General features: G+C 42.9%; 2 protein-coding genes across 2 annotated transcripts; both read left to right on the top strand.

Annotated features, from left to right (window-relative positions):
• Window positions 1-2,593: 2,593 nt before the first annotated feature.
• On the top strand, window positions 2,594-22,218 carry LOC142659740 (cytochrome P450 2A3-like). The gene is made up of 9 exons (XM_075836168.1): window positions 2,594-2,773; window positions 4,825-4,987; window positions 12,576-12,728; window positions 14,839-14,999; window positions 15,527-15,703; window positions 16,178-16,319; window positions 18,198-18,385; window positions 18,829-18,970; window positions 22,037-22,218. The coding sequence occupies exons 1-9, from the start codon at window positions 2,594-2,596 to the stop codon at window positions 22,216-22,218; spliced, it is 1,488 nt and encodes a 495-aa protein (XP_075692283.1).
• Window positions 22,219-38,047: 15,829 nt separating this feature from the next.
• On the top strand, window positions 38,048-58,162 carry LOC142659732 (cytochrome P450 2A5-like). The gene is made up of 9 exons (XM_075836158.1): window positions 38,048-38,277; window positions 41,884-42,046; window positions 42,309-42,461; window positions 49,558-49,718; window positions 50,116-50,292; window positions 52,036-52,177; window positions 53,705-53,892; window positions 56,575-56,716; window positions 57,893-58,162. The coding sequence occupies exons 1-9, from the start codon at window positions 38,101-38,103 to the stop codon at window positions 58,072-58,074; spliced, it is 1,485 nt and encodes a 494-aa protein (XP_075692273.1). The 5' UTR covers window positions 38,048-38,100; the 3' UTR covers window positions 58,075-58,162.
• Window positions 58,163-58,436: the final 274 nt, after the last annotated feature.

The raw sequence follows: 58,436 nt of genomic DNA, 5'->3' as shown, positions 1-58,436 counted from the left end.
GGTGAAACTCGGACGTGAAAAAATGGTTGTTTTTCATGTCCGAGTTTCCACACGTTCGTGTGAATACGATGCGGTTTTTGTGCACACGGTTTTTTTTTACAGGTGAAACACATGTTATTGACGTGTTTCACCTGTAAAATTAATTTATTATAATAACGGCATAATTTACTTGTCCTGACAGCTTCTCCAGACACTCCCAAAAATGGGATACAGATTTTGCAATACAAAACCAGTTTAGTGGTAAAGAGATTAAACAAGGTTGCAATTTGGTAAGAAATGATGACCAGACTACCCTTTAATATAGACCCTAGGCCAGACTACCCTTTAATAAAGACCCCAAACCAGTCTCTTAATACATATCCCAGACCAGCCCCCCCATTAAGGCAGACCCCAGACCAGCCTATCCTTTTAATACAGAATTTAGACCAGACTATCCCCTTATACAGAACCCAGACCAGACTATCCCTTTAATATAGACTCCAGACTCTTGCTTTCCTTACTGCCAGGCTCTATCCCTGTACCTGAGCTGGACTCCCGCATTCTCACAGGAACTAATGGTGCACACCACTTTCTCTTCAGGTCTCCTCTGCTATTCCAGCACTCTTAAACAGTGTACCACCGCCCTCTTATGACTGTTTTGGACACTGCACCCTCAGCATAGACATCTCCATCTTCATGGGTTACATACAGATACTCACCTCTCCCTGTTCCTGCACTCCTCTTCACACTTGGGCAGCGCCACAGACAACATCTTAACACTAGGGCAAGGCATCAGGACATTGTTTGTTGCGGTGCCTGGGATTGAAGAGCAGTGCCGATTCTATTATTTCTGCTGCCTGAGGCAAAAGTTGAAATGGCGCCCCCCAGATCTTGATTGACATCCCCATGACTGTTCTTCATTACTAGCAGCCTCACAAAAAAAGGCAGAATAAACATTTACATTAAGTGACTCACATATGACGTCTCCATCTGGTCCAGACCTCTATGATGACGTTTTATAGTCAGATGTCTTCAGCTTCTTACTTTTCAAATATTTCTGCACCTATAAATGAAGATAAAATTCTCATGGTGCCACACACAATGCCCCTAAATATAATAGCCCCGCACATTGCACCTCTAATTATAATAGCACCATACACTGTGTCCCTGATTATAATAGCACCATACACTGTGTCCCACACACACACACACACACACACACACACACACACACACACACACACACACACACACACACACACACACACAGTGCCCCCTGTAGATAGTGCCCTTATAGAGCTCTCTGTAGATTGTACACCCCCACAGAGCCACCTGTAGACAGTGCCACACATAGAGCCACCTGTAGACAGTGCCCCACATAGAGCTCCCTGTAGACAGTGCCCCACATACAACGTGCCCCCTATATAGCCTCATGTAGATACTGCCCCCATAGAACCCTGTAGATAGTACCCTACATAGAGCCCGCCCCACATACAGACCCCTGTAGATAGTGCCCCACATATAGCCCCCCTGTATATAGTGCCCAACATATGGCCCCCCTCATAGATAGTGCCCCACATATAGCCCACCTGTAGATAATGCTCCACATATAGCCCCTACCCAATGTAGATAGTGCTTCACATATAGCCCCTCACACAATTTATGAAAAAAACAAAACTTTACATACTCACCTAAACCCGTTCCCATACCGTCCTCCTGCAATGCAGGCCCGTTCTCTTTTAAGCAGGTCTGCTGGGGCAGAACAACGCGAGAGCCGCAATGATGTCATTGTGCCGCTTGCGTCGTTAAAAGGCACTGATTGGCAGGCTGCCTTTTCTGTCATTCAATGACGCAAGTGGCGTGATGAATACATTGCGCCGCTTACATCATTGAAAGGCGCTGAATTGCGTGGCACCGCTATTTAGCGCTTATGCATGTAATTGTATCTGTGTCCTATAGACACAGGTACAATTATAGTGCAGGAGGTGGTGGCGGCAGCTGGTTTCAGTGGCGCCCCCTCAGAGAGGCAGGAGGCCGCAGCCTGAGGCGAGATGCTCATCTTGCCTCATGGACGGTGCGGCCCTGTTGAAGAGGAGTGTAAGAATGGGGAGAGGTGAGTATATTTAGCGCTCTGGAGATTTGCCTTGACTTCCAGGAGTCTGGATCTCCCCTTTTTCCGGGAGTTTACCAGGCATTCCGGGAGAGTTGACAAGCATGGATTACACCCATACCATGTGTTTTGGGGATGTGTGTATGTGACAAGCCCTCATTCACATGTATTGTACTGTAATATGTTGCAGACTTGTTGTGGTGCTTCTGTATTTGTTTACATGGAGCTTATACATAGATGATGAATTAATTAAAAGAACCCTGTGCCTGATCCAAGCAAACAAAGAAATGCCTGTGGCCGGGGACTGTTTTGCTTCACTAAACACAGAACCCATTTAAGAAGCTTCAAATCAGAACTACATTTAAAAAAAAAATGATGTTTCTAAAAACTTTCTGAACCATAAATAAATAGGACAAATGAGGCAACACGAACCCCACCCATAATCCTGATCATTCCTCTACATAAAGAGAACAGAACTTTCTCTGAGCAGAGAGAACTGTCAGGATGTGTTTCTCAGACGACGTTACTCTTCACCTTACACTGGTGGTGTCTTGTCTCTTCTTATTTATAGGTTTTAAGCATTTCTGGAAAAAAGGGAATTTACCACCCGGACCCACCCCACTGCCAATACTGGGGAACTACCTACAGCTCAGCAATGGAGACATCGTGAAATCCCTGCTAAAAGTAAGTCTCCGTTAAATTATATTCAATCTGTTAATGTTTGTAACCAAATATAGTCAGATATGCCTCACTCACAATGCCAACATGACTACTAACACTAATGAGGAACTCTGGCTGGCAAATTAAAGGGGGCACTGTGACTGGCACTAGTTTCTGGGGAACTGTGCCCCTTACCGTTAAAGGGGCACTGTGGCTGGCACGGTTATGTCATTAATGTGTTACTGCAGTTAACCTCAATATCCCAATCCCTCACGTTATACTCAAAGGGGTATAGGAAGCTCAGATGTGTGGAGTTGTTGGGTGGGGTCCTCATAATGTAGAGCTGCAACCCACGTTCTTGTGATATCGAGGCAAAATAGCAGCTCTGAAGAGTTGACAAAAATGGACTCTATGACCTTGAAGAGTCAGTGTTACGTTAGTAGCAAAATGAAATCCCTGCTGAGCAAGAACCATAAAAGTCAATACTTGCATAATAGTAAATGGGCAAGTGCAGCAGAATGAAATATTCTCCTATCAGCGACTACAGCTGTACTTAACAGAAGTCATACTTTTCGAATGACTATCGCAATCCAGACCAAATAATGTAGGATGTGTTTGCTAATTAAGGTCCGAGACAGTTTTTGATTTTTCATTTTCATTTTACACTTTTACATTTATTTTTCCGTCAATAGAGTGGTTTGAGGGCTTATATTTTGCAGAAGGAGTTGTAGTTTCTAATGGCACCATTTAAAGTACCATATAATGTACTGGGAAGCGGCAAAAAATTATTTGAGGCTGAAATTGGAATAAAACTGCGATTCCGCCATTGTTTTTTGGGTTTCGTTTTTAAGTCTTTCACTGTGTGGTAAAAACAACAACTTAACTTTATTCTGTGGCTCAATACGATTACGGTGATATCAAATTTATTTTTATATTTTACTACTATAGTTTTGTTTCACCACATTGTTTTTTATTTTTCCATGCATTGAGCGGTGTGAGGGTTTATTTTTTGCGGGGTGAGCCGTAGTTTTTATTGGTACCATTTGTTGGTACATTCGACTTTTTGATCACTTTTTATTAAATATTTTTTTGGGCGCTTAGTTGACCAAAAAACAGCGATTTGGGCGGTTTACATTTTTATTTTTTACGGCGTTCAACGTGCGCGTTAAATAACACTATATTGTAATCGCTCAGACTTCTACGAACGCAGCAAAACCAATTTTGTTTACTTTTTTATATATATTTTTTTACTACTGAAAACTTTATTTCACTTTGATTTTTACACACTATTAGTTAGATCGCTGGTACAATACACTGCAATACTAATGTATTGAGTATATTGTCATTTTTACAGGCTTCAGTTAAGCCCGGGGCTTAGCAGAGGCAGAGTGAAGGCAGTCCTGGGGGCCTTCCAATCATGTCATTCCCATTTGTTGTTGTTCTCCCAACCTGTGGGACAAGCAACGTTGAATAGTGCTGACATCTAGGCGCGTAGAGGTCTGCTGGAGTGATGAACCAAGGTCTCTCAGTTCACGGATTCTGTCCCTCTCCGTTTATGACAAGTGTCAATAACTGGTACGTCGACGAACAGGAGGCATCGCATAACCATCCCACACCACCTGATCCGATTTTTGAGATTTCATGTGGCTAAAAAACTTTTTTTTTCAATCTTTTTTTCGATCTTTCTTTTATGCCCCTCCCACATGCCAAAGATTGGAGTTATGTGCTTGAAAATTAGATCATTTGCAGATCTTAGCGACACCTTCTACTTCGTCGATTTGCATAACCTTATGGCTTGCCCTTCTTGGTGCTGCAATTTCAATGTTGAGGAGTATTTTATAAATATATTTTGAAATAAAGACTATGACACCAACACCCACATTATAAACTGTAACACACCCTGAGGTGCAGATGCCTTTACTTGCAGTGCCGCCATAGGCAAGGGCCTCTCGTGTCTTACAGGAAATCCAGAGATATTGTGTTTTTTACCTCTCACATTTGTAGGTGTGATGTTTTGGGGAGTGGGAACTCATTACTGACTAAGTGACATTTATGTATTTTTCTTTTCCATTCAGCTTAGTGAGAAATATGGAGACGTGTTCACCGTTTACCTGGGTTCCCGACCTGTCATAGTGGTCACAGGATACAAATCTGTGAAAGAAGTTTATGTGGACAGAGGCGATGATTTCTTAGCACGTGGTGACATGCCTTCCTTTGATTTTGATTACAAAAATTATGGTGAGTAATTTGACATTATGGGGGCAGAGATGGTGGATCTATACAGCAGAGGGCCTCTGTGCAGAACTCTTTGTGGGCCACCTGGTCTCCAAAAGCCAATTTTCAAAGTGTTAAGTGATTCTTGTCAATCATGACCCTTATGGCTTTCTATCAAAACCCTGACCAATTTCTTTGGTGGGCTGCAAACCATAAGTAAGACATGGGAATAATCAGTGCAATTAAATGTAAACTAGAAGGAAGTACTATAATATTTTTTTTTAAGTTGGTGGGCTTTCTTGTATACAGGCCAACCGTAATTAAAGTTAAGGGGGTTGTATAACATTAGAAAAACATGGCTGTCTTCTTCTAGAAATGGAGCTGATACCGCACCACTCTTGGCCACTGGCTGTGTGAAGTATTAACTCCAACTAAACTGCAAAGGGCCCTTCATGAACAAACCGCAAAACCCACATATTGTCACGGTCACAGGGTATGTGGACCCACTAGGCCGCTCCATCGTAGCGGAGAGGCAGCGACCAGGTCACAGTCTATATGAAAGTCAATAGTAGATAGTAACGCTTGGGTACCTGAACTAGTCCAGACGGTGGCTGTGGCTTCAGCATGGATGGAGGCCGCTGCAGCAGGTAGCGCCAGACATGGCGGGCAGTATCCGATGTGGCAGAAGACACTGGACGTGGCAAACGACAGCAGGTGCGGTAGACATGACTCCAATACTGGTAGGCACAGGAACAAGAACAGTACGGGACACAGGAACCGGTAACGGCACGGGTAACAACTGGAACGGGAAACACTAAGGGACCATTTGCAAGACAGACTGGGATAAACTAACAACGGTCAGGCAAGAATCAGAAGGTCTGGGGTCTTCGTATAGACCAGGAAATCATGGCAGTTGATGATGATGGCGATTTCCTTTGTGCCCTTTAAGGCCGGGCACGAGCATGCGCGGGCACCCTACGGGACACAGCAGAATGGAGCGGAAGTGAGCACTGGCGTCTCCTAGGAAGCAGATGGGGATCAGCACTCACGGATCCATGGCTGCGGGCGACGGGAGGTGAGTAAACCAGACGGCCCTCGGCCATGGATGCTACACATATGAGCCCAAAAGAAGGACAAAGCGCCCAACAAAATGGAAACGGATTGTCCAGAGACACAGAAAAATAGTACACCTCAACTTCCATTACCAGGACCATGTCCTAGTACATACAGTATTTGCATATATATCAGATCATACCAGTTATAACATATCTGGACAAAAATAGTATGATAAAAAATATATGCCTCAGAGTAATATGCAAATATAAAGAACAAATAAAGACCCCACCAATGACCAGGGATACCAGGCTAGGTGCATGCAAGGGGGTATCAAATATATAAATAGTAAGAGACCATGTATCAAAGATGCCAACAGGTCCCTATCACCATCTATATTGGCACAATGGTAATGTGCTAGAAGGTTAAATAGTCCCTAAAGAGTCTTCCTAACGCCTATGCAAACATGCAACCAGTCTGGGATGCCAAGTCATTAGTATACAATAACCCATAGTTATAAAAAGCAAAATAATGGATATTTGAGCAATAGGGCTTACCTAAGCATTGTGGCCAACCAAGTTCATCCCTTCAGGGCAGTTGTTTACCATATGGCAGAAGCTGGGTTGGTTTTAGACAAAGTGTGGCCCCAAATGCTGAATTACTGTATCAATAATGCAGTCAATTCAGAAGGCGATGTGCAGAGAACTGCATTGCTGATTTCTAGTGCATTCAGGAGTGTTGCAAGCCCCAAACCATATGTCCCCCCTCACACAAACAAATGATCTATATGCATATACAGTTATTAAATCATAGCACTATACCAGTTTAAATATTACCAGCAAACCATTACTAAACACAACGCAATAATAACACAATATAAGGTCCACATCATACCGACACACTGTTAGGGTATGTTCACACGCCCTATTTACGGACGTAATTCAGGCGTTTTACGCCTCGAATTACGTCCGAAAAAACGGCTCGAAACTGTCTGCAAACAATGGGTTCAATGGGTCTTACGGTGTTCTGTGCAGATGGGCTTTTTTTTTACGAGCCGCTGTCAAAAGACGGCGCGTAAAAAGACGCCAATTGACTCCAATGAAAACCAGCTCAATTACGTCCGTAAAAGACGCCACGAAAAACGCGTGCACTTGTCAAAACGTCTGAAATTCAGGAGCTGTTTTAGCCAGAAAACAGCTCCGTAATTTCAGACGTAATTGGCGTTGCCGTGTGAACATACCCTTAGAAGAATTTATAATCTATCAATGAGATTCAAGGAGTCATCGGAATAAATTGGTTGCGGCCTTTTATTCTCATTAACGAGGAGACAGAGCAACATCAGATTAAGTCGCCTTTCAGCCTCTGTCTGCCTCTATCCTGAATGACCGAGTTCTTATACATATTCTGAGAATAACATGTCTGGACCTGTTTTTGTCACATTTTGCTTCATATATCACAATTGACAACTAATTAGACGTTAAACCTTTGTATGGAAATTCTAATCTGCCTTTTTAGGAATTCAGCTTCCCCCTCCTCATATATAATATCAGTTATCTTAACAATAAAATGTACTAGACATTTCGTTAGTCAAGGCTTTACAGATACACAGTTTTAGTCTTCATTAGTTAAAGTAATCATAAATGTAAAACTTTTCTAACACACACCATAACCACACAGTGACTGAATAATACCGCCACACCATAACTATATAGTGACTGAATAATACCCCCATAATGATGCTGAATAATACCACCACACCATAACCACACAGTGACTGAATAATACTGCCACACCATAACAACATAGTGACTGAATAATACCGCCACACCATAACTATATAGTGACTGAATAATACCCCCATAATGATGCTGAATAATACCACCACACCATAACCACATAGTGACTGAATAATACCCCGATAATGATACTGAATAATTCCACCACACCATAACCACATAGTGACTGAATAATACCCCCATACTGTTACTGAATAATACTGCCACACCCTAACCACATAGTGACTGAATAATACCCCCATACTGTTACGGAATAATATCGTCACACCATAACCACACAGTGACTGAATGATACCCGAATACTGTTACTGAATAATGCCGCAACACAGTAGCGTAGCTAGGTGGGGGGGGCAGGGAGGGAGGTGGCTCTGGACCCACTGAGATGGTGGGGCCCAGTCACTGCAATAGTGGGGCCCCATGCTCCACTCCCGTCTCTCTGCTCTTCACTCTCCGCTCTCAGCATGACTGTGCGCGGCCACACAGTCAACTCAAGCCAGCAGACGTGCGCGCACCCTAGGCACGTCTGCTAGTGCACCCTTCTAACACTGCCCGCCAGGAACAGAAGAAGCCTGCCTGCGTGTGAAGAGAGGGTGAGCAAGCACCCCTCCCCAATGTATCCCGTTCTGAAATTATACAGGGATAATGGCTGCTTTAAACAGGAATGATGGAGGTTAATACAGGGATGATGGCCAGACTACTCATCATCCCTGTATATAACCCCCATCATTCCTGTATATATCAACCATCATCCCTGTACATAAATGAATATAACCCCCATCATCACTGTATATAACCCCCATCATACCTGTATATACCAGCCTGTTCGGGTGTTTACGGCCTGAAAAACAGCCGAAAATAGCCTGTGTGAACATACCCTTATTGTTATAAAGCAATGATCTTTTCACCAGGATAAATAGCAAAAAAGTAAAGGTGTGAAATACCATGCAGTTAGAAAAGTCCAAATTTTCACCAGTCATTACAGAGTTATTATTATCACAAACCAAAGTACTATAATGTAAGACATGTTATAGGAAAAGTATTGAACTCCGGTTCAAGATATTTCCTATTTTTAATCTGTTGTCTCAAGGTCTATCTTTTTGAGATGGACCACGTCTGAATGCATTAGGCAACTATTGTTGCTGTCTGTGGCAACTAACTACATAAGCCATCCGGATATTCACAGCCCATCTGGCTCGTTCACCTGCTTCAGCATCCGGTTCTCCCTGCCTTACTACCTAGGGGATGACCTTGGACCACACCAGGATTAGCTCGGGGAAGAAGCTACCAAACCTCTCAATATCCAGCTTTATTAAACACAGAAGTGCAGCCATTCTCACAAAACACTAATACTTCCCCCAATGTGCAATTGGATAGGCCCTTGGACATCCCTGCTGATGGAAACAATCTTTGGTAGCACTTTCGACCACTGAAGGCTGCATATTCCTCTCCAATAGACATCAATGATTTAAAGTCACAGCTTTTTCTTCCAAGGCGGCATTTGATCTGTCGAGCAGCTAAAAATAAGTAGGAATATCCCACTAACCACACTGTTGTTCTCCCTAGAGAAAGAAAGAAAACAACATTTAGTAGATTGCGATGGACATATTCAGCAAAGCATTTAGAACGCCATTGCCCAAACGCATCATCTCTGCCTCAAATAGGCCGGCCCTGGCCGCATCAGCTGGAGCGCTAATGCAGATAGAATGCGTGTTGTTACCTCCTGGCCAGGCGCCAGCCAGGTTAAGAGATCTCTTTAACGTGAAAGCAAACTGAAACCTGGTGAGGGGTGAACCATCCTCATGGACAAGGAACTGCTGACCCAACTCCCTGATCTAAAGAAACTGACACCAAACGACACGTACAAACCAGCCCTGGCACCGAATGCAACAAAACCCAAAAACCTTTGCCGAACTAGTCTGATTTTTAACAGCATATGTGCAATCTAACAAAATCATCTCCAGGTGTACAACATCATGAGAGAGACCCCCAGAGCCATACCAGTTAAGCACTGCTGTGCTACCACACCTGACACCTCCGCAAGTACAACAAATAATCCACAGTTATCTGCAGAAGATAATACTACTGGATCCTGCACCAGGAGAATTAACTTGTTGTTACCAACTCCCATAACAGCTCTGGGCAGGGGGTTCCCACCTCATCTGAGTCCGGCAACATATTCTGCAAAACCTGAAATGAAAAGCAAGACAAGGCTCTCACTCTCCTGCCACACAAGTGGGAATTCAAGACAACGCCAAAACCTGTTGAACCCTCTGCATCAGTATAAAGCAAGATGTCCTACCTCCGCCTGACAGTACGTGTGCCCATTTTAACTGCATAGGAAATTCCTCCACACTAAGAGGTCAGAACGTAAGTGTTTTGTAATGCTAATCATATGACATAGAACCTTCACGTCAGGAAAAAAAAACGCCCCATAGGAATGACTCTGCAGGCCAAGCAAGGACTGCAATTGCAGAAGTATCAACTTAATCACTGTGCAGAAACCTTCAACTACCAACAACCTTCAGATCTAACAACCGGGACAACTTATTGTTTAGTAAGCAAAAAAACATGGCAACCATATCCAATTCATTGCATAAGAAGGACAAGGAAGTGCTGGGGCCCTTGGTTTTTTCCTTAGAAAAGAGAACTCTGAAATTGCTGCATCAGAAAATGGAACGTTTCTAACAGGGACCGGCAACTAGATACCGGGCCAAGAACCCATAAGCAGACACATGTCATAATAATAGTAATTGTCCACAACACAACCTAACAATTTAAAAGATAAGTTTCAAGATAAACAGGCATCAACCTAAACGTAGATTCAATATCAGATTTTTCTAACAAGACCCCTCCCCCCCGGCCACAAGCGCAAACCAACAGTATGGCCTTATCAAAAAAAACATAGGAAACCAAGGCTTCCTTCTTGGAAATTCCATTACTCACCGACAGACCTTTAGGATAAGACAGGAGATGAATAAAGCAGAATTTTCCAGGTTCCCTCTTCAGAACCACAATCAGTAGGGAAACATTGAGGTGAGAGAAATGAGGGTCATGGAAAGGGCCTACAATCCACCCCAAACCAACCTGCTTAGCAATCTTGGCCCTCGATACTTGCGAGTTATCCCTGACCGATTTTTAACTCAAGCAAATGGGATAAAGAAAACAAATGAAAAAACAAATCTTATGATCTCTTCATCCTCTAGCTCACCGGAGCCCTTTGTCTCACTAGTTCCCACAGGTGAAGCACTCATGCTAAAAACTAAAAAACCATAGAACCGGCAGTAACCCTCGAGAAATAGCCAGCAGGTGCCTGGTCGATTGACCACCACTAAACCACCCACAGCTGTTCGTCCAGGGGAACCCCAAGAATGGAAGGTTGCCGCTGACCCATCATAAGCCGCAGCCACGCATTGGCATTGGCAGCTTTGACCCCACCTCCAGCCCATGGCTGGCTGCAGGGTGAAACTACGTCAAAATTCCATGTTGTACCGCCAACATGCGTCTTGTTAGCATTGTATATAACATCTATATAAACAAACAACTCTGAAAATATCTCCATCGATGTTTCTGTGGCATCACTAATGACTAATGACCCTTGGCATTCCTCTTCTTGTTAACCAAAGCCTGGCCAACTGACACCACTGACCATTTGTCTTTATAGGCATTAATCTACATTTTTTGCTTAATTTCTCCAGTTAAATTAGCCCCCAGTGGGCTCATACCACAGAAAAAGGCGTCTTTAAAGATGCCTGCAGGACTTTGGACAGGAAAATGAGAGGGAGGGAGCGGGGTTCATTGGCCCTAGCCCATCTGCCAACGAATTGATCACCCCTAACACGTCACCCTCATCTAAGGTGCCTGAAGCGGTATTGGGCCAGGGCAGAGAGCCTTAGCCATGTATCCGCCGTGCGGTAAGACTCAATTTGGCTGGCAGCCTCTAGCGCTGGGACGACCACCTTCGCACCTGAATAGGCGCCACTGCAGCAGGGAGGAGGGAGCAGCGGCTCCAGCAGCACAGATAGCCAGGATAAGCCATTCTACTCCCTTACTCCTCACCTTTTCTAGAAACTGGGCCATGAAGGGGTCAGCCATAGTGCTCATCTTCCACTAGAGGATGGGCATTGTATAACATGAGACAGGAAAAGCCTGACATGAAATAGGCAATCCCCAGTGGGCCTAATATTGTTATAAAGTTAAAATCTATCTTTAATATGAGCATTTAATAGGAATATAAAAATTTGTAAGAGCTTTTTATCAAGCACGATGAAAACTATGAACCAGATATCCCTCTTTGGTTGGGGGGTTTACACCCATCAAATTGGATGAAAGCATGTTTATTGCTATAGGGGGAGGGGTAATAAGCTGCTATAAGACGCCTGTGATAGTGCTTAGTGTAGCTTCTGGGAATACAAAGGATCTGGCGTGTTGAAATTCTTGTAATGCTACCCCAATAAACATTAGATTGTCGGCGGATCCTACTGAAACTGGTGGGATCCACCCGCATCTATCTAATGCCTATGGCCGGCTTACAGCTATGGCCCGTGGGGAATCAGGATTACTCTAAGCTCTTTTGCTGATTTGCGGAAAACTATCGACAGCCCTTTACACCAGGGGGAGCTCACTGTTTAGGTCTGTATAACGCTTTTTACGTGACACTTGCCCTTTGCCTGCTTAATACAGTTATAATTTCTCCACCAGTTTATATATTTCATATATTTTTTGTATTAACATGAATATGTAATTCAAGGTATTTTTCCATTCAGGGATTGCTTTCACAAGCAACATGGACAGGTGGAGGGAGCTTCGTAGATTTTCTCTTTCTACAATGCGGAATTTTGGCATTGGAAAAAGGAATACAGAGGATCGGATACAAGAAGAGGCGCTCTGTCTCGTGACGGAATTAAGGAAAACAAAAGGTTGTTACAGACAATTTCCAGATGTCTACTATATGATGATATCTTAAATCTAAGCATTTTGTTTTTACCATGTTAAATTTTAAAAAGTCATAAATACACAGCCTGTACAGTGAATACATTGGCTATTATGTCTTTGCAGATTACCCCGAAAACATGTATTCTCCATGAATGTTTTTGAATATGTCTCTATATTAGACTGTCCAAAAGGGGGAACTTGGGCCAAGTTCACACACTTTTTTTGGAGTGTTAACATTTGATGTCCACCCCTTTTTTTTTTTTAATAATAATTTTGCTTGAAACCATAATGGAGGTGGTATTCTCTCTTTTGATCCCTAAGCCCAGATTTGGCCCAAAATGTAAACAAGTAACATTCATTAAAGAGATCATTAGGGGACAGGGACAGAGGGGTTTGGGTCAAAAGTAAGGACTATTCTCTATAGCTCTACATCAGTATTAATACAGCCCTAAACTATTAGGGTCAGTTCGCACAGAGTTTTTTTTACGCGGAAACCGCGTCGGAGACCGCGCCAAAAAACGGCCGAAAATCCCTACCATTGATTTCAATGGAAGGCGGAGGTGTTTTTTTCCCGCGAGCGGAAAAAACGGCTTGCAGGAAAGAGAAGGGACATGCCCTATCTTCGGGTGTTTCCATCTCTGACCTCCCATTGACATCAATTGGAGGCAGAGAAAGCTTATTTTGCTGCCTTTTTTGCCCGCGGTGCTCATTGGCAGAGTGCGAAAAAAGCAGCGAAAATCGGCGTGCAGGCAGAGCAAAATCTGCCTCAAAATTCCAAACGGAATTTTGAGTCAGATTTTCTGCCTGCAAAAAACTCTGTGTGAATCCAGCCTTAGACCACATTGTTTTCATTTTTTATTACCAAATGAATCCAAATTTTATAAATTGAAAGTTTCATTTGGATGGCAACAATTTAGTTGCAGATAAAGCAGGTGCAGAGAAGGGCAAATAAGTGGACTGCAGCACTAAAGGCCCTATTAGATGAAGCAAAGATTGTACAAATTTTCGTATAATCGTTCAAATGCAAGAGATAATCGCCATGTGTAATAGCGTGCAACGATCAAACAAGGAACAATAAAATGGTTGAATCTCAGTGGAACTGTCACATCTACCTGGGTGAAAGATTATTGTTTGTCGCTGCCACATCCACTCGTCTAATCAGAAATTTTCCAGTTCTTAGCAGATCAGTCCTTTGCACTCCACTTACAAGCTCAATAATCTTTTTGTATAATAGGGTTTTGATTGGCTGTGAGACACAGTGGGCAGTGCCACAAAAAAGGTACTGATTGTTATTGTGGTAATCCAGCAATATAACTCTCATCCAGAAGACAGAAAACGGTTTCTTTAATACCACCTATAGTTGGCTACTCTGTCTAGACAGTGCTATGTACAGATGGGTGTCTCTAGTTGGCTGAGGATCCGTCTTTTTTCAATGCTTTTCAAAGGGTTGAGCACTAGATAGACATTATTCTTCCTTCTGGAGGAGGGCTAATTTGCATACTTTTTCCCCAGGGAGCATTGCCCTGAAGATTTCCTACTAGTTTGGTCTCCACAAGGAGAATCAGTACCTTCGGTGAGATTGTATACCTACAAACATTTCTAAGCCCTAATGCACACGACCGTGTGTGCCGTCCGATTCCAGTCCGTGATCCGCGTATAGTACATGTTCTATATTTCCAAGGATTGGAGAGTTGGGTCTGTTTTCACAGACCCGATTCACCCACTAAATTGAAGGGGTCCGTGAAAACTATCGGATGCCGTGAAAAACGGCCTGAGTTGCATTCGGTCGTGTGCAACTGGGCTAAGCCAAACATGTCGTCCCACAAAAATACATTAATTGTTTACCATTATGAAACACTAATTTTAGAGAAGCTGTGCCCTTCCAGGTGGTTCATATAATAAAAGTGTTTGCAAGTACTAATTAGATATAAGCTGCCAGGGCCAAAGTGTAATTTCTATTCGATGTTCAAGGGTTTTAACTTTTTGGCTAATAATTACTGTAGAAGTGATTCATTTTCTATGAAAACATTGTAAATATTTGATAATGTGTATATTATATAAATATGAAGATGCATTTCCTCTTTATCTATCTAGAATCATTGGTGGAACCTCGACAGTACATAAGCAAAGCTGCCTGCAACGTTCTCTTCTGCATTATGTTTGGAAATCGTCATGATTACGAGGATGAAGAGCTCCTTAATGTTTTGTCCTTAATTTCTTCAACATTCGTCCTTGTCAGCTCGAGATGGGGCCAGGTTAGAACTATAAAAAGTTTTGATTCCTACTAGAGATGAGCAAAACTTTGACTTTTTGTTGATATTTAAAGGTTCGCCAAATTCAGCCATGCTGATCAAATCGCAACTAAAAATCATCACTGCACTGTTTAAAATGTAACTAACATCTAGGGATTTTGATGTTTTTTACTCTAAAGATTGAACACAGACCTTGCTCCATAATCAGAACATGATGAAAGACAATTGTAGACTGGAGTGAGAGCATTAGCAGTGATCTGGATAGGGGTCAGTCTCATGATCTTGTCTGTGAAGTGGGCGGGGCTTATGTAATTTTGCATAAAATACGTTCTGTGTTGAGGTGTTTGTGGGTGGTGGAAGGGCGGAGCATAAATGTCCTACAATTTGGGTTTTTAATGCTATAAAGTATATTTGATTAGTTGGATGAAGCATGCTACAACTTATCTGTTGCTTCATTATAAACCATATATTACTAAAAGTTTTGTTATTCTCACTCCTTCTGTGCTAAGCCTCTATTTTATTTCCTTTAGTTGTATGAGATGTTTCCCTGGATTATGCGTTTTATCCCTGGAAGACACCAAAATATCTTCGTCTATATGAAAAAGCTCCTTCAGTTTGTGGAAAAGAGAGTTGAAATGAACAGAAAAACTTTGGATGAAAATAATCCCGGGAACTTTGTGGATGCTTTTCTTATTAAAATGGAAAAGGTAAAAAAAAAAAAGGGCATCAAGAGGCCCTGTTCAATGGCACTCAGTGCCTATGGGTCCCTATAAGACTGTAAGGAGCAGCATGACGGACCATAGAACCTGCCATTTAATTAGGCCCACACAATATCCTAAACGGAACAGAAAACAAAGACAACTCAAATTGTTTTTGGGTTGCCAAAGCTTTTATTTGCTATGGAAAATCCCTATTAATTACTTTCAACTAACCTTAAATTAAACCAGTAGCCACCGTCATCATATGCCCAACACTGTTTCCCCGGCAGCATATTGACGCTCAGTCGCCCATAACTCAATTGCACTCCATCATCTTCTGGGTTACTTCAAATGGTACACTGAGGTATGAACCTACACATGGGTTTCCATTCATTTCAATGGAAGGAGCAGAATCATTATAATAAGATGAGATAATAATAAGATATATCGCATGTGCATTAATGTTTCCTCTTTTATACACAGGAAAATACTAATCCCAAAACTGAATACCATCTCACCAACTTAGTGAACAGTACTTTGCAGATTTTCTTTGCTGGGGTGGAGACCATTAGCACAACCCTGACCTATTCTCTTCTTCTTATTATGAAATACCCAGATATCCTTGGTAAGTAGAGAATTTTAAAAACACTTTAAATTATTTTATTATGTTTTAGTATAATGAAGAGGAGATATCATCAGAAGTGGTCAACCCCTCACCAATTCCTCATTGTGGACAATTTATCCTAATTTTTGTTATACATCATTCAACGCTAATACTAAAACCCCTCCCCTAACCGGCGCAGTAAATAATATTGATGATCTCATTGCGGTGGTGCCTGTCTATGGGTGGGATATATTAGGCAGCAGGTGAACAGTCAGTTCTTGAAGTTGATGTGTTGAAAGCATCAAAAAAAGGGCAGGTTTAAGGATCTAAGCGACTTTTAAAAGGGCCAAATTGTGATGACTAGACGATTGGGTCAGAGCACCTAAAAACGGTATGTCTTGCAGGGGGGGTTCCCTGTATACAGTGGTCCAAAGAAGGACAAATGGTGAACCAGCGAAAGGGTCATGGACGCCCAAGGATCTGTTATGTATGTGGGGAGTGAAGGCTAGCCTGTCTGGTCCGATTCCACAGAAAAGCTACTGTAGCACAAATTCCTGAAAAGGTTGAGGCTGGCAACTTGCTGCATTTGGGGCTGCGTAGCTGCACACTTGTCAGAGAGCCCTTGCTGTCCCCTGTCCACCGCCAAAAGCACCTACAATGGTCATGTGAACATCAGAAAGGGACCATGAAACCATAGAAGAAGGTAGCCTGGGCTGATGAATCACGTTTATCTGGGAAAGAGATGGCACCAGGGTGCATTAATGGAAGAAGGCAAGCCCGAGGAGACAGTGTGATAATTTGGGCAATGTTCTGCTGGAAAATCTTGGGTACCGGCATTCATGTGGATGTAACTTTTAGACGTACACCTTCCTTAAACTTTGTTGCAGCCGAAGTACACCCCTTCATTTCAACCATATTCCCTAATGGCAATGGCCCCTTTCAGCAGGATAATTCGCCTTGCCACACTGCAAAAATTGTTGAGATTGCTTGAGGAATATGCCTAAGGCCCCATGCACATGACCATGCCCATAAATATACGGGAAGGTGTCCGTGGGCCATAGAAAAGAATGGATCAGTATTTTGTTCCGCAAATATGGTCCGTAATTGCAGATCAAAATTAAGGTCTTGTGCATATGGCACCTTAGTGTTCAAGGGCTTGACTTCGCCTCCGAATTACCCATATCCCAAATAAGCATTTGTAGAATTTGCTGGATTAGCAAGTACTGTCCATGGAGGCCTCACCTCACAACTTACAGGACTTAAAGGATCTGCTGCTAATGTCTTGGTGCCAGATACCATAGGATACCTTCAGAGGCCTTGTGCAGTCTATGCCTTGATGGTTCAGAGCTGTTTTTGTCACAGAAGAGGGACCTTAACAATATTAGGCATTTGGTTTTAATGGTATGGCTGAACGATGCATGTGTCCGATACACTTCTGGCTTGTGCTTGATGCGTTGATACCTTTCTTTAACATAACCGCAGTTTAAATGGAAAGGTGGCCTAGGAGCAATGCTGGAAGAAGTTCTTCCAGTGTTGGACTGGGGGTCCTTGGGCCCAACCGAGGCTCATTCTCCAACAATACAGAACATGTGCATATCCACTTTTACTTGCATCATTGTTGTTATTGCACACACATGACATATCAATAAGGTCTAATAGATTATTTGCAAATCAACCCATAAGAAATAGACACTAGTGGCAAGTGATTGACTCTAAATGGGGTTGTCTTATGCTGGACCTTTGGATCTCATTATTGTGTAAGAGCCTAGACCAGGAAACATCGTTCATGTGGTTCCTGCACTATGTATTAAACCCATAATGAAAAATAACATTTAATACCTGTTAGACATTCTCTGGTAGTTCTTAAAAACAATAAATATAATATCTCATTACCATTAGCTAAAGTCCACAAGGAGATTGACAAGGTCATTGGTCGGGAAAGATGCCCAAAGATTCAAGACAAGAACCAGATGCCATTCACTGACGCTGTCCTTCATGAAATACAACGATTCATAGATTTGCTCCCTATGGGTGTGCCACGGAAAACGACAAAAGACATTACATACAGAGGATACTCCATACCTATGGTGAGTATCACTAAACGTTTGGATATTTTTTACCTTTTCATTTCATTTTAATTCAAATGTAAAGACTTTTGGAAAGTAGGTCACGGGATGTAGTTGATGGTAGCCGATTTCTGCCCACAAAGGGTTAATCTGGTGGGCACTAAACAACGTGTGGACAGTGTTCAATGCATTCAGAAAATGTAAGAAAACTGCAGTGCCAACACAGGAGAAATAAAGCATTACACAGTCTCTATTTTTTCCATTGGGTCATCCGTATAACCCATGGCTGTGCCAGGTCCTTCAGAGTGAAAGATACACTTTGTATCCAATCTTCACTCTGGTTAATGATGGAGAGCCTTTACGAGGGATCCTCCGCTATTAACTCTGAATGATCTATTAGAGTGTATAAAAATGGATACTCTAAACAAGACAACCCCTTTTAACTACACTGTCTTATATTCCAGCACACCAATGTGTTTCCAATGTTGTCCTCAGTTTTGAAAGATCCCATCTGCTTTCCGTACCCAAATGAATTCAACCCTAAGAATTTCCTGGATGAAAATAATCAATTTAAAAAGAATGATGCCTTCATGCCTCTGGCTTCAGGTATATTTAGCTATAGTATGAACAGTTGTGGTATTGTAGTATGACATAAAGAGGTTTTCTGGAGTTTGTTAAAGGGGCTATCCGCGTTATTAAAATTGATAGCTTATCTTCAGGATAGGCCATCAATTTTAGACCGCTGGGGGTCAAAATGTCGGCACCCCCGCCGACCAGCTGTTTGAAGGAGCTGGGGTACTCGTACAAGTGCCACAGCCTCTTCATTGTTTACATGGTTCTTCTCTCTGTTTGTACTTCTACTCGCCGCTACAAATGTAATGGCACGTGCAAGTACGAATGGAGGGGAGAACCATGTAAACAATTAAGGGTTGTGGCACTTGTACAAGCGCCGCGGCCCCTTTAAACAACTGATTTTTAAGGGGTGCCAATGGTCAGACCCCCACCGATCTAATATTGATGGCCTATAGGCCCAAGGATAAGCCATCAATGTTAATTACTTGGAAAACAGCTTTACCTTTGTAATTAATATTGTGTTTCCAAAAAATTTAATGGAAGAAAGGAAATATTTGGGTTGGGGAGTATGAATTTTCAATCTATAGGTAAAAAAGTGAAAGTTTTTAACCAGAGCCACCTATTATATTCCAGCTTGAATATTGACAGGGCAGGTTATTATATTAAAGTGAATGTTTGCCTTTGAGCACCAATGTATTTTTTAATCCAAATAAGTTAAAAATTCTGTTCTTAATTATTTCTTTATACATATTTATAATGGTTGGAGCTCCGTTCTTCTAAAACATAGCTCTAAATTCCTTGTAGAGACATAGAGGGAGATTTATTGTTACTGGCGTCTCATACGCCAGTCTTAACAAACAGTTCAATGCAGTCAAACTCCTCTTCATAAATGTGTTACATCTTTTGACTGGCCATGCACCACAATTGTCATGTAACCATCGCAGTGGCAGAGATAGCTGAGTGCTATCTCCTGCAGCCCCATAGAAAGTGAATGGAGCGGTGGACAAGCATGTGCAGTATCGCTCCATTTATATCGGGCATACAGAATTGGCCAGGTAACCCTGTTCTGGGTATCGTGGGGGTCCCAGGAGTCAGACCCTACCGATCAGATATTTATCACCTATCCTGTGGATTGGTGATAAATATTGATTATGGAAAATCCCTTAAAGTGTCAGCTTGATTATAAAATATTACAGAAAGACCTAGATAAGCTGGCAGGATGGGCAAAAACATGGAAGATTAATTTTAATGTTGATAAATGCACAGTAATGCACCTAGGCCATAATAATAGTATTAATGCATATATATTAAATGGAATAAAACTGGGGATAACGGAACAAGAGAAGGACCTGGGTATTCTGGTTACAAATAAGCTAAGCAGCAGTACTCGTACTCAATGTCAAGCAGCAGCTGCAAAAGCAAATAGGATTTTAGGGTGCATAAAAAGAGAGATAAAAACCATGATTCAAATATAATATAACCCCTCTATAAATCCCTTGTAAGGCCACATCTTGAATATGGAATTCAGTTTTGGGCTTCAAATTGTAAAAAAAGATATAGGAGAACTAGAGAGGGTTCAAAGGCGGGCGACTAGATTATTGAATGGGATACAAGTTCTCTCACAATGAAAGGCTGGAGAAATTGGGCTTGTTCAGCTTGGTTAAAAAGAAGCCTTAGAGGTGATCTTATTAACATGTATAGTACTACAAAGCCCCCTTGTAGATAGCACCGCCCATAGATTGTACTCCCCTCCCACTGTAGATAGCGCCACTGTAGCTCCCTGTAGGAGTGGAATCCCTTTGGCCGGGGATTCCGCTCCTAGAGGAAGCCCCTGACGTCTCTGTCTATACATGGACAGTGAGGTCAGGGGCTGTCCAAAGTGTCGGCAGCGCTCTGGCCGGGGATTCCGCTTCAACAGGGGCACCTGATGTCACTGTCCATATATGGATACTGACGTCGGGGGCTACTCCTGGAGCGTAATCCCGGGCAGAGCGTCGGCAATGCTCTGGCCGGGGATTCCACTTCAGGAGGAGCCCATGATGTTACAGGGACGTCAGGGGCTCCTCTTGAAGCGGAATCCTCAGCCAGAGGGATTCCACTCCTATAGGGAGCTAGAGTGGCGCTATCTCCAGAGTGGGGGGTGCCATTTACGGCGAGGGACACTATATACAAGGGGGCTGTGTGGCATTGCCTACAAAGGGGCTCTGTGGCACTCCCTGCAGTAAAAAATCTCCTCCTCACATGCACTTCCTGCTGTGAGGAGGAGAGAGTGAGCGGCAGAAAACACGGCCGTCACTCGGATCACATCCAAGTGACGCCCGTGAGAACCACGGAAAATAGGCCGTGTGGATAGCCCCATTTGGGTTTTATTGTTGTTACTGAGACACTCCCACTGTTCTCACATGAGCAGTTCTGCTGGTCGGTCAGGTCACAAAGTTCAATCTTTAAGACAAAAAAATATATATAATATCCTGCAGCAGCCCTCCCCCTGCTGGTAGCCCTAGGCATTGCACCCCCAGTGCCTAGTGGCAAATACGGCCCTGTGTATAATTATATGTGTGGTCAATACAAAGAACTAGCACATAATCCGTATTTTCCAAGGAATTTACAAGGGACCAGGTAAGATTCATTGCGTGTGGAAGAAAGACGTTTTAGACATCAATATAGGAAAGGGTTCTTTACAGTTAGAGTGGTCAAACTATGAATGTCCTATGCCAAGAGGTAGTAATGGCAGATACTATGTCAGCATTTAAAAAAGTACTAGATGTTTATTTACTGACGAATGGCATTGAGGGTTATAAATAATCTAGCAATGAAAGACGAGTGATAGATTGAGAAAGGTTGAACTTGATGGACCTCAGTCTTTTTTCAACCTATGTAACTATGAAAGAAACCAACACAGAATGATTCACCTAGAAAAAACATAGTGTTACATAAGAACATTCACTTTAAGCCCGGGTCACGACTGCTATTGACTACTTTTAGTTTTCACCTTGTGGCACAAATAAGTCGTACCGTGATTTATTGTAGATACCAAGTTGGATTATATTTTGTGACTGGTGCTGGTCATTAATATTATATATTTTCATTTTTCTCCAGGGAAAAGGATTTGCTTGGGAGAAGGTCTGGTTCGAATGGAGCTGTTCATTTTACTAGTCTCTATATTGCAAAACTTCAACTTGAAATCGCCGGTTCCTCCGGAGGACTTAGATACCACACCAGATATATCTGGGCTGGGAAATTTCCCAAAACAGTACAAAATGGCTTTTATTCCTCGTTAAATATGAATTTTTTTCTGCAGTACATGCTGTCAAATACTTTGTGTAGACATGAGATTTCCAATGTGAGAAATCTGATATCAAAGTTGTTCATATTTCAGTGTGTTTACAGAGAAGTGGATAAATGTAGAAAAAGAGGGGATCTATATCGGCGCTGCTGGGTGGACCAAATACAATGGAGAAACAGTAGTCTCTAGAGAAACGAGTAGTCTCTTCTTTAGTTTAAATAGGTGCTTTATTGCAACGCGTTTCGACGCCGGACTGGCGTCTTCATCAGGCATAAAATTTTGGTTTAAAACATGCTGGTATATATATACAACACTGGATAATGATTGGCCCAGTTCAGATGGAGCAAAATTGGCAAGAAAACCGCCAAAACATGGCGGGTCAAAGTTCAAACAATTACCAAGCAAAATAATAGGAATAGTCAAATTGAATTGCGATTAGAATGGGAACATATAGTTAAAATGAATAAAACCTTGGGATATTAAAATACAGAACAGAAGATGTTTTGCATGATTTTTATAAGTCAAATGTTGTAACGGCACCGAGAAAGTAAATGTTTTAAGTAAAGAGGTTCCTCTCATAATATGGTCGGCAAAGGTTTATTTTCCGTCAGTGGTACTGTAGCGTAGATGTGTTACTTTTATTCGGTGTTTTAATTGATACAGTAAATGGGGATTTGTTTAGGTCAATGCGGGTCGTAGTCATGGAGATCATTTAGACTACGGAAGCCGAGGCGGGCCAAAACCAGGTGGTGGACCGCATACGGTGGAGCGCATGGAGGAACGCAAAATGGCACGCAAACTCCGGGGGATCGTGTGAGATGTCATTAAGGAGAGAGATGGACAGAACTATTGCTGAAAAGGTAAGTAGAGGTTTATATGAAAGAATTTTAATTCACAATATAGGTAGAAAGGGGGGGGGGGTTTGTCGGCGACTAACGGTAAGTGTTAGTGTGAGTCAGAAGTTTTGAGTTGGGGCAATTCGAATGGTTTATTCACATATAGAGGTTGATTAGAAGATCTGAAGAAGACAATATTTTATTGTGTATGTGATCGGTAGGTTGTAATAAGGAAATCATGCAGGTGTATGTATGTGCGTCTTAGAGTGTTTACTAGACGGGTCAAGACATATCATAATTAAGAGGATTAATAGGATTAATAACTATTGGTAGGACTAATCCAAAGACGACTGAGATGTCGTTCAGGCCTCTGGGGTGTAATGTATCCATTTTAAATATCCAGAAATTCTCCCTTTGTTTCAACTTATTGAACCTGTTTGGGACATTGGGGTGAATATGTTCAATGGGAGTAATGCGGATTTCATTAAATTGGCATTTGTGTATTTGAGCAAAGTGGCGATAAACACTGTGTTTTAAAAAAACAATTTTAATATTGAAACGGTGGTTATTAACCCGGGTCCGTAGGCATTGCGTAGTCCTGCCTATGTACTGTAGTTGACAGGGGCATTCGATCAGGTAGACGACATACGAGCTGCCGCAGTTGAGGAACGTTCTGATTGGAAAGTTTTCATCGGTAACTGAGGATGTGTATTTGTGTTTGTTATGATTAATAATGTTACAGCATAAACAGCGTAATGCATCAATTGCATTAAATTCATCCTCTACCATAATACTTTCAGCTTCAACAATAATTTTTACAACCAGGTTAAAGGATGCGCCATGGGCACCAGGTTTGCACCAGCATACGCAAACCTTTACATGGGATCATTTGAAAAAACACACATTCATGGCTCACACCAATTCAAAGACAATATAATATTATACAGACGCTTTATCGACGACCTCTTTCTGGTTTGGAGAGGAAGTATTGATGAAGCCTCCCTTTTCATCAAGACTTTGAATAATAATGAGTATGGATTAACATTTACGCACACCTTCTCTCCCATTTCCATTGACTTCTTAGACCTCACAATTAGTTACGATAGTATTTACAATAAATTCATCACCCAAACACATTTCAAATTAGTAGATGTTAACAGTTACATCGATTTTAAAAGCGCCCATTACCGCCCTTGGTTGAAAAACATACCATTCGGACAATTTAGAAGAATCAGAAAAAACTGCAGCACAGACATTCACTATCACAAGGAGTGCAATGTCCTTGAGCAACGATTTAAGGACAAACACTTCCCTCTGAAATTAATAAAAGGTGCTAGACAGAAGGCCACCGAACTAACACAAGATTGCTGCCTAAACCCGCCCCCTAGAAATCCTGGACCTAGTAAGAATTTCAATACCAATTTTATTACTACCTACAATAAAGGTAATAAGTCAATCAGAGCTATCTTAGGTAAGCATTGGCACATTATCAAAAATGACCCTTTCTTGAAAGACCTGGTCCCCATAAAACCGAGTATCACCTTCAGGCGGTCTTCCACCCTTAAAAATATCCTGGCTCCTAGTAGAATCAAAAAACATCTAATACCCAACACTAACTTCCTCTCGGATCTCAAAGGATCATACAAATGCGGTCGGCCACGCTGTTTATGCTGTAACATTATTAATCATAACAAACATACATACACATCCTCAGTTACCGATGAAAACTTTCCAATCAGAACGTTCCTCAACTGCGGCAGCTCGTATGTCGTCTACCTGATCGAATGCCCCTGTCAACTACAGTACATAGGCAGGACTACGCAATGCCTACGGACCCGGGTTAATAACCACCGTTTTAATATTAAAATTGTTTTTTTAAAACACAGTGTTTCTCGCCACTTTGCTCAAATACACAAATGCCAATTTAATGAAATCCGCATTACTCCCATTGAACATATTCACCCCAATGTCCCAAACAGGTTCAATAAGTTGAAACAAAGGGAGAATTTCTGGATATTTAAAATGGATACATTACACCCCAGAGGCCTGAACGACATCTCAGTCGTCTTTGGATTAGTCCTACCAATAGTTATTAATCCTATTAATCCTCTTAATTATGATATGTCTTGACCCGTCTAGTAAACACTCTAAGACGCACATACATACACCTGCATGATTTCCTTATTACAACCTACCGATCACATACACAATAAAATATTGTCTTCTTCAGATCTTCTAATCAACCTCTATATGTGAATAAACCATTCGAATTGCCCCAACTCAAAACTTCTGACTCACACTAACACTTACCGTTAGTCGCCGACAAACCCCCCCCCCTTTCTACCTATATTGTGAATTAAAATTCTTTCATATAAACCTCTACTTACCTCTTCAGCAATAGTTCTGTCCAACTCTCTCCTTAATGACATCTCACACGATCCCCTGGAGTTTGCGTGCCATTTTGCGTTCCTCCATGCGCTCCACCGTATGCGGTCCACCACCTGGTTTTGGCCCGCCTCGGCTTCCGTAGTCTAAATGATCTCCATGACTACGACCCGCATTGACCTAAACAAATCCCCATTTACTGTATCAATTAAAACACCGAATAAAAGTAACACATCTACGCTACAGTACCACTGACGGAAAATAAACCTTTGCCGACCATATTATGAGAGGAACCTCTTTAATTAAAACATTTACTTTCTCGGTGCCGTTACAACATTTGACTTATAAAAATCATGCAAAACATCTTCTGTTCTGTATTTTAATATCCCAAGGTTTTATTCATTTTAACTATATGTTCCCATTCTAATCACAATTCAATTTGACTATTCCTATTATTTTGCTTGGTAATTGTTTGAACTTTGACCCGCCATGTTTTGGCGGTTTTCTTGCCAATTTTGCTCCATCTGAACTGGGCCAATCATTATCCAGTGTTGTATATATATACCAGCATGTTTTAAACCAAAATTTTATGCCTGATGAAGACGCCAGTCCGGCGTCGAAACGCGTTGCAATAAAGCACCTATTTAAACTAAAGAAGAGACTACTCGTTTCTCTAGAGACTACTGTTTCTCCATTGAGCGCCGATATAGATCCCCTCTTTTTCTACATTTATCCACTATACACCAGCGGTACCTCTGGTCACCGGTCCGGATCTGGCAGCAGCACCTGTGGACTCTGTTTCTTCGCGCATTACCTATGGCTTTCTGGTGAGCATGGTATCTTCCTTCCTCCAGTAGCTTATCCTAACCTACTTCACTATGTGGCGCCGTGGTTTTTTCTCTCTCTTTTACAGAGAAGTAAAATGAAGCTCCTGGGCCCCAATGCAAAAGATTTAACAGAAACCTCCAACCGTCAATAGTATTGGTTCTCTTCATAAGGGGCAGAGAAACTTTTTAGGCTTGCTCAAGGGCACCATCACAATCTCTGCACCACCATAGCAAACATTTGCATGCCCAACCCCCTGAGCATTTACTCGATGGGAAAGTTATGGAGAGGGCACACTTAAAAAAAAAGCACAGCTTTTGCCAAAAGTCAACTCACAGCCCAACCTGGCAAATGATCAGAGCATGCTAAGACAATGCCTCATAAGTAAAAAATGTACATGGAGCATGGGAGGCATCATACCCTAGGCGAGACTAAATAATTCTGACCCTAAACCAGGCCTCAACATTAATCCACACCCCAGATCAGACCCAAAAATTAATTCATATCAAAAACATTAAATTCAGAATCCAGACGACTTATGGGTGACGCTGCACACTCGCTTATCTGGCCAGCTTTCTCATGCCTGCCCTTCTCCAGACTAAAGGGCTCGATGTGGAAGGGATGTCTGTGGGCCACCTACACATTGAGCCCTTGTTGCAACTGTGACCACCTCTATCTACTCCACTGGGTCTTAGACTATTTCTTGCTCATACAGCTGCAGAGTGCTTGTGGTAGTCTGAAATCATAGACTCTCTGGGCAGCCTTAGCAACCAGTATAATGCAGTATCTGTTTTCTAAGGCCTAAAATACAGTATAAAAAGGAAGCTTCACCGTATCCCCATAGAAGAGAATGGGAGTTATGGAAACAGCGTAGCTCAGCGAGTTACGCTGTTTCCGTAATTCATCCATGCATTACAGTGTATTGTACGAGCAATCTAATGATTGCTGGTTCAAGTCCCGTAGGGGAATTAATAAAATCTGTAAAAAAAAAAAAAAATTAGATACATTTTCAGGAGTGTAAAAATATATTAAGTTAAAAAAAAAAAAACTTTTCCCATTTTCCCCAAGCACAATATAAAAAATAAAATTAAAAATTGGTATCGCTGCGTCCGTAAAAGTCCGAACTATTACAATATAGCATTATTTGACTTGAACGGTGAACGGGGTAAAAAAAGAAAAAATTCAAACCCCAGAATCGTTGTTTTTTGGTCACCATAGCGCTAAAAAGAATATAATAAAAATGATAAAAAAATTGTATGTACCAAAAAATGGTGCTGATAAAAACTACAGCTTGTCCCGAAACAATAAGCCCTAACACTGCTCACATGATGAAAAAAATATAAGTTATGGCTCTCAGAATGTGGCGAAACAGAACAAATATTTTTTTTAACCATTAGTTTTTTCTTTGTAAAAGTAGTAAAATATGACATTTTTTCCTATTTTCTGTTGTCTAAAATACGGGTGCATCTTAGAGTCAGGTGCGTCTTATAGGCAGAAAATACGGTATTTCCTAAAACAGACTTGTCAGGAGAGGTGACAAATCCTCTTTAAGATTTCCTACCAGCTGAATCTCTGCAAGTAGAATAAGTCCCTGCCACAAACACCATACATATCCATAGGTCGCCCATTCACCTGCCGTATGCCAAAAGTGCGTCCTTTAAAGCATACCTTGTTTTTTTGCAAGATGGAATAGCATCGTAGGAATATGATATTTTTTTTTTAAATAATGGGGTGATATGACTGCTGGCATGTAGACCCTAACCCCTTATAATGTGGGCATACATCTGCCTTGTATTCACCTGAAATAACACCAAGGCAGCGTATTTAGTTTTTGCTGGGTGGTGGTCGGCCACAGCTTTTATTGATTTCCAAAACATAAACCGTATTGAGGCAAATTAAGTGCTTGAAATCTCCAAGCTATTAAGCGGTATGCCGGCCTTCGGCTCCAAACAGGCAAGTCCGCCGATAATCTCCTCCTCACATCACCAGCATTTCTCTCAAATACCGCCAGCTGTGACTTAAAATCAAGAAAGACACAAAATGACAAAGACAAATTGGGTAAGGCCCCCTGCACACGGCCTTAGCCGTAATCACGTGATTCCTGATCAAAATTACGGTCATGTGCATGGGGCCTGAGCAAGTTTGAGCAAATTGTTTCATAAATCATAAAATACACTCCAGTGTCGTGAACCCTTCAATAGTCCAAATTTGCAAAACCATAGCCATCTAACTTTAGTATAATAAGCAGGGAAAATGGCCTCCAGGTTCAGAGAGGAAGAGGCTGCTATAGGGGAAGAGGTGCATATATAAGAGCTGTCCCTCCCATAACCAGAAAAGGGGTGAGGGGTGGAGACGCTGGCAAACTCCCATTGGCCAAACATCTGGACTAAAACATTGAGCACTACACAGGGGTGGAAAACCCGTGACTATATTAACAAAGCAATGGGGGTGGTGTGGGGTGCATATGCCATTATTTTGTGAGCCGAACCAACTATGGCGCCTGCAGTCAGTGTCCACCCTCTCTAAATGGTCGGGTGCAGTGGGATATGTCACAGTCTTCCATAGGAAATCCTCCTGACGTGATAATTCATATCCCAAAAAATCCTAAAGGAATTGCCCCACCAAATTTATCAACTATGCCACGGATAGGTACAATTATTAAGTGGAATTCATTTTTTGGGGAATAGTATTCGTGTTAAAAAAAGAATGTGCCACCATTTTTCTGTTTCATGTTGAGCCCCGTATGAGGGCAATGTCATAAAGTAAATATTCTATAAAGACCAATTTCCATTCTTACGACTTGAGATACAATTCCACGTTTTACAAGCTATATTTAGATCAATTTAGACAAAACATCCTTTCTATATACAGTAGCCCCCCTATTTTATATTTGCACATGACTGAGAAACCCAAATATTTGTACTGTACAAGTTTGAGATTAGAAAAAAGTAATCTTTTATTTATTTATTTTTTACCAAAAACAGCGCCACGCTTGTCTATGGTCTACAGATGGTATTACAGCACAGCCCCAATTATTTAAGAGGCTGAGCTGAAATATCAGGCAAAACGAATGGACAATTGTGACACTGTTTCTGGAAATAACATTATATCCTTTTTTCTAAACTCAGACAACCCCTTTTATTGGCTAACACTTATCAAGTTGCATCATATGATATTTGATCAGAGGCTACAACAGGGATCGTTCTTTCTCTAATCTCCAAATAATGACCTATACTTGACTGCAGTTGCCTCTATGGCCGATCCCAAAAATGACCACCCCAATAACTCACCCATGGCAGGGATAGAGTCAAGAAGAGAGCGGATCTGTTAGCAAAGATCAAAATAGGCTTCCCATTATGGTGGTTTTGCCACCTAAGACAGAAGGGCTGGTGTTTGTTGTCACCCCCATGCCTTTTCCATGATTCTCGGGACAATTTCTCACCCCTTTGCCCGCTAACAATGCAGTTCCATAGATGTCGGGCGGTTCGAACTCCACCATATCATCAAATGTCAACCACCAGTTTTGACTTCACACATCAAATGATATAGCTCAAAAGCACAAGAAAATGACAATAAACACAAAATCACAATAAAAGAAAAACAACAACAACAAACCAGCCAAACACAAAAACAAATCAGGGGATGGTGGGCAACATTAAAGCTGGGCACTAAAGAGGCTTAGCCTACTCTAGGGGTACTTTTTGACACTGGGGTGAGGATACCTGAGCCTACCCAAGCCAATTACAGGCAGGCCTACTGTCTCACCTCCCCTGGATAACCTCTTCCTCACCATGAGCCCCCTCAGAAGCACTGTACTTATGCAGTGTAGTGTTATCAGATTAAAACTTTTTGTACAAAAAGGTTCATGTCTCCAGTTTGGCTGAGGGATATCGTTTGTCAACAAGTTTGTCATTCTACAGAACAGTAATGGTTTGTTCTTTTGTACTTACCCGAGAGTTGTACACGTTAACTGCTATTTTATTAGAGCTAAGAACAGGTCAAGTAAATTATTATGTAGTCAGCATTAACTAAATGGAAATGTTCAGTTAAAGTTTTACGACTCCTCTGTGCTTGTAAGATCGTCTGATTTCTAAATTTTCTGTCCTGTTCCAGATCAGGGGTTTGGCACACTGATAGATCAAACGACCTACGTGGACAAATATTTGAAATGTTGAAAATAACTCTTGCATGGTTCTTGTCCTATCCTGGTACTATATTCTCTGTTGTTAGCAATTTAACCATTTCCATCTCTGACATTTATGGTTTATCCACAGGACGCAAAGATACACTCCCAGCCATCATTTACAGTTGACGAAGTTGCTTTAGTGAGAATTAATACCTCTTGCCAGCGTGAATAATAATCCACAACTACTTTAACGTGTCCAGATCAGATATCACACAGACCAATAGCCAGCTCTTCTCATTAGGTAAAAGTATATGCTATTAGGTAAAACTGTATGCGCGACTGGTTCTGGTTTGGGTTTGCTGCCCACCAGCTGACAGGTTCCACATGAGGAGACCATACGTTCCACATCCTTATCAATTCATAACCACCAAACTTTCTCAAATATCCGTTGTTTGTAGCGCACAATGCCTTGATGTCCCTCAAGGGCTAATTGTAGTGATTGTCTTCATAAATTTTGAGGCAACAGAATACTTTTTTCCACTTGTCCCACAGCGGTGACAAACTAGTGTGGTCCCCAGAAACATCAAAAGGTCCAATTGCTGATAAATATAGAAAATTTGCCATCCTCGTCGCCAATATGTAGTGTATGACACAGGATCTCAGGCCCAGAATTCAGGATGCTGCTTTGTTCTCCAGCTAGGCAATACACCGACTGACCCACACCCAGCACTCTGGACCCAAGTAATATAAAATTGTAACAATATGCAGCCAGCAATTAAACACATTAATGCCCATGATATACACAAGTAACAGTTCCTGAAAGTTGATCCTGGCCATTTAACCCCTTAGATGCCGTGGTCAATAGTGACAGTGGCATCTAAAGGGGTTTTGAGAGAAGGAGAGGGCTCCTTGTGTCCGCCCTTCTGTAGCCTTTGGGGCCTTACAAATAATAAACAGGAGGCGAGGCAGGACTTCTCCAATTATTCTTTGGGTGGATGCACGTACCAAATGACTACTTCCCATCAAGACATCAATCCAGAGAAAAAATAAATGTAACAGCACTCCAGTGGTTCAAATGCTTAACATAGAATTTATTAGGTGAATTACACATAATCCGTATGGTACCACTGATTACTGACAGTACATACATTTGTGCAATGTTTCGGGTTATAGCAAGCCCTTCGCCAAGCTGAAAAAAAATCAAAAAGGTTAGCGCAGAGGGGTGATATGAAGCGTGGAGCCTGACTGGGGTCTAAGAATGAGGGCGACCATGGTAAGATGAGAGGAGAGCCATGTTGGTGCATTGTACTGTACAAGAATTAGAAGGGAGCCATGCTGAGGACCATGAATGAGAGGGGAGCCATGTTGGGGACAAGGAATGAAAGGGAAGCCATGATGGGGACCAAGAATGAGAGAGGAGCCATGCTGAGGAGAAGGAATGAAAGGGTAGCCATGCTTTGGACCAGGAATGAGAATGGAGCCATGCTGGAGGCTAGGAATGAGAGGGAAGCCATGCTGAATACTAGGAATGAGCCTGGAGCGATGCTGGGGAAAAGCAATAAGAGGGGAACTATGCTGGGGACTAGGAATGAGGCCGAAGCTATGCTGAGGACTAGAAATGAGAGAGGAGCCATGCTGGTGACTAGAAATGAGAGGGTAGCCATGCTGGGGACCAGTAATGAGAGGAAGCCATGCTGGGAACCAAGAATGAGAGGATAGCCATGCTGAGGGCCAAGAATGAAATGGGAGCCTTGCTGGGGACCAATATTGAGAAGGGAGCAATGCTGGTGACCAAGAATGAGAGGGGAGCTTTGGTGGGGACTAAAAATGATGTGGCCATCTTGAACTGGAAAAAGTGGAAACATATAGGAATAGTAACACATTAGGCCAACACGTTATACAATCACATATGCTTATACAGAAACCGTACTGCAGTAGGATAGAATTTTTCCCTGAACCTGCTCGTTCATGCTGGTGTATTGTACAGTATAAGAATGAGTGGAGAGGCTTGCTGAGGACCAGGAATGAGAGGGGAGCAATGCTGGGGACCAGGAATGAGAGGGAAGCCATGCTGGGGACCAAGAATGAGAAAGCAGCCATGCTTGGGACCAGGAAAGAAAAGGGAGCAATGCTGACGACCAAGAATGAGAGGGGAGCTTTGGTGAAGACCAAAAATGATGTGGCCATCTTGAACTGGAAAAAGTGGAAACATAGAAAAATAAACACATTAGGCCAGCACATCATACAATCACATTTGCTTATTCAGAAACCTGCTCGTTCATGCTTGTGTTTTGTACAGTACAAGAATGAGAGGAGAGCCATGCTGAGGACCAGGAATGAGAGGGGAGCCAAGCTGGGGACTAGGAATGAGACGGATGCCCAGCTGGGGACCAGGAATGAGAGAGGAGCCATGTTGGGGACCAGGAATGAGAGAGGAGCCATGCTTGGGACAAGGAATCATAAGGGAGCCATGTTGGAGACTAGGAACAAAAGGGGAGCCAAGGTGGGGACCAGGAATGAGAAGGGAGCCATGCTGATGACCACAAATGAGATGGGAGATTTGATGGGGACCAAAAATGAAAGAGGAGCCATTCAAGGGAACAGTTATGAGAAGGGAGCCATGTTGAGGACTAGAAACGAAAGGGGAGCCATGGTGGGAACCAGGAATGAGAGGGGAGCCATGCTGGGGACTAGAAACGAAAGGGGAACCATGGTGGGGACCAGGAATGAGAGGGAGCCATGCTGGGGACCAAGAATGACAGAGGAGCCATGCTTGGGACCAGGAATGAGAAGGGAGCCGTGTTGGGGACTAGGAATGAGAGGTGAATCTGGCTGGGTAACAGGAATGAGAGGAGAACCATGCTGGGCACTAAGGATAAAAAGAGCCATGCTGGGGACTAGGAATGAGAGAGTAGCTATGCTGGGGACCAGGAATGAGAGAGTAGCTTTGCTGGGAACTAAAAATGAAAGGGGAGCCACGCTGGGGTCCAAGAATAAGAAAGGAGCCATGCTGGCGACCAGGAATGAGATGGGAGATTTGATGGGGACCAAAAATGATGGGGCCATCTTGAACTGGAAAAAGACGAAAGATATAGGAAAATAAACACATTAGGCCAGCACATGTCATATAATCACATTTGCTTATTCAGAAACCATACAGCAGTAGAATAGAAACTCTCACTGAACCTGCTCATTCATGTTCTAATAACATGATACCGCCTTCCAGATGGAAGCAATTCAAACAGGTTATTACACAGGTGTGAACTATCTGCCAAGATCTGTCACTACTCACACATTGCTCCTCAAATACCTGATATTCGCAAGACATCACATTTGCTCTAGCACTTTTAGCCACACTACATAACAAACACTTTTATTTTTTCACCATTGCCCTACCATAATGTCATGCCATAAGTCAAAGCACTCTCAATGGTTGCCCTATAAAACTTTTGCAAAACCTCAACACTAAAATCATAAATTTTTAAAACACTTGAAAAATCTGTTGGGCCTTCTTCACGATGTTATGTATTGGTGCAGATCATGCCAGATTATACGAGATGGTTAATTCCCACACATTCTAATGCACAAATGTTCCTGCTCCTATTTTGTAAAATCAATGATAATCTCTAATTTAGTCTTCATGTGTGCTGCACGTAACCACGTTTGCTGACTGCATCAGACGCTTTAACCTGCATTCAGTGCACCTTTTTCATTGTGAACCACCCACCCCCATAATATACAATTTTTCTGTGCAATTTTGGGTGGTCAGCTCAAAAGAGGTTTCACTGTATAACCAACCACACATTAACGAGTCCAAGAGAGGACGACCAAAACCTCAAATGACAAATCCCTAATGATTTCCCAGGGAAGTTACACAAAAGACACATTTTGGGTGAATACATTTTGGATTTTTCTACATTACTGGAGTGCTGCCTCTTCTTTCAGTTTGTGGTTGAACTTTGCTGAGGTCTTTGGGTGTCAATGGGTGTCAATTGAAGTCAATGGGTGCGTTCAAATCGTGCACAGCACACGGAAGCACGGGAGCCATTTCTGATGGGTACCCATGATGACACACATTTCTGGTAAATATACTTCCGAGAATATCCATCAGAACATTGGCGACGAGCGATCCCACACAGAGGTTGATGGCAGATTTCGCAGTCCGGATTGTTTTCAAGTAAATAGTGACGTTTAATTAATTTGATGACATAGGTTTTATTCGTACAAGATATAATAGGCCAGAGTGTCTTCTCAAAGAAATGATGAGCCATTTTAATTTAAAGGCAACAAAAAATTGCAAATAATAGGGGAGATTTATTCACGTGTCTTATAGTAACATTTTCCCATAGCAACCAATCACAGCTCAGCTTTCATTTTACCTGAGCTCATTAATATATGAAAGCTGTGCGGTTGCTATGGGCAACAAAGAACATTCTTACTATAAGACAGCTTGATAAATCTCCCCCAATGTCACTGAGGACGCAGGGGGGACATAATCTTGACTTGTTCAATCAGGGAGAGGGACGTAGACTTCACTTGTTCAATCAGGGAGGGGGACGTAAACTTCACCCGATCCAATTATTCTTGCCATCCGCCTTCATCTACTGGTACTTCATAACTCCCAGGCAGCACCCCCCCCCCAATAATGTACATTGTTCTAGAAATCTCAGCAAAGGCAGTTTGTTAAATTCAACATGCAAATTCGACATTCCACTTTTAGGATAGGCTGCCGATTTTAATAGGTATTATTTATATCTTAATCTAAGGTAAAATAACATTAAAGACATCTAAGGGGGAGTTCACACAGAGTGTTTTTACGAGTTTTTGGACACGGAAACCATGTCGAAAAACGCGCCAAAACACGTCCGAAAATGCCACCCATTGATTTCAATGGGAGGCGGAGGAGTTTTTTCCCGCAAGCGGAAAAACCGTCTCACGGGAAAAAGAAGGGACATGCCCTATTTTCGGGTGTTTACGCCTGTGACCTCCAAATGACATCAATGGGAGGCAGAGAAAGCGTATTTCATGGCTTTTCTTGCCCGCTGCGCTCAATGGCCACCGGCGAAAAACGGCACGAAAAACGCGGCGTGCAGGCAGAGCAAAATCTGCCTCAAAATTCCAAACGGAATTTTAAGGCAGATTTTCCGCCTGCAAAAAACTCAGTGTGAACCCAGCCTAAGTCAGTTTTCCCCAAACTGCGGCTCCTCTCAGATGTTAGAAAATTACAATTCCCATCATGCAGGCGTCCGGGAAGCTATTGCTTTTCAAGAACAAGAATGTCTAAATTACATGGAAGAATTTCAATATACAAAGTGGTCTCCAATCTGTATCTCTCCAGCTAACAGCCGGAAATCATGCTGGGAGTTTAAGTTAATATTTGTCCTCCAAAAGTCAGATTCAGCCAGCAACCAGTGATTGTCCACTATGCAGCTGGGTCCCTAAAGTATGACCACTGCACCACACTGCCATTAATAGCTATGTATTATAACATAGACAATTCTAGGCTGAACAAAATGTAAATCGATCACGAGAGACTGGGCACAATGTTACTGGAAAAACCGAGTGGGTTACCAATAACTGGACATTAGAGCATTGGATCACCAAAAACGGAACGTAATGCTAATGGGTATCCCATGAGGGGTAGGATTCAAATTGGTGATAGAAATTTTTCTTTTAAATTAAATAAAATCAAGTATACAATGAATTAAATAGTGTTGTATAGTGTGTTTTTCCATTGTTCCATACGTTGTCTAGTTAACATTGCCATACCGAGCCCAGATAAAGATAGCCATACAGGGCAAAAACATTTCTCATATAGTGCCCACATAAATGGTGCATACAGTGTCCATATAAATAATGCATATGTTACTGCTATGCTATTACAAATATTATAAACATTGTAAACTATGAGAAGCGCTGTCATATACATGGAGGTCTTGGAAGGCCTTATTTAGCAGGTTGAGAGATATGTCAGGGTGCCGCAACCACTGGTTCCTTTTAAACCTGTTCACCGGGGACCGCTCCCATTGGGAGCCAACACCAAACTTTCCTTCATGACAGGGGTCCTATATCTCCGATGGGCCCTCGGCCCCTCAGTAAATACCATCTAAAACCTCTTCACCACCACAATGAGTAAGCCTCACAAATTATACTTGTGAATCCCACCACACCTTGACAGCATTCTTAATTCCTTTTTGAAACCCAAGGCACCATATATCAATGCCCACATCATTCATATGCACACCATCCAATCTCATGTGACCCTATTCAGGTACCTCCAGATCTTGGTGCCTACCCACTATACCCTTAGTCCGCTCTACAAAACGGGACACCTGTTTAGTAAACTTACACCTAGTCCTAATTAGTCTGTCCACTAACCTGGCAGATCCCCACTTCAAGCGGGTGATTATCTTATACCATAAAAGCACCACCCTGGAAATAATGACCAAAGGCAGAGATCAAACTTTATGAGGTCCCTAGAGACCTTTATCACTAAATCTTCGCCCCCGGCATGCAGAACCAGTACATTCAGAGTCCTATCCACTGATACTCTGCCCCCACACTGGAACCCAACGTGTACCAGGATCCTCCGGGGCCTGTTACCTGACAACTGGGCGGCTGACAACTGGGTGGGCCACAAGTGACCCAGGATATGAGCCTCTATCACTCCCTTCCTCCATAACAGTGTTAATCTGCTCTTGGGGCCAATGCTGCATAGCTGCAGCCCTCAAAGACAACAGTAAGGCAATAGCATCCATCAGGCCTTAGGGGATGCAACACAGCACCCTACTACTTAAAAAAAGTACTGCAGCACCCTCCCTACATCCTAGCTCCACCAAACCCCATCTACCTACTAGGCCCTAACTGCAGCTTGTTTTGCTGTCAACACTTTCTTGCCTCTGTCTTCTCTATTAACCCTGTCATGCCTGTTTTGACCCTCTCTTTGCTGGTAACACATGCAGTACCCAGAAGAATAGTGCCAGTACAGAAGTGGCCATGTAAATAGTGCATACAGTACCCTGAGGAAAAGTCTCATACAATGCCAGTATAGTGCCATATGGTGCCAGATTGACTTATTGTACAGCAACCAGTCACCCTCTAAGGGCCTCTTCAAATCAGCTTTAGGCTTCCGTTCATCGGTTCTCTTCAATCATAATGCTTCCGTTGCAGTTGGTTTACATTTGTTTCCCTCTGTCAACTACGCTATTGTTTCCGCAAAAAAACCTGAAACTTTACGGAATGGAAACATACAGAAACCAACTGCAACGGAAGCATTACCATTGAAACCAATGGTAATGTAAACGGAAGGTATGGTTTCCATTTGGCTTACCGTTCATTGGTTCCTCCGACGGAAAGGTCTTATGGAACCCAAGAACGGAAGCCCAACGCTGATGTGAACACATCCTAACTGCTTTTTACCACCCTGCCACGGGCATGGGGTGTTGTGCCATCACAATATCATGTTGAGTTTTAGAGACTCATTTCTACAGTGGCTGCTTTGACATTTATTATCACTGTCTAGAAAATACTGTAGTAAAAAAAAAAAATTTGGCCAGCGCAATTGCAACATATTTAGATACAAGAAAACAGATTGTTTATTCGTTTGGTGCCTCCTACTTTTTTTTGTACTTTGGATATATAAATGATAACAAGTGAGAGTGCAGAATACTTGGAGAGCTCCTCTGTTTCGCTGAACTATCTCGGAATGGATTTATCACAAGGTCTGATGCTTTTTTTTGCTTTGTTGATCTCATGCATCATCTTATTTTCAAGTATAAAATTATTTTGGAGACGTGGGGATCTCCCCCCTGGACCAACACCTCTTCCATTGCTGGGCAATGCCCTGGATGTAGGTGGAGATATAGTGCATTTTCTCATGAAGGTGAGTGAGTACCTTCAAGTTCTTTATTTCTAAAGCACCTGCCTATTTTGGCCTTCACGATGCAGCAATCGTTTTCCGTTTTTCATGACCAAATCTGGAGAGCCGTAACATTTTTATTTGTATATCTATGTAGCCACAGGGCTTTTTTTTTTGTGTTTTCCAATAGCACCATTTTGGGGGTACATATACTGTAGCTTATTGATTAACTTTAATTTTTGGGGGGAAAGAAAAAAGAAAACAGCAATTCTATGAATTTTTAACCTTTTACCGCGTGGCATAAATAACACCTTTACCTTTGTTCTGTGGGTAATTACGATTATGGCGATACCAAATTTACATCGTTTTGTTTGTTTTACTAATTTTACTGCATAAAAATAGCAAATTTCACAGAAAAAATAATTTTTTTTATGTTGCCGCATTTCAAAAACCATAACTTTTTTTTTTCTGTCTGGCAGCTATATGTGGGTTTATTTTTTTTATATTTTCAAATAGAATGAATTTAGGGTACATATAGATCACATTAATGATTAACATTTGATAGTTTTTTTTTGGGGGGGGGTGACAATAACATGTAATTTAAATAACATTAACTTTATTATAATTGGGCTTTTTTTAACACATTTTTTTGGTTTTGTTTTTTTACTGTGAACACTTAAACTTTATTAAATTGTAATTATTTTTTAGCCCACTGGGGGGCCTGCTGATCGCTGCTATAATGCTTTATTGCATTTCAGTATTAAGCTGTCTTTGCCATGACCAAATAGCTATTTAAATAATGTATTAACTTTATTATATGGATTCTTTTAGCAACTTTGTGGAACTTTTTATCGAAAAAAATAATTTTTTACTGTGAACATTTTAATTTTTTTACATACCTAATTAAGCTTTGATTACATTTTTAGTCCCCCTATATTACTTTACAATGCAATCTGCTGATCGCTTATACAGTATAATGCTTTCTTGCCTTTCAAAATTTACTTTCTCACAAGCATATAATGGGGTATTTTTATATATAGTATTTTATTTATATAATATTGTAATATATTTTATAAAGTAATTCAGAATCATCATAGTTGTTATTTTATCTGTCTATTATTTATTTAATGCTAAAGCTGAATTAGTAAAAAAGTACCACACAGTATAGTTCTAGAATACTATAGTGCCACCTAGAGGACCAATCTGGTACTTAAATGTTAAGAATTAAAGGGAAACTCCCGGCAAAGCTAATACAATGATTTATGCCTAGTGCAGGAGTAACGTCCGCGGTCGCAGACCGCAGACTCCTATCATCCTGCAGACGTCTTCCTCCCCAGAGATGCCAGCACATGCGGCCGTCCTGTCGCAGTGACCACTAGGGTGTGCGCTCTAGCTCATTCCCAGCCTTAATGGGCCAGAGCACATAAATGTTTTAGATTGACTGATTGCTCCCATGATCACCCTGGACTATAAGAAGGGCCCTACCCCTTACTTCATTGCCAGAGCGTTGTTGTGTTACCCGTGTTAGTTTTTGCAAATGGTCCCTCAGTGTCTTCCAGTTCCCAGTGTTCCCGTACCTGCTACCTGTATCCTGTATCCCGTGCTACCTTGTTCCTGTGCCTTAAAGAGTTGGAGTTGTGTTGTACCACCTACCTGTCTGCTGTGTTACACCACGCCTGGTGTCTGCTGCCAAGGTCCCATCTGAGCCTAGTCATCGCTACTGTCTGAACCACCACAGGTACCCTTGCTTGAACTATAGACTTTACTTGGTACTCTGTATTGGCCACCTGCTATACCGCTACAGCGGTACGGCCCAGTGGGTCCACATACCCAGAGATCGTGACAGTACGCTCAGGCCGGTAATGAGCTTGAGCGTGCACCCTAGTGGTCACTGCAGGACAGGACGGCCGCATGTGCTGCCATTTCTGGGGAGGTGGACGTCTACAGGATGATAGGAGTCTGCTGTCTGCGACTGCATCCGTTACAGTAGGGCATGAAGAGAAGTGGCATGATGCCAGATTTCTTCCTATTTTGATACTTCTCCTTCCAGGATCCCAGCAACACAATCAGGAACCATGCACAGAGTCAAGAGCGGAGGGTATTGTCTGTCTGAGGCTCCCAGACCACACGTATTGCGAAGGCTAGAACCCCCAAATCCCTTTACGGTGTATTTACTGGTTTTGTGGCTTATATTTTGTTGTGATTTGTACAAAAACTTGCATAGAAGAAAATCTATGTACCTACTATAAAGGCAGGCCATGCCATTGCTATGGAGTTTGTAGTGAGAGAGTGCCCAGCAATCAACTCCTGCTGCTTACCTTCATGATAAGATTCTGTTTACCTGTAGGCACCACTAGGGTGAGTTCACAGCGTACAGATTTATACAGCTTCCAAACAGCTCTATGAAAAATGTATAAATATATGTCGTGAGCGCTTAAAGGGAACCTGTCACCAGCATTTTCGGTATCAAGCCAGCAATACCTTGTGAAAATGGGTGAAAAATCATTGTTAGCTAACCTATAAATATGTTAAAAGTCGGCTCAGTACCTTCAGTATTCCGGTTTTCAGTGGTCCCGCGCCGTATGCAAATGAGCACAAAAGAGTCAAATCTTCACTTGAAAAGAGTCAGGTTTTCATTCCTCCAGCGCTTCAGAGCTGGCTCCGCCTCCTTGTTTTTGATTGACAGCTCCTCACTGCACTGCACATGAAATCCCGCGCTTGCTCATTGACAATTGACAGTTATGCTGTATAACATACGACGACGAAAGGGGGTGTGTACACGTGCGGCGCATGCGCAGTTAAAAATTTCAGGATGAATGAAGCAGAGAAGGGTGGTGAGGCACGCATGCGCAAGATCTGAAATGCGATTTTGGCATTTAGTGTTGTACGGGCGGCGTACGTGGGCGGAGTTAAGATCGTGCGTCACTAAGCTAAATTTAATTACCATAAATGGCGGTAAAACTTTAAAGGATAATATTTCGGGCAAGAGGAGGACGTGAGGAGAGAAGAACACATCAATCAACTATGGACAGCTGCGGCCACTACAGGGTCAGGACGTTTTATAAGGTAAGATGGTGATGACAGGATCCCTTTAAGCTCCCACTAGTGGCCGATGTAGGAAGACAGGATTTTTTTCTTTTTTCAACATACTCACTCTTTACCCTGCCCACCACTGACAAACTTTACCCCCCCCCCTTAACTAATGGTCTGTTTTTTCATTAATGGGCTCCATGGAATAAGGGGGACATGAAATCCCCTTTGTTACCCTTTTTAGCTTTGGATCACTCCTGCTTCAGTAAAACTGGAGGTATACTTTAAATATTAGGGGTTTCTTTGCTGACAGGTTCACCAAACCATCGAACTGACCAAAATAAAACATATATATGTGACGTAATGTGCCCCACACAAAACCTTTTTGTGGTTATCTATCCGGCCAGCAGGTGGCGCTGTTTCTCATCTTGGGTGAGTGAGTGTGGACATGGAACCTTATTGACAATAAATGATATCAGTAAATATAGGGATTCGATTCTTTAAAACAGGTGCATTAAATCATAGAGCTAAAGGCAAATGGTTTGGTAAATCTTTGTTTTTCTATAAAGTGGCTGAAGCTGTTTTCATTCTTCTTTTTAGCTCAGTGAGAAGTATGGTGATATATTCACAGTCTATCTGGGCACTCGTCCAGTCATAGTGGTCACTGGGTACAAGCTTGTGAAAGAAATATATCTGGACAAAGGTGATGATTACTTAAACAGAGGAGATATGCCAGCCTTTGATGCCTTCTACAAGGACTCTGGTAAGTAATAACCATCCATATTTCACAGTTTTATTTCATAGTTCACAGAACTTGGACACTAAACCCGTCAGTGCCACTGAACAAGATACAGCTGCTCTGTATACGGGATACAAAGCAGCTGTATCTCAAAAAGTAAAAGTATTTTTTGTATAAAAAGTAATTCGAAAGTTGCACCAAATGCACTGATACACATTTTTAGCCATTTTTAGCCTTTAAATAATGAGTTCACTGATGTACCTTCATTTTTTATTTCTGTTCATAGGTATCATTTTTACTGCCAATATGAAGAGGTGGAGGGATCTCAGACGCTTTTCTCTCATGACCTTGCGAGATTTTGGTTTCGGTAAAAGTAGTACCGAGGATCGAATTCATGAAGAGATCCGTCACTTGATATCAGCCCTGAAGGACACCAAAGGTTAGTACAGAAAATACCAAATCAGGAGAGGTGAATGAGAAGGAAATTCTGACCAAAGAATAATTATAGAAGAACATGACCACATATCAATACAACATAATGCATCATATGTACGGCAGAGCTGTGTGAATGTAGTCCCTATGGTTCCCTACTATGGAGACATAGACACTCCATGTACCGCCATATGGTACCTCCATACAGCATTGTATTATGGAGATATTCTCCCCGAGAGCCATTGAGGTACAGTATGGCCCCATAGATTTTCATGGATTTCATAATACATAATGTGCAAGTCATCTGAAATAAGGCTGTGAGCATTACCCCTTAAGAAAAAACTATCTATTAGATAAAAATAGAAAAAATAAACAAAGGTTTCGTTCACCGCGTTTCCACTGCATTAGTCCACGCATTTTGTCAAGACCACGGTGCGAATGATAAAGGTGCTCGGAGATATCCCAAGAGAAGTCCAGAGTCGACAGCAGGTATACAAGGCAATGAGAGAAGAAAAATGGTGTATCCAGCACTCTTGTAAAAAAGATTTTATTTGGTTATTTTAAAAACAAAACAATTAAAATGATAATCATGGGACCACGCTTACGCGTTTCAAACCTCTAGGGTTCTTAATAATAGCTATGATTAAAAACCCTAGAGGTTTGAAACGCGTAAACGTGGTCCCGGGATTATCATTTTAATTGTTTTATTTTTAAAATGACCAAATGTCACGTTGGGTTTGTGGACCCACTGGGCCGTACCGCCTTAATGGAATGGCAGCTGGCCAACAGGGCGCAGGTAACAGTCTATAGTTTGTATAGTGTACCTGTGGCAGCTCGCACAGTAGCAAGGCAGGCTCGGCTGGGACTAGGCAGCAGGCAGACGTCAGGCGTGGTGTAGCAGGACAGGCGTGGTATGCAGCACAGCACGACTACAGCTCAACACGGTACTCAACCAGGATAGCACGGGATACAGGATACAGGTATGGGAAACACTGGGAACTGGAAAACACTAGGAGACCATTTGCATAGACAAACTTTGGGTATGACAACAACGCTCAGGCATGGCAGGAAGGGGCTGGGCCCTTCTTATAGCCCTGGGTGCTCTGGGAGCAATCGGCTCAATCTCCCACCTGCGTGCGCTTTGGCTTCTTAAATCTAGACTGAGCTCGTGAGCGCACCCTGGTGGTCACTGTGGAACAGGATGGCCGTATGTGCAGACATCTCTGGAGAGAAGGGCGTCGACTGGATGGAAGGAGTTTGTGGTCATCGACGACAAACGTTACGCCAAATAAAACCTATTTCTTTTACAAGAGTGCTGGATACACCATTTTTCTTCTCTCATTGCCCTATCTATTCGATACTCTTTCTAAACACTTTGGTGGATGTTACTGTGTTTGGGGTGCAGTTTCAATGCTGTATTAAAATGAAGGCACCAAGAAGTACATGTGGTCACGTGCTTGAGTGGATGGCATGAGTGCTAAAAGGAGTCTTGTCCGCAACCTTGTGTGCCTCTTGGCCAATCAGTCAACCAGGTGACATCTAATTGATTTATTTTAATGAAAGCCATTGTTCCTATGATAAAACTTAACTGCCAGGGCACAGGATCAGCAGTGTTGTCATAGGAACACAGATACTGTAATGACGGGGGTAGGGAAACGAACAAGTGAGCCCTAATCTACCCGCCACTCTGTCCCTGCCTACTTGCAATGACCCGACCTAGGCGACGGGGTACAACTGGGCGGCGGTCCCTACGCTCATTAAGTGTACGAGACAAACACACAAGGGAATACAAAGCAAAGGGAAAGGGGCAATTGCCCACGGCAACACCGTGAGCAACAGAGTGGTGAACGAGCCAAGTCAAACCAGGAGAGCACGAGGTACCAAACGCAGAGCAGAAGAGTAGTCAGTAAGCCAGGGTCAGTATGGAGCAGGATCAAATAGTTCGGAGCTGTAGCTGGGCCAGGAAACCACACGGAAAGAATCACAAGCAAGGTAGAAACAGGAAAGGCAGGCGGGAGCTAGCTCGGTCTGGCCAGGCTGCGATAGGCTCTCCCACTCCTAAGCCTGCCATCCTGAGTGGTGGAAGAAGGAGTCAGTCTCAGAGAGGTAGATTCAGGTGTAGACTGATTACCTATGGGAGTTAACCCCGAAGCTGTGCCTGGCAGATCCTTTACAGTACCCCCCTTTTATGAGGGGCCACCGGACCCTTTCTAAGAGGACCTGGTTTACTGGGGAAATGAAGGTGGAACTTCTTGACCAATACCCCAGCGTGAACATCCCGGGCGGGTACCCAAGTCCTCTCCTCAGGCCCGTATCCTCTCCAATGGACCAGGTACTGGAGGGAGCCTTGGACCATCTTGCTGTCCACAATCTTGGCCACCTCGAATTCCACCCCCTCAGGGGTGAGAACGGGAACAGGAGGTTTCCTCGAGGGAGCCAAGGACGGGGAGCAGCATTTAAGGAGGGAGGCATGAAACACGTCGTGTATACGAAAAGATGGGGGTAACTCCAGCCGGAAGGAGACAGGATTGAGGACTTCAATGACCTTATACGGCCCAATAAACCGGGGAGCAAACTTCTTGGACGGGACCTTAAGACGCAAGTTCCTAGACGATAACCACACCAGATCCCCGACCATAAACAAGGGGTTAGCAGAAAGTTTTCTATCAGCCTGAGTTTTTTGTACGCTCTGGGACGCCTCTAGGTTCTTCTGAACCTGGGCCCAGACTGTGCACAGTTCCCGATGAGCGACCTCTACCTCGGGATTGTTGGAACTATCAGGTGAAACGGAGGAGAACCGTGGATTAAACCCAAAATTACAGAAAAAGGGGGAGACCCCTGACGAGTTACTGACCCGGTTATTAAGGGAAAATTCAGCGAGGGGAATGAATGAGACCCAATCATATTGACAGTCAGAGATAAAACACCTTAAATATTGTTCTAGAGACTGATTAGTCCTCTCAGTTTGGCCATTAGTTTCAGGATGGAAGGCAGAGGAGAAGGACAGATCAATCTCCAACTTTTTACAGAAGGCTCTCCAAAACAATGAAACAAATTGTACCCCTCTGTCCGAAACAATATTGACAGGGACCCCATGGAGACGCAGGATGTGTTTGACAAACAAGGTAGCTAACGTCTTAGCGTTGGGTAGTTTCTTGAGGGGCACAAAGTGGCACATCTTACTGAAGCGGTCTACTACCACCCACACCACCGACTTGCCTTGGGATGGAGGCAAATCGGTGATAAAATCCATGGAGATATGAGTCCAAGGTCTCTGGGGAATGGGCAACGAACGTAGTAAGCCCGCTGGTCGGGACCTGGGAGTCTTGGACCTAGCACAAACCTCACAAGCGGCGACGTAGGCCTTAACGTCTTTAGGCAACCCAGGCCACCAATAGTTTCTGGCAATGAGGTGTTTGGTACCCAGGATGCCTGGATGACCAGATAGTGCGGAGTCATGATTTTCCCTAAGTACCCTTAGCCGGTATTGCAGGGGAACAAACAGCTTGTCCTCAGGAAGGTTCCCGGGAGCTGAACCTTGATCAGCCACAATTTCAGAGACTAAATCAGAATCAATAGAAGAAATGATTATACCGGGAGGCAAAATACAAGCAGGATCTTCCTCTGAAGGAGGGCTGGCCATGAAGCTACGCGACAGTACATCGGCCTTAATATTTTTAGACCCAGCCCTATAGGTAACCAAAAAGTTGAATCTGGTAAAAAATAGCGCCCATCGAGCTTGTCTCAGGTTTAGCCTCCGGGCAGATTCTAGGAAAACCAGATTCTTGTGGTCGGTAAGGACCGTTACCTGGTGCCTAGCCCCCTCCATGAAGTGGTGCCACTCTTCAAATGCCCATTTAATGGCTAAGAGTTCGCGGTTGCCAATATCATAGTTACTCTCAGTGGGCGAAAACTTCCTGGAGAAGTAGGCACAGGGGCGGAGATGGGTGAGGGACCTGGTACCCTGGGACAAGACAGCCCCCACTCCCACCTCGGAAGCGTCAACTTCCACGATAAAGGGCTCCATTTGGTTGGGCTGAACCAGCATCGGGGCCGAGATAAAGCACTTCTTAAGGACCTCAAAAGCCTGGACAGCCTCAGGAGACCAGTGGAGTAGATCAGCACCTTTGCGAGTGAGGTCCGTAAGAGGCTTAGCGATGACCGAGAAGTTAGCAATAGATCTCCTGTAATAATTAGCGAACCCAAAAAAACACTGTAACGCCTTCAGGGAGGCAGGTTGGACCCATTCCGCCACAGCCTGAACCTTGGCGGGGTCCATGCGGAATTCATGAGGAGTGAGGATTTGACCCAAAAATGGTATCTCCTGTACCCCAAACACACATTTTTCGGTTTGTTTTCCTGAAGGACCTGTAGCACCTTCCTGACATGCTCAATGTGGGAGGGCCAGTCCTTGAAAAACACCAGTATGTCATCAAGGTACACTACAAGAATTATCCCCAGGTAATCTCTCAAAATCTCATTTATGAAATTCTGGAAGACCGCCGGAGCATTACACAACCCAAAGGGCATGACGAGGTATTCGAAATGACCTTCGGGCGTGTTAAACGCAGTCTTCCACTCATCCCCCTCTTTGATGCGGATAAGGTTATACGCCCCCCGTAGATCAAACTTAGAGAACCATTGGGCCCCCTGAACCTGATTAAAGAGATCAGGAATCAGAGGAAGGGGATACTGGTTCCTTACAGTGACCTTATTCAGGTTACGGTAGTCAATGCATGGCCTTAGACCACCATCCTTCTTCCCTACGAAGAAGAAGCCAGCACCTACCGGAGAAGTAGAGGGGCGAATGTAACCCTTGGCCAGGCATTCCTGGATATACTCTCTCATGGCTTCACGTTCGGGACAAGAAAGATTAAATATCCTACCCTTAGGAAGCTTAGCTCCTGGTACCAATTCGATAGCGCAATCGTATTCTCTATGAGGAGGTAACACTTCGGAGGCCTCCTTAGAGAAAACATCAGCGAAGTCCCGAACAAACTCAGGTAGCGTGTTCACCTCCTCAGGGGGAGAAATAGAATTAACAGAAAAACATGACGTCAAACATTCATTACCCCATTTGGTAAGCTCCCCCGTATTCCAGTCAAACGTGGGATTATGCAACTGCAAGCAGGGAAGGCCTAAAACCAAATCGGATGATAATCCCTGCATCAACAGTACAGAGCACTACTCCAAATGCATGGAGCCAACAAGGAGTTCAAAAACAGGGGTATGCTGTGTAAAATAACCATTAGCAAGAGGAGTGGAGTCGATACCCACTACCGGGACAGGTTTAGACAAATCAATCAAAGCCATAGCAAGAGACATAGCAAATTCCACAGACATGATATTAGCAGAGGACCCTGAATCCACGAAGGCACTGCCGGTAGCAGACCTACCACCAAAAGAGACCTGAAAGGGAAGCAAGATCTTATTACGTTTCATATTTACGGGAAATACCTGTGCGCCCAAGTGACCTCCCCGATGATCACTTAGGCGCGGAAGTTCTCCGGCTGCATTCTTACTCTTAGGACAGTTGTTCACTTGATGCTTGTCATCCCCACAGTAGAAGCAGAGACCATTCTTCCTGCGGAAATCTCTACGTTGTTGGGGGGACACGAAGGCCCCGAGTTGCATAGGTACCTCTGATTCTTCCGGGGAAGAACGAAGCAACGGAACCTCGGGAGGCATCATGGGGGAGTCGGAGGAGAAAACACATAAACGTTTGCGTTGTCTTTCCCTGAGACGTCGGTCAAGTCGTACCGCTAAAGCCATAACCTGGTCTAGGGAGTCAGAAGAGGGATAGCTAACTAGCAGGTCTTTCAGGGCAATCGACAGACCCAACCTATACTGGCACCTTAAGGCAGGGTCATTCCACCGAGAAGCTACGCACCACTTCCTAAAGTCAGAACAATACTCCTCCACAGGTCTCTTACCCTGACGTAAGGTCACCAGCTGACTCTCGGCAAAGGCAGTCTTGTCAGTCTCGTCATAAATGAGTCCGAGAGCAGAAAAGAAAAGATCAACGGAGGAAAGTTCAGGGGCGTCAGGAGCCAAGGAGAAGGCCCATTCTTGGGGCCCGTCCTGGAGCCGGGACATAATTATACCCACTCGCTGGCTCTCAGAACCTGAGGAGTGGGGCTTTAAGCGAAAGTAAAGCCTACAACTCTCCCGAAAGGAGAGAAAAGCCCTCCGGTCCCCTGAGAAACGGTCGAGCAACTTGAGGTGGGGTTCAGGCGGTGAGGTGAGGGGAACTACCAAGGTAGCATCAGGCTGGTTGACCCTCTGAGCCAGGGCCTGGACCTGTAGGGAGAGACCCTGCATTTGCTGAGCCAGGGATTCAAGGGGGTCCATAGTGGTGTCAGGGACCAGGGTAGACTAGGTATGGGCTTGTGATTATGTAACGACGGGGGTAGGGAAACAAACAAGTGAGCCCTAATCTACCCGCCACTCTGTCCCTGCCTACTTGCAACGACCCGACCTAGGCAACGGGGTACAACTGGGCGGCGGTCCCTACGCTCAGTAAGTGCACGAGACAAACATACAAGGGAATACAAAGCAAAGGGAAAGGGGCAATTGCCCACGGCAACACCGTGAGCAACAGAGTGGTGAACGAGCCAAGTCAAACCAGGAGAGCACGAGGTACCAAACGCAGAGCAGAAGAGTAGTCAGTAAGCCAGGGTCAGTATGGAGCAGGATCAAATAGTTAGGAGCTGTAGCTGGGCCAGGAAACCACACGAGAGGAATCACAAGCAAGGAGGAACAGGAAAGGCAAGTATAAATAGACAGAGGGCGGGAGCTAGCTCCGTCTGGCCAGGCTGCGATAGGCTCTCCCACTCCTAAGCCTGCCATCCTGAGTGGTGGAAGAAGAAGTCAGTCTCAGAGACGTAGATTCAGGTGTAGACTGATTACCTATGGGAGTTAACCCCGAAGCTGTGCCTGGCAGATCCTTTACAGATACATTAAGATTTCAACTTTGCTTCTGTATTTTTGTATGTGCTTATTGAAATCATGTAAAGGACCTGTTAGACAGAAAAGCCTGTAATTTAACAATATCTGCAAATATATAACAAGTTCGAAAAAATGTAATTTTCCATCCTTTCTAGAGTCATTTTTTGATCCTCGGCAGTGTCTCAGCAAATCCTTTTACAACATTATCTTTTCCATCATGTTTGGAAATCGCTATAACTACGAGGACAAAGAGATTACTACTATTTTGACTTATATATATCAAGCGTTCACGACTATAAGCTCATCCTGGGGACAGGTAAGAAAGAAACGGATACGTAGCAGGGAGAAAGCACTTATTATCAGGGTTTTTGTCGTACATCTGACCAGCAGGTGGCGCTCCTCGCATGTGGTCATTATTTAGCGAGTATGGATGGGGAACAATGTTAGGCCTCATTTATAGTAGTAACTTTTTTATTAATGGTAATTGGTAGTGATCGATAGACTGGCCAACTATTTTTTAATGGGAAAATAATATATAATACCTGTCGTTTTTCTCCGGGATTCCCTGTGGCGATCAGGTCGGATACGCTGTGTGCTTTTACGCAGCGTATTCGTCTTGTGTAAACATACCCTTACACAAATGGATGTCAACAGAGTATTTCCTTGCTGTAGCATTATATACTTACAATATTTTTCATCTGTTTGCGTTGCAGATATATGAGATGTTTCCATGGCTAATGAGATTTATTCCTGGGCCTCACCAGAAGATAAATAAATGTTTTAAGAATCTCACCAAGTATGTCGACGGTAGGGTGAAAATCAATCAGGAGACTTTGGATCCTAATAATCCCAGAGACTATGTTGATGCCTTCCTCATTAAAATGGAAAAGGTAAATTGGCAAAAGTTACAATGTTTTATGGAGCTACTTTGTATGTGTCAGTATTTCTATTGGGTTGTTCTATTTTGGGAAGCTTATAGATTGTATGTCTATTAAACAGACCTTAAAGGTATTGGGAGCCAGGCTACATGATTTGATATTGGTTTCTTACTCAACATTTAATGACATTTTTCACCATGGGAGGAGACAGAGAAATTCAACTCAAGACCACTTGCTGCCTAAAACTAACATCAAGTAAGTTGGTTATGAGTCTTGAGAAATTTTGCCATCAACTCGCTAGCGATCCAGTAAAGACCTACTTGGAAGAGCCATTATCTTCACCTCTTCCTACTTTGAGACAGCAACTATTTTCCATTTCTAACAAGCGTGCTTATACCCCAAAAAAATCCCCTGCCCACTTCCACTCAACAAAAAGCTGATCCCAGTGTGGTTCCCTGAAACCACCAGGCCCAGCTCGCAGGTTAGACCTTTGCTTGTACATTACCAGACTCTTGCCAGTCCTCACTTGATTAGGAGACCCCAGACATCCTTCAAGGATTTGTTTGCCTGGAGGGTCCCATGACAATAAGCTGATCACAAAGTGTCTCCCGAATGAGACCCCCAGCGATCAACTGTTATCTATGGAGGAACCTGGCAGTAAGTGTACAATTTCCCTGAGGCGCCACCACAGGTAAAATTAAGCATTACACAGTGTCCATTCAAATCAATAGGTTGTCTATGTAATGCAGAACAGGACAGGTCATCCAGAGTGACCACTCTCCACTCTGGCAAACTCAGAATTCCCTAAGAAGGTATATGAAAATGTTTTTGTTTTTTAAACTAGACACCCCTTTATCCCTTTGGTGCCTGAATTCAATGGCAATGGGATGCAGCCACTCAGAGCTATACCGCTAAATGTTCTACCATCTCCATAGTAAAAAAAAACATTCCCAACCACCAACAGCTCTGACAGACAAGATAGCCAGCTTATTTATGTCTGATTTGAAGACAGTCTGAACTTTTTTGGAGTCCACAGGAGGAACTCTGGGATGTCCCAATCAACCTTAAAGGAGTTTCCACTCATGGACAACTGATGACCTGATCGGAGCAACACCCGGATCCCGCACCGATCAGCTTTTCCAGCTGCCTCCAGATGTTATGAAGAGTATGCAGTAGTTAGAGCCGGAAGCAGTATTGAATAGGAGCAGAGCTGCAGTACTACAGCTCGGCCGCTATTCGGTGACCGAAGCCATCTACTTCCGGCATGGACAGCCGAAGCAGCTGACAGGTGCGGGGTCTAGGTGTCGGACCTCCACCAATAATATACTGATGGCCTATCCTGTGGATAGGTCATCAGTTGTCCGTGGGTGGATAACTCCTTTAACATCATGGTCAAGTCAGTCAACCAACTGGAGGAAGGAGGCCTTGCAAAACTATTTTCAAGAATCTACATCTGATATGCAATCAACCCTCAGCATTGTTCACAGCTTTTACGGTGCCCAAAAGTGTCTTCTCTCTGCACGTCTGCTGCATTTCTCCTCTCCTGCTTCAAAACCATCTCTCCAACCTTTCCACGGAATGTCCTGCATATATGCATATAGTCAACTCAGTCTCCAACTTACCTGTCCACCGCTAAAGTCAAGACAACTCTGTGTTCGGCTATCACCCTGGAAGAAAATAGGCTCAACAGCTTTCTAATGTATACCGACAGTATTAGACACGACTGATATTTTATTATCTTTTTTATTTCACCAGGAGAAAATTAACCCAAACAGTGAATTTAACATGAAGAATTTATTGGCTTGCACTCTCCAGATATTTTTCGCTGGAGTGGAGACCATGAGCACAACCACAACCTATTCTCTGTTAATTCTCATGAAATACCCGGATGTCCTTGGTAAGTGAGGGAATATATTCTCTTAAAAGGCTTCATCAGGAAAGACCGCCATTAACTCATGGCATGTATAACATACCCTAATAGAAAATACCTAATAGGTACATCTTCAGGAGACCCTTAAATGCACATTAGGAGGTGAAGATGAGCCATATGTAAGTGCAAACTCTCACTGCTTTCTTAGAAGAATCAAGATGGCTCACGCTCAGGTGCTTCTCCATGTTATATATTTTGTTAAGGCAGGAAATTCTTTAAATGAGTTTATTGTAATCATGTGAGCTGTTTCAACATTTCTAGTTGGCTTTCTCATCATTTGCGCTATTTTTCCACCCTCTATTCACACAGAGTTTTTTCGCAGGCAGAAAAAATCTGCCTCAAAATTCCTTCAATAATTTTGAGGCAAATTTTGATTGCCTGCACTTTCTTGCCGTTTTTTTGCGGCATTTTTCGCTGCATTTTTCACTCGCAGCCATTGAGCGCCGTGGGGAAAAAACGCAGCAAAAAATGCTTTCTCTGCCTCTCATTGATTTCAATGGAAGGTCAGAGGAGGAACCGCGGCACGAAAGAGCATGCTGCTTTTTTCTACCATGAGCGGCCAAAACCACCACGGAAAAAAAACACCTCCGCCACCCATTGAAAACAATGGGAGGCAGTTTTGGACGTTTTTTGGCGCTGATTCCGACGCAGTTTCCACTCTATGTGATCTGGGCCGCAGAGTTATTAAGTTATTCGTTAGTTATTCAGTGGTTGTAGATGCAATGGCTAGGCTACGGTTCTTTCCATCCCCCATACTTTACACTGCTACCCTATGTGCTACATTTACCCGGCCGAGTTTGAGACCCCTGCTTTAAACTATGTTTTTAGCCTTCTCCGCGCCCGATATGTTAATTACCCCTGTACTGCCAATGGGGCGTTTCTTTTCTTGAAAAGGGCAAGGGGCGTGATACTTATTGCTCTGAAACTGTCTAATCAGCTTCACATAGTGTCAGAGCGGCTTGTGCTGTGTGATCTCTCTCGCAAGATCAAAGTCTTTCCTTCACTGCCTGACAGGAGCTGGAGAGAGGAGAGCATGCACGTGTACACACAGCTCCGCCGCTGCCAAGGAACAGAAGAGAAGAAGAAGAATGGGAATTCTTCTCCTCTTGTGTTCCGTAGCGGTGGCGTCGGAGCTGTGCGCGCGTTGGTCTCTTTCTCTCTCCAGCTCTTGTCGGACAATGACGACAAGACTGTGTGATGTCCCCCATGCCATTTCCAAGAAAAGAAACGCCCCATTGACAGTACGGATAGGCCATGAATTTCTTTTGACTGGACAACCCCTTTAAATGTGTTTTGTCAGGTTCTCATCATGTTGGCCGTCATTTTATCGGAAAACATAGAGCAGCTTGCTGCACAATGTTTTCAGTAATTTCGGTTTGGATCTCTAACAAAGCCCCCAATGCGATGTAAATGAAGCCTTACCCTTATTAACAGGCCTGCAACATGGATCGATTTGCTAATTTTAAATTATAATTGTGTTTTCCTGTACCCCAGCTAAAGTGCACAAAGAGATCGACCAAGTCATAGGCCAAAATCGTGGCCCAACATTACAAGACAGGAACCACATGCCGTACACAGAAGCAATGGTTCATGAAATGCAAAGATTTACAGACCTAATCCCAATGGGAGCGCCACGGAGGACAACAAAAGAGGTCACACTGAAAGGTTACACTTTACCAAAGGTACCGGATATACTGTATCTTCCTGCATGTAGATTTATACATAGACATATCCCATGTCATGGTAACTAGACCTCGGCCAGTCTATGTCTCTCATATGTATACAGAATGTGCCACAGAGCATGTTAATAATGTATTTTATTATTTAAAGGGGTACACCAAATATGTCATAAATGGGGGAAAGGTGGGGGTCCACTCTGGGACCCTCACCTATCCAGAGAACAGGGTACCTGGGACCCCTGTTTTCCTATTCAAAGCTGCCATCAACGGACTCTTTTACTTTGGAAATGAATGGAGAGGTGGCAACACATGCGCAGTTCTCTCTCCATTGAAGTCTATGGAAGAAATGGAAAGAGCAGAGGAAGCAGCGCTCAGCTCCTTCCACAACTGCCATAGTCTTCAACCTAGAGGGCTTTGCCAGGTCCAGACACTTTTACATTGATTTCAGGAGTGAAAGGTGATGGCTCCGTGGAATCAGGGGTCACCTGTTCTTTCAATAGGCGAGGTTTCCAGAAGTGGTACCCCCACTTTTCAGGCATTTATGGAATATTCTGTTGATATGCTGTAAGTTCACAAATGGGAAAAAAAAGTATGTATGGATGACAGTGGTGTATAGGGTGTAAGGAGGGTGAATTTATAAGTGCACAAATAAAATACACAAAACAGAACAGAAATAGCAGTGACAGCCCAAAACAATCTAACAGTCGAAAGGATTTGAAGAATAGTTGTTGAAAGTGTTCACTCTCTTTATGTTCCCTTGAATTACGTTTTAAACCTACAGTTGAAGGTTGTAGAAGACAGAAATAGGGTAAAGGGTATAGTATATATATTATATTCATCCACCTATGTTGACAAGACAGCGACATTTCTTCTAGTAAAGGGGACTGAAAAGTTGCTGTTTTGGTAAAGTGTAGCTAAACGCTCGACAAACTTCTGACATGTCATTGTGACATGTCAGAGGTTTGGATTGGTGGAGGTCCGGGCACTGGGACCCCCACCAATCGCTAGAACGAAGCAGCTGTAGCGCTCATGTGAGTGGGAGATGTTTCATTTCTGTTTGGATTTTTACGGAAAGCCGATGTATCGGTGTACGGGCTCATAGACTTTGTATTGAGTCCGTACACCGATACATTTATTTCGGAAAAAGCCGAACAGACACGAAGCAGATCCCACTCACATGAGCACTTCAGATACTTCGTTCTAGCGATTGGTGGGGGTCCCAGTGCTCGGACCCCCACCAATCCAAACTTCTGACATGTCACTATGACATGTCAGAAGTTTGTTGAACGTTTAGCTACACTTTAACATGGGTGAATAAATCACTTGAAAAATGCCTATCTTTGGAAATGCTGCAAAATTCTTGTGTCTATATATATATATATATATATATATATATATAGATGTGTGTGTAGGAGGGTGGGGGAGAATGTTCAACTCTTAAAGGGGATTTTGCGTTGTACATATGCATTCATTTGTTACATTTTTGCACTGTGCCTTTAAGTGCAGTGAATACGGTGTGCTTTTGTTGCCGTTTTATTCCCCTAGGTGGCGTTCCTGTGGAGGAGTGGCCGCTCCAGCCTGTTGTGTTTGTTTGGGCTGTGCTACTGATGTTTATTTCACTGTAGAATTGATTTTGAGTTGTAAAGGCGATTGATGGCTGGCTCGCTGATGGCTGGCTTGCTTGGCGCCAGTCTATATGGCCCTGCCGCCAACTTTGCCTAAATTTATGCTGTGCCATAATAGCGTTAGGACAACACAGCATGGCTACGACGTGTCCTAACTTTGGGGTGGTGATAATTACATAAAACGCTGCTCCTGCCAGTGAGTGTTCAGTGTTTGGGTGGAAGAGAAAGAACCTGGCTGAAAGGAAGCCGCGGAGAGTGAGCTGTGGAAGCGATGGCACTGAGTCTGTGGGTCTTGGAGTGTATTGCGGGTGAAAAGGGAGAAGAGGAGCCTCCCCGTGTCTGCAGAGGTCATTTAATCAGTGGAGGGTATTAGAGAGGAGCACTCTTGGCTCTGTCTGCGACAAAGTGTGAGCCGGCCATTATCCGCCTGCCTGAGCCATGTCTAAGAACTGTGCTTCTCATATTGAGAAGAGTTGATGTTTTTGCTGCTGTGGCTGGTTGTGCCATGAACATGTCAGTTGCCATAATATTTTCTGGTATCTGTACCATCTTTTCTGCCACACACCTGGATTGACCCTTACACCACCTCGGGGGCCACCACGTTACATAAATATAATAAATTAATATAAAAATCTAGTTACTTTGTAAATACATTAAATTATTTATATTGCATTAATTCCAAAATCTCTGATTATTCCTAGCTGGTTAATTAGCTGCATAGAGTTTACTTTGCTTATTTGTTTTCTGGGAAATGTTATCTTCACACCAGGCACTGTACAGTATTTTGATGTAGGAAACAGTAACTAATCCACTGCAGAAAAGTAGCTCAGGGGTGTGTCTGTCAAAAATTTGTTGACTGTTTCCAATAACAACCAAAACAAAACAACAGAATTGTGAATGCAGCTCTGGATACTCTACATGTGAGGTGGGCCCAGAAGACTCTCACCTCAAACTTTGATACCTATGCTCCTATATACTCTAGGATACATTATGTATAAAATGTACCATGGTGTTCATTTGCTTCAAGTATTCTCTTTATGGAATTTATTTGAAATTTCAGGATATCAATATTTACCCAATGCTGACGTCTGTGCTAAAAGATCCCACCTGTTTCAAGTACCCGACAGAATTTAATCCAGAGAATTTCCTCAATGAGAAAGGAGAATTTAAGAAAAATGATGCATTCATGCCTCTAGCTGCAGGTAAACACATATTTAACCTTAGATATACCTTATAGAAATGTGCCATTCTTCTGTTATTCCTCCTAGAAATTATGAATAAATTGACAACTGGGTCTTATTAGTTGGGGGTGTGTCCCTACACAGGCTGACAATGTCCAATCAGTGATGACTGTCATACACTAGTGAGACTGTGTGAGGACACGCCCCATTAATAAGGGAAATGGTAATGAACAGTTAGGAATTTATTCATAAATTTCTTGGAAGAATAACAGAGGAACGGCACATCAAAGAGTTCTGAGAAAATATATTCCAGAATTGTTATCTCATACAAGTATTTACTGAAACATACAGTACATGTCAGGAGAGGTGCCAGGACCGCTTTAAAGTAAATGATCACTATGATTTTATAATATATAATTTTATCGGGGTTCAGACTTGTATTTTTCACACATACAGCTGCTTCCCTTCCCACAGTCATAGAGTTCAAGGGCAACTCTAGAAAAACCTGATACACTATTCTACCTAGTGCAGGGACTGAGAGGGTGGCGCATGTCTCAGAGATTTAAAGAGTGTAGTGCAGTTTATCCGTTTTGCCTGGAGTGTTCCTTTATATGATGAACCTGTCTGCATATGAATTTATTCAGCTACTATTGAACTCAATGGAAGCTGTAAAACTAACTTATTTTTGCAGTGAGCTCCCCAGTCGTGGCTGTAGGTAGCCGCTATGACAGGGTCAGGGGAAGTACAGATTTGTCCTTCCTTACCTTGCCTCATATCTCAACATATCCTGAGGTGTATGACGCGAGATGATCAACCTTGAAAATAAACATGATTTTGCAATATTCTGTCACAAGATGTCTATGCTATATGTGTCTATGTGTGGCCACCCAGTGGTTGTTATGTGGATTGCTGCATTTCAAGGGTTTTACTATCACGTCGCGATATTGTATTGAATTGGCTTCATGAGAAATTGGAGTCCTTAACCAAATTCAAGCAAAGTGTGGACACATCTGTGGGTCAGTGTCAGGTCCTCTCTAACACGGGTCCCATAGAAGTCATGTGGTCTTCTTTTATGGTAGATACACCCCTAACAGCATTCATGCCATTTAAATCCCAACTCTGCTATCTACACCAAACTGTTTTATTAGTGATAAGTCAAGTCAGTTACCAAATGTCTTCTATTTTTTGCTTTTTTAGGAAAGAGGATTTGCCTTGGGGAATCCTTGGTACGAATGGAGCTATTCCTATTCCTTGTCTCCATCCTGCAAAACTTTGACTTGAAATCCTCTGTACCTCTAAAAGAACTTGACATTGCTCCAATTGTATCTGGACTGGGGAACTTTCCTAAACCCTATAAAATGGCTTTTATTCCCCGTTAACTGAATATCTTCAATTAAAGTTGGTTTTGGCAGCCAGAAGAATATCTGCAAAGGCTTAATATGTAATAAATCTGCACTTATTATATAAGGCTCTGTTCACATTCTCTTTTCATATATGTCAGAGGTATACATCTACAGTAATCTGCTGTGCGTTCCTATGCAGTAAAAAAAATATATGCCGACATATACCACCAGGGCCGGCGCAAGGTTTATGTGGGCCCTTGGGCGACACAGACTTGGTAGGCCCTTTGCGGCGGAACTCACGGCGGCAGTAAAATGGCAGAAAAGGTCACTTTGTGCCCCCATATAGACGTTAGGCCATGTTTATGGCCCCATATAGAAATTAGGCCCGCATTTTGTAC

Source organism: Rhinoderma darwinii, chromosome 8 (genome assembly GCF_050947455.1).
Source record: "Rhinoderma darwinii isolate aRhiDar2 chromosome 8, aRhiDar2.hap1, whole genome shotgun sequence".
In the NCBI taxonomy this organism is placed as follows: Eukaryota; Metazoa; Chordata; class Amphibia; order Anura; family Rhinodermatidae; genus Rhinoderma; species Rhinoderma darwinii.
The sequence above is the reverse complement of the archived record's forward strand: the minus strand, read 5'-3'. Positions and strand labels throughout refer to the sequence as shown.

What these genes read in the sequence shown, in the direction of transcription:
- LOC142659740 (XM_075836168.1), top strand. Translation starts at nt 2,594, where the DNA reads ATGTGTTTCTCAGACGACGTTACTCTTCACCTTACACTGGTGGTGTCT. An exon ending in TCGTGAAATCCCTGCTAAAA is followed by an intron (nt 2,774 to 4,824) that starts GTAAGTCTCCGT and finishes TTTTCCATTCAG; the next exon opens with CTTAGTGAGAAATATGGAGA. An exon ending in TTTTGATTACAAAAATTATG is followed by an intron (nt 4,988 to 12,575) that starts GTGAGTAATTTG and finishes TTTTCCATTCAG; the next exon opens with GGATTGCTTTCACAAGCAAC.
- LOC142659732 (XM_075836158.1), top strand. Translation starts at nt 38,101, where the DNA reads ATGGATTTATCACAAGGTCTGATGCTTTTTTTTGCTTTGTTGATCTCA. An exon ending in TAGTGCATTTTCTCATGAAG is followed by an intron (nt 38,278 to 41,883) that starts GTGAGTGAGTAC and finishes TCTTCTTTTTAG; the next exon opens with CTCAGTGAGAAGTATGGTGA. An exon ending in AAGGTTACACTTTACCAAAG is followed by an intron (nt 53,893 to 56,574) that starts GTACCGGATATA and finishes TTGAAATTTCAG; the next exon opens with GATATCAATATTTACCCAAT.